Source organism: Protopterus annectens, chromosome 7.part0, assembly GCF_019279795.1.
Source record: "Protopterus annectens isolate FY-2018-M chromosome 7.part0, PAN1.0, whole genome shotgun sequence".
Taxonomy (NCBI): domain Eukaryota; kingdom Metazoa; phylum Chordata; order Ceratodontiformes; family Protopteridae; genus Protopterus; species Protopterus annectens.
In genome coordinates, this window is record NC_056739.1 from 1,170,916,592 (window position 1) to 1,170,988,680 (window position 72,089).

Below are 72,089 nucleotides of genomic sequence, written 5' to 3' on the forward strand. Positions count from 1 at the left end.
GGTCTGAGGATCGGATCTGACCCCTTTAGTTGAGGAAGAATGAAAATGGACAGCACAGATGGAACATTATGGTAAGTACATAACTTTTTTTTTTTGCACTGTGCCCTACCTCTGGCCTGTTTTCCACTCCCTCTGTTCTTTAGCATGTGTATTATAACGCGCAGGGACTGTTTTTATGCAGGACATTTTAGTAATTTTAAAGTAAGTTACTAAAATTTAACCTCTGGGTTTTTTATTGTTTCATCACAAGTTTTACTGACTTTTTGGAATAATTACTTTGCACTGTGTCCTAACTGTGGCCTGTTTTCCACACCCTGTGTTCTTTATTGAGTATACTCTAATTTGTGGCTGTTTGATTTTTCTTTTTTTTTTTAATAAAAGCATCAGATAAGTAGGTACACACACATGCAAAGTCTAGCCTTACAATCTAGAGTATAACTTTTTAATATACTAAATGAATGTCTGAGGCACCAATTTTGACTAATAATGTTACTTCTATGTAAAATATTTCATCAGATTTCACTGTCATTCACAAAGCATATTCTCATGAAAATAAAAGCTGTTCCATTTAAATAAAATTATTAAAAATATTTGAATGCAGTCCTGAGACATATCGTGAGTCATAATGACATTAACCCATGTCAACAAGCTGCAGTATAAAGTAAATCAACAAAGAGATATGCAGTTTTTCTCCCTTTGCAGTTGCTCTGTCATCTAACCTGATCTGTAATTCTTTACTGCCCTGCCTGTGCAGAATAAGGGACAAATGTACACAGAAGAAACACTGATGATTTCTATGCAAATCACTCCCTGCAACAGACTTAAGAGCAGGTATCTGCTGGTGGGGCATGACGCAACAAGGCAAGCTTGGTGGGCAATGTGGCACGGACCAGTTATTTGCAGAACATGTGACTTAAAAGCCATTACCTTCCATCTTCTCATACAAGCATTCCAACCTGCTGATGTACTAATGTCTCACACAGGATGATACCGACTAGGAGGTTAGACTGTTTTCATCTTCATTACATGGGAACACAACAAAAGAAAGAGGTCAGAAGTGTAGTACCTTTCTTACATAAGTCAGGGGATCAACACCAGGGAGGCATTTGTTTTTACCTTCCTTCTCTTGATTATTAGAGTAACAAGATATGGAAAGCTAGGTACTTCATTTGTATTACTGATTAAGGACATGGTAGATTAAAGATTAAAGATGCTTAATCGACGTAACAGCAATTGCGAAGATAAAAATGTGCTTCGTCTTTATTATGTCATTCTTGGAGCATGACAACAGAGGTGGGGGGTAATTTACAAAGATGAAGTAGTTTAATTATTTTTAACTTTATTACACTGATCAGAGACTTGACAAGTGGGGGTAGGAAAGGGTTTTTTTTTGTACAATTTGTAGATGGATAGTTTATTTTTGTCTTTACTACATAATTTATAGGCATGATAGGGAGTGGATCATAAAGTTATTTTTCAACTTTATTACATCAACCAATGACATGTTACTTGGGAGTCAGGAAAGTTCATTTTATCTTTATTACACTGATAAAGGACATGAAAATGGGAAACATTCTCTAATTAATGTAAATTAAGAAACTTATAATTGAGAATGTGAATATAAGGTATTTGCATTTACTCAGTGACTCCCCTACCCTCTCTATTAACCTATTAAATTTCACTCAAGTAATTATCTCACCCACTAGAATCGATAAACACTACAATAGGCACACTGCACTAGACTGGATCCTTACCATCTCACACTGAAACATAAACATATTTGGCTATCTCCGAGTCCCAGACATCAGTGACCACCTCTCCACATTTATTGCAAGACAAAATAATCACACCCTCCAAACATACAGTATAAAAACAAGTATGTAGACTCCCATCTTTTACCAGACACCTTTATAATCTACATCTCCCAATACAACTGGAATACACTAAAAATCTACTGCTCAAAGATGCTGTTAACCATTTCAATAAAATATTCCTTAACATACTAAATGAGATAGCTCCCATAAGAACAAAAAGAGCCAAAACTAACCCTGTTCCATGGCTCAACAAAGAAACTAAACAGCTCATGCTAAACAGAGACAAAGCCGAAAAGACGTGGTATAAAGATAGAACACAACGAGAGAGGCAAATTTTTAAACAACTTAGAAATCAATGTAAACAACATGATAAACTATTTAACACTGCATTCTTTCACTCATTTCAGGGCAAACATTACCACAATCCCAAGCAATTCTGGAAAAGTATAAAAAACATACTATACCCCAGTCAAAGCACTACCCCATCTCCTATCACAGGCAAAGAGACAGAACCCATAACCACCCAGCTGAACACACATTTCATTCAATCTATCCTCTTTCTGCTATCCATCATCCCATCTCTCTATCCCCACAAAGAATGCTCACAATACCCTTGTCTTTTTTTCTACCAAATACCTACAGCAACTATCAAAACTTACCTTCAAAAACTGAAAACTATTTCACCAGCTGCTGACAAACTCCCACCCAAGTACCTTAAGCTACCTGCAGATGTCGTGTCACACCCCATCTCAATGCTCATAAATAGATTTATCACAGGAAAAACTATGTACCCACTGTCTGGAAAAAATTCACATATTATACCATTTTCAATAGGTAGCTCAGCCACAGACCTTTCCAAATTCCAGCCCATTGCAATTCTCTCCCTTCTGTCCAAAATCTTATAAAGATGCATGCACTCCTAATTCCTAGTCCATCTCACAAACAGCAACCTACACCCATCCAACACACAACCACACAACATAGCTTTCAATTATACCACAGCACAACAGAAGCTCTGCTTAGTATTTCAGAAACCATAGATACCAATAGAAACAATGGAAACCTAATATCCTCTCTGTTTCTGGATCTGTCAAAAGCATTTGAAACAATATCCCACCAACTTCTAATCAATGAGTCATCTTCCTTATTACTGTCTCCATCTCTTACTTGGTTCTGTAGCTATCACTCCAACACAGAACAGGCTGTAAAATGGAATCAGGACCTAGTCCCCTTAATCTCCGTTACTATTGGTGTAACACAAGGGTCAATTCTAGGCCCAGTACTTTTCAATATTTTCACAAAAAAACTGCACAAAGCCAGCAAAGAAATAAATAAATACAAAATAATATTAGTTTATCGGGAAAGTATGACTTGGAACAAAGCCAATTTTCAGTGGAGGCCCCGGGAGAAATGCTCTAGATGCATGTCTTTGTAACATGGGAGGAAACCGGAGTACCCTGCAAAAACCCACACGAATGCAGGGAGGACATGCAGTCTCCGCACAGAAGGCACTCCAGCTGAGAATCGAACTGGAGAGCCTCTTGTTGTAAGGCAACAATGCTACAGCTGCATCACTGCGCCATCCTTAGTACAATATGCCAATGATGCCACCATCATCTAGTCAGCCTTGACCTTTCCATTACTTCAACAAATGACTCAAGACTTCTTCACTTCCACGGAATTATGGCCAAAGGCTCATCATCTAATTCTAAATGCCAAAAAAGCAAAATTAATGCTTTTCACACCTATATCTGTTTCAAAGCCTGTACACTCCTTTAATATTACTTCAATAAACACCACCATCATACAAACTGTAACAAATACCAACCTACTATGAATCTTAATAGACAATAACCTAAAGTCTGACCTGCATATAGGTTCATAGGAGATTACTAGGCTAAAGGCTTAAGAGCCCTTAGAAGCCTAGCCAATATAACCCAATTTACCCAATATATGGCCCCTAAGGGCAAGAGGATGGCATGGATTTGTGCCTATGCATTTAATATTTTACAGATTGCCGCTGTATATAAGGGACATAGGCACTAACTCGGGTGTGAAGATGTGATTCCCCATTCATTGATCCAAATTGCATTTGAAGAGGGCCAGGGAAGGGCTCTGCTTAATGTGAACAGGAAGCCTGTTCCAAAGAAGATGGAATCTCTGACACACATCTATCTCTCCAGCATGTTTTGTTTGAGTCACTGACTAAGTTTAGATCCGTAGCTCAGGTGACCCTTGAGCAGTTTAACTTGTAGATGTGTAGCAGCTCCATCAGGGCTGGATTTGTGGGTATCTTGTAGATCAGGCATAGGTCACCACTTAATAGTCAGTAAAAGACAGAGTAAAGGGATAGGGCTTTTAGTCTATCTGCATAGGGCATGTTGTTTAAACACTGTATTTTCTGTGTGAGGAACCCCTGAGGTCACCCCATCTATTGTAAGTGCCTAGTCAGGTACATGCCAAATGGTGCATAGTACTCGATTATTGGTCTAATGAGGACTGAGTACAGTGGGACAATATTTTTTTGGGATTTGGATGCCATACATTTACTTATTAGTTGTGCCACATAAAAGGACTTCCTCACAACTATGGACATATTGTTGTCAAAGTTCAGACTACTATCTGTTTGGGTTCTTAGATCTCTCACGTCTGAGTTTACTCTTAGGGGTGTGCTATTGATGTTGTAATTTGCAGTAGTATCTGACTTCCCAAAGTGCAGGATAATACGTTTTTTCATATTTAGTTTTAGGCCATGGTTCTGGCACCAATCATTTGACTCATCTAGACCCTCCTGAAGGATATCTACATTACTGGTTGATTCAATGATTGCTCCCAGAGTGCAGTCATCAGCAAACTTTGTCATCCAGAGGTCTTCTTCATTAGCCTTGACTTCAGAGAAGCATTCTGAACAGGAGTTTTCCCAGCACTGAGTCCTGTGGCCCACCACTAGTAACAGGCCTCTTTCTGGATCTGTATTTATCCACTTTAACCACATGTCTTGTCTGTGAGCCAATTGGCTATCCATCTGGTGATGTAGGGATTTATACACAGTTTTGTGAGTTTATTTATAATACCTAAGTGGGGAATTGTGTCAAATGCCTTGGCCAGGTCATGGTAGGAAATATGTACTATTTTAATATCATCCATGCCATTAGTAACTTCCTAAAAGAAATCCATCAGATTCAGTAGGCATGACTTGCCCTTGACAAAGCAAAATTGGGTCAGGTCCAGAGTTTGGATGTTTTCTATATCATCATTTATCAGGTCAATGATTATTCTTTCCATGGTCTTACATATAACATTGGTCAAACTTATGGGTCTATAATTTCCTGTGTCAGTAGATTGTCCCCCTTTATGCAGAGGGATGACTGTTGCTGTCCTCCACTCTTATCAGGGCAAACCCAGTACAGAGGCTGGGGTTATGTGGCCCATTCCTCTCAACTGTACATTTTTTTTGCAGAATGTCCAGATTTCTGCCTCATATTTTTGGTGTGTTCCTCCTAAAATCTGTACTTTTCTGGCAAATAGCTGAGGATTGAAGTCCTACCCCACCATTAACTGGGAAAACTACTTATGTACGAACTCTTGTGCTCAACGTTTTCTGGAATTCATAAATTCCAATGCCTTGGTTCAACTTATCCACACCACCAGCAGGGGCAGCAATATCCTAGACCTGGTCATTACCAACATGGGCAACCGGTGTTTCACACCAGAGGTTAATTCCTCGTTGGTCAGATCTGACCACAAGCAAATCACCCTAGACATCCACATCCCAGCCTCCCCCCCCCCCATTAGGGAATCCACCGTAAAAAATTTCTCCAAAGCCAACTTCACATTTCTTAAGACAGAAGTGGCAAACTTCACGACACCCATGCTGATGGACAATAGAGATACGACTGCTGAATCCTATACAATTGCATTTTATAAGCACTTACACAAGTGCATGGATCGTGCAATCCCTAACAGAACCAAGATGCTATCCTCCAAAAAAGGAAGCCAATCTGGTGGTCCCCTGCTATAAATAAACTCTACAACAGAAGAAAGAAACTGTTGCAAAAAAGAGTAAAATCCCATGATTGGAGGAACTCCGTGATCAGCCTCATTAAGAAGCTGAGATCCCTCATAAAATCCTCCAAAGCTAGTTACGAAAACAAAATCACCACTGATTGTAAAGACAACCACAAAGCATTCTATAGCTATGTCAAGAATCTCAGTGGCAACACTCAGATCTGCTCTGAGTTACAGCACAATGGCACTAAATATACAGAACCAACTGATATTGTCAACATCCTGGCAGATAGGTTCATTGCTAACTTTACCCCTCTCTCATCCCCTAAAATGCCCATCTCTATACCGGAAGAATGCAAAGTGCCTTTAATCATGGCTGCACAGGTAAAAAAACACACTCTCCAAAGCCAAGAACACAGCATCCATGGGACCTGACAACATCCCAGGCTGCATTCTGCATGAACTACAGAACAAACTGGCACCCCACCTAAGTGCCATGTTCAATCATAGCATCACCTCAGACTTTCTGCCCACTGAATGGTGCACAACAACAATTATCCCACTCCACAAAGGGGGAGCCACCACGGACCCCGGGAACTACCGCCCCATTAGCCTGACGAGCCTGGTCTGCAAGGCTATGGAGCGTATCATCATGGAACTTATAAACAATGACATTGGTAATCTCCAAACTCTGGACCCTACCCAGTTCGGGTTTGTAAAAGGTAGATCATGTCTCCTAAACCTGATAGACTTCTTTGAAGCAGTCACCAAAGCTGTAGATGAGGGTAAGGTGGTACACACAGCCTTTCTAGATCTCGCCAAGGCTTTCAACACCATCCCCCACTCTGGAATTATAGACAAACTCACTAAACTAAGTATAAATCCCTATGTCACAAGATGGGTTGCCAAATGGCTCACTAACCGAACCCACACTGTGAAAGTAGCTGACTCTAAATCCAACTTCAGGCCAGTGACAAGTGGAGTACCACAGGGTTCATTCCTAGGTCCTCTCATGTTTGGTATCTACTTCTCTGAAGTACAGGCTAACACAGAAGGTCTTTGGCTAACAAAGTTCACAGACGACTGCAAACTAGGAGCCATAATCAAATCTCCTAACGATGTGGACATCCTACAAAAGGGCCTCACTGAGACAGATGCCTGGTGTCAAAGCCATAGCCTCAAGCTCAATGCCAAAAAGTGCATTGTCATCCCTTTTGGTAAAAACTCTTTACCCATGAACTACCACACAGGCAGTAGTCTACTTAACACCAAAAGTGTGATAAGAGACCTTGGGACACAGGTGGACAGTAGTCTCTCCTTTGATAATCACATCGCCACAGTAGTCAGGAAATCCTTCTACGTGGCACACCTCATCACAAAAGGTTTCTCATCCAGGAAAAAAGAGGTCATTGTTCCCCCCTACTCATCACTTATTTGATCCATTATAGAGTACAACGTCCCTTTTGGTATGTACCTCACAAGACATCTACAACAACTGGAAAGGCCACAGAAATACCTCACAAAGAGGATTACCGGCCTCAAACAGATGCCCTACGCACACCGCCTCAAAAAACTCCAGCTTTACTCTGTCACATATTGCCTACTCAGAGGCAATCTCTGCCTAACATACAAAGCTATGTCAAACCCAAAGCTGTTGGACATGCTCTATGTAAAGAAATCCCAATCCATCCGAGCTACATGCTCTAGGGACCTAAACCTTGTCACCACAATAAACCGAACATGCTGGAGGGATAGATTCCTATCTCAGGGACTTCCCATACTCTGGAACAAACTACCTGTTTATATCAAACAAAGCTCCTCATTAGCACTCTTTAAGAAAAATCTTGATGATTGGATGGGAGATAGGAAATTCACCCCGGGGATCACTTCTGTGGCTCTGCTTGACAGGGGCACAGGAAAAATAATTTTCTTGGGTGGCAAAAGCCAGGGTACCATTTGGCTAGGCTTATATAGGCCCTAGGGCCAATAGCCTAGTACCTACCTATGAACCTTAAATAATGACAAACATTTGAGTTTAAGACTCCACATCCTTCAGAAAATTAATGCTAATGCAAAACCTCTTATTCTAGCAATTTCTAAGTTTGTAACAGCAATATTTAAAATCTGTCCCTATTTGTCCCCCCATCATTTTAGGTTTTGTACAGATTTTTTACCTCTAAGAAGTTGAGAGGTATGAATTATGGTCTATTATTTAAGCCCTGATTTAAGCTGTTTAAGAGGCAACTTGGTATATCATGCCCCCTTAAAGCCTTGTTTTTAGCTGTAGGGAGCATAGTGGCAACCTGTTCTTTAGTGATAATTGGCAGTGGAGTGGTGGAGGGTATTTCTTAGGAAGAACTGTGGGTGATGGGGATGTGAAATTTGAGCTGAATTTGTCAGCCAGCAGATTTGCTATATCTTCTGGTTGAGTATAGGTGATTCCCTCTACAACTAATTCCACACATTGTTGGGTGCTGCTCTTAAGACTGCGGGCATAACTGAAAAATGCCTTATGGTTATCCTTAGTCTTGAAAACTATTTTTACCTCAAAGTTTGCTTTCAGAGAGTTGACTAGTTCCCTTATTCACTTGTTTAGACTAATGGGGGACATTTTGCTCTGTCGTGCAAATTCCATATTACTTCTCAACAGGATCGTCTTCCTTTTGCTGTACAACCTATTAATACCAGGGTGGCTTGTTTTCACAGTTTGACCTGGGTTTATTTTGGTCTGTTTCTACAGGGCTCTTCTGTATGCCTCTGCATAGGTTTCTGTGTTTTCTGGATTTGAGGGAGCTTGGAAACTAGCTATGCCATCTCTTAATAGGGAATAATTTACCTTAGAGAAGTTCTTACATTTTGGGGGATTAGGTGGAGGGGACTAGTTTTGCCTTTATTTCAAAGGATATTGCTTTGTGATCTGATCTTACAAGTGAGGACATCACACTTGGAGGGGGGTTGCAACACTTTCCCATATTTGTGAGTACCAGATCTAAAATATTTGTTCCCCTAGTGGGAGTGCAGACTAGCTGCTCCAGGGCTTTTGAATTTACAAAGTCAAGAAATCTTTGCACCTGCATGTTATTGATTATATATGCCTCCCAGTTAATGTAGGGGTTGTTAAAATCATGCATGAGTATAGTATCGGGCTGGATGGTGAGTGATTCTAGTAACTTCAGGTATGGTGTATGGATTTCCTGGTTCATGATGGAGGACCTGTAGCTAGCAAGAACATGGTGATGAATTTTTCCCATGGTTAGTTGTACATGGAGTAGCTCAAACATGTCATATAGTTTGAGCAGCCTTGAGTTGTGCTTATTATTTATGTAGATGGATACACCTTCACCGTTAGCTCTTTTACATTCAGTGGGTGGTCAGACTGTATGAAAAGCATTCTAGCCATGCACTGCCAGAGTGCTTTCCTTGGCTTTGAACCATGTTTCAGTAACTGCACAGACATCAGCATTCTCTAGGGTGAGGAGAGCTTCCATGGAGTGCAGTTTTTTGTTTAGACTCATAACATTGAGCAGTAGCACCTTTAGCTTGCCCTGAGGAGCTTTTATTATGTTGGAAGGTTTGTCTGCTTGGCAATGCCTAAAAAAAGCACTATAAGGGTGGGTAATGTTTTGGTCACTATCCAAAAGCCTAGAGGTGACAGGTAAAAACCATCTCTGACAAAGCAGTGTGGCCTGTCAACCATGTCCTCCCAGGTTGACAAGTATTGGACCCCTTTGGAATGACACCAGTAGCTAAGCCATTATTTAAAATTGATTATTTTCTACTGGTATTGTGATATATATCATCCTTGGAGACAATAGCCACTGTTGTCCTGTGACAATAAAGCCCATATCCCAATTAACCCATTCACTCCTGCAGACCCCAGGTATTGTAGGAATTTAAGAGGAAAATAACAGCTAGGGATCATGGCAGTCATCAAAGATACACCTTCACCTTTTGGTCTTTCATATTGTGTGGGTGGTCAGAATGTATGTGGTTTCTTGTAAGTACCAATCACCTCCTCTACTTCTAACTGGAATGTTTAGTGCAATGCTCTTTTATTCAAAAGCAATGTGAGTGCAAAGGTGTACACGTCACAATTCCATTTAAAGGTTCAATTCTAGTTCTTGGTGATTGCACACTGTCCAGTGTTCCTAGTGCAAATGTTACACTCTTGGGGCTACCATACAGTTCTCATAGCAGGACTCCACCAACACACTGCTATGAGGATGGGTTATGTCTACTCATTCGCATCCCTCCTTAGCTGGATTATCCAGCACCTGGGTATCTAATCAAACCTGGGTTACCTGTGGTGTACTCAGGGCCTCACCCATGTAGTGCAGTAATGGGTCTCACTACACTCCGAAAGTCCTTGTTATTTGTATACTGTACAATACGTCTTTTTCTGTACAGTGTTTCAGTACTGGGAGATTTTTTGTGGGTAGTGAGGCATTCTTAATGACTAGTATGTATCTTATTCTTAATATCAGTAGTGGCAGAAAACAAACAAATGTGCATCTCTATATTTTAAACACAATTTACATCATTATAAGCCAAAAAGACACAGCAATTTATGAAATTGCAGTAAAGATGTACTAATAAAACTCTACAGTAATTGAATATTGAATCATGTCTGTTTTGTACTGTTCAGCTTTTAAGTTGATGTTTAAATATACACTGAGACTTTTATGCATCCTGTTTCAGTACTGGGAAATTTATTGAGACTGCCTAACAGCTGTCATGTATCTTAATACAATTTCATAGAGCTTATCTTGAATATAAATAGAGCAGAATGAAGCAAAATTTGCAGATGATATCATGATGGGAAAGCTATCAAAGAGCTATATTCAAGATTATTCAATGTAATAAATGTTCTGAATAAGATAGTAAATATGAAAGCAGTAAGCTTTCATTAATATGATTATCTTTTATTGAAACGCTTTTTACAAAGCATTTAAAATTGGAAATGAAATTCAAAACAAATGTATGCAAAGGTGTGTATGAACTATACAGAATTAACAAAATAAGTGCTAAATTGCTAAAAAATATATTATTTGAGATTTTAAAATAAATATGAAAATACTAATTAAGTAAATTAAGCATTTTAACTATGAAGTTAAAAACCATGAAAAAGAACAGACTATCAAAATTCTGTTTGAAAAACTACATAGATTTAAAAAAAATAAATAAAAACAAAAAACAAACGATATACTCTTGTTTGTAAATGTATTATGCCACATGGGACAACATATACATACTGTTTAAAACTTCATTGAAAATATAGTCTGCATCGTTTGTCTTGCTAGCAACTAACTTACAAAAATATAGCTATCATCTAAAATTCTGAAGATTAGATACATATTGTCTGGTGGTAGCTGCCTGCCTACTTCACATTCAATCCAGGTGATCACCCAAATAACTTTTCCCAAACTAAACTGAAATATTGCCTCACTGCAAATACCTTTGGTTTGTATAGACCCTATTTCTTGTATTTTTCTCATAAGAGATATAATGGAAGAGAAACCTAAACTCATTTTAGAACCACTTTCAGTATCTGACACCTGCTGTGGACAGGAAGCAGTATGTGACACCTCCTGTAGACAGGAAGCAGTATGTGACACCTCCTGTGGACAAGAAACAGTATGTGCAAGTAGAAGAAAAAACCCTCATGTCATAAGTAGAATATCTCTTACCTCCTTCATGTATAATGGACTGCAAACATTGTCAAACTAGTTATATTGTTTTATCCTTCTGTCTCCTGACAGGCAATGAAACTAGTGATTTCCAGTCTTACCACTATAACCACATCCTTATTTTCAATCGAATCAGCTTAAACTATATCTCACCTTTGCCATTTTTTAAACCTCTTAGCACACAAGATCTGGATCAAGCATAATATAATGGGGGACAGATTGTAAATATTGCTCTTAGAAATGTAAAAAGTAGATACAATAATATGGTTTGCACTGGCATGCATTTTCTGAATGATATAAAGTCTGAATCTCAAATGTGTGTCATTATTTAATGACTTCAGTCCTCAGTGATTTGCCAGAAATGACAAATTTTTAGTAACAGACCAAAAATAGGAGCCAAAAATCTGGACATTCTGCAGAAATCTGGACTGTTGAGAGGTATGCTTTTTTTTCCATCCATTTGATAAAGTACCTTCATTTCTCACTGTCACCCAAACATAACATATGTTCCCACCTCTAAACTAGCTACAGTGGGAAAGAATTGTGTGTCATAGATTAACTCTATGGAAAATTTTCCCCACATATTTAAGAGCTTTGCAGATTTTTCTCAGGATATGGCTAGAAAAGGTTGATTACTTGGTTGCCAAATTAATGACAATTAAATAAATAAAATAATAATTATCACACTAAAGACTAATATCTGTCACTGTCATATCACATTAATGACAATTAAATAAATAAAATAATAACTACCATTTAAAGAATAGTAACATCTAACATTGTCCTAAGCACCCACTCCAATTTTTGAAGTCAAATCTTCACTTCTTCTAAAGCAGTCAGCTAATCATTGATCTGCCTTTTCTTGAATCACATTTGCACTCTGCCAAATAAAGATGTTGTTGTCTTTCGGCTTTTCCTGGTTAGGGGTCGCTACAGCGGAACTCTGGTCCGCTAATGATTGGCAGTAGATTTCCATGAAGGTCGAGGTGCCAGCTCGATGTTCAACCTTCAGCGAAGGCACACCCATTTAAGCATGTCTTTCGAACGCCCACACAACCACGTGGAGGACATGCAGACTCCACACAGAAGGCACTCCCCGCACTCCAGCCGAGAATCAAACAAGAGAACCTCTTGATGTGAGGCAACAATCTACCGCTGCACCACCGCGGAAGTTCCTGCCAAATAAATATATGTCTGAATATTCTTTTGCAGGATTGCACTGTTGAAGTTATAGCCTGAATATTATTTTAGTGAGTTACCTAAAACTCATATGACAATAAGCACACTGACTTAGCTGTCTGGTCAAAACTTTAATCCTGAGAACAAAAAAAAAAAAAATCCTAAAACTGACACATAACATGTTTGTCTTCCATATGGGGGACTGCGCCTCCTCAAACCCCATGTTAAGAGAGCTGTGCTGTCACCCTGTCACAGTCCCTGTACAGTTCTCTTACCCACAGATGACAAGCCTACTACCCAAAGGTATACCCTCTCCTCCCTCCCTTTAAAAATGGCCAATCTTGGACCAGCTATTAACCTCTGGTATATATATATATATATATGTATATATATATGTATATCATTATACCTATGGCCTTCAGTAATGCAGGACAACTGAGCCTTAATCATACAAACTCAACATCCTGTCACAGTCAGGGAAGAACCTATCTAGGAACTAGTCTGTTTAGGTGTCTCACAAGGTTTTGTTTGTGTCTTTCAGCTTTTCCCCGGTTAGGGGTTGCCACATTACGTGCTGGCTTGCCAGGCCTAACGCACAACCTTCAATGAAGGAATTCCCATTGATGCATATCGCCACACAGAAGATGCTCTAACTGAGAATGGAACGGGCAATGTCTAACTGTGAGGCGACAACGCTACCGCAGCACCACCACTGCAGTAGGTGTCTCACAAAGTAAACAGAAAATAATGAAACTGCCCAAAGTGAACTGATTTCATTTTGTCCCGCTCAGATATTCACAAGTCTATGCATGCATTGTTTTAGTTCTCTCTTTTCCTGTAATTGGCAAAGCACCACCATGCAATGCATACCTACTAAGTCATCAAAGTTAAGCAACCAAGTATGGGTGTCAAAGCAGCACAAATGTTTAAAAAAACTAAAGATATTATTCCCAATATTTATTGTTTTCCCATTTTTATATTCTGATTTTTAAAATATCTGACCAAATAATGCATTGTATTTAATATGTGTAATTCATAATATTTAGGAAATGCAGTTTTCTAGAGCAGACCTGATCTCCTAGGTGCTTTATTATTTTTTAAATGGTTTTGAAAATTATGTTGGAAAACTTGCTTTTTTAGATCCAACATAAAGGAAAGTACAGAGCTAACAGATGAAACATCATAAGTTAATGCTATAGTACTTATCTATCTATACATCTCTATCTATATCTAGACTGCCAATCTTCTTTTACACATTTTAATATACATTTTCTTAACCCAGATAATTAAAATGCTTGTACATTCCACTATTAACCAGTGACAATAATACAAGGCTAAAAGGAAATAATGCCTTAATTTGGTCTAGTGCGACTATAGATGGAACACACCATATTTTTTGGACAGTGAGATTTACTACCCAGCAGGCATACAAGATGTAAAGTTGGTTAGTTCACTTGAGCCAATTAACTATAATACTAAATTTATTACTACATATTCTTTAGAATATTTTGGTATTTAATTAATATGAATTCTGATATTAGTGATTTATTGGTTAATAAACCTTGTATTACATATAAATGAGGTAAATGCCTTAAAAATATTTTAGAAAACATTGAAAGTAAGAATAATGCACTTATATGTAGAATGGCCAGGTGTTGCAGTTATTATAAGTTTATATATGAATGCGATTCTATTTCTGTCAATCAGTATCACATTAAAATATCAGAGAAATATAACTGCAATACTTTGGAAGTTGTATATTTAGCATTGTGCCAAAGATGCTCAGGGTTTTATGTCGGACAAACAGAATACAAGCATAGACAGATAATTTATGAGTATATGTATGAAATAAAAAACTAAAAAGAACACTAATGCATTCTATAAGCACATTGGGAGCGTTCCTTCACACAGGTTTTTATTCATTGTTTTTGAAAAAGTAGAAAAGAATCCCATGGAAAATTCAGCTTGAACAGAGGGAGTTATGGTGGTAAATGAGTGTGAACACTGTGGTATCATCAGGGATTAATGATATGCTATATATAACCTGTCTATTAGAACTAAGAGCTTAGTATAAATAGACTGCTATTTTTAAAACTATTTTTAAAGGAGTATAAGTTCTGAAATGTGATACAATGTTTACGTTATAAGTTTTGTATGATGTACTTGATTGGTTGATTTTCTCAAGTGATGTGTTTATGGTGCTATTTAAATGCTATTAGCAGATGTGTCTGTTTTCTTCTGAAGAACTACATAAAATAAAGGATGAAACAGCTAAAATATGATGTATTTTCTTTATCTGGCTTTGTGGGGTTGCTGTTTGTTTGTGTTTGTTATATGACTGAAAAGGAACCAACAGACATTGCCACTTTTGTTGTACTTAACAGTTTAGGTGGCCTTGAGGCTTAGAGGTGGGACTGCATGGCTATGGTAAGATCAGCGCTTTTGGAAACTCAGTGCTGTGGATAAACCTTTGGTGTGGGAGAACAGGCATCCAGAGACTTCGATAGGGACTATGCTTGATAGGTCAGGCAGTGCAGCCAAGGAGCATTCGGAGTGAACAGAAGCCAAGGTGCAAACCTCTTGAGCCTTTAATGCTGGAAAGTGCACTTGGCCCACATGTAGGTTCCCATGTGTGCAGACACCATGTACGTCAGCATCCTGCAGTCAAATGATGGAGGAAAGATGTGTCAGGAGATATGAGAGTTGATGATGTTGTAGTAGGGTATGATATGAAGGTCGGAGAAGAGGAATGGTAGCTGAGAGGTATTGGGGAGATCCGCCCTTTCATGCTGTAACTGGCTTGGATGGGCCAGTGCATTTACCTATTCATGCGAGTCAGCTAGAGTCTCCTCTCTGGGGCTACCCTGTTAAACAGATGGCTCAGGAGCTGCTGGTGGTGGTTGGGGGGGATTTAGATGGGATTTTGTGGTAAAATCTAAGGTTGGTGGTGCAGTTAATATTTGTAAAAACTGAAAAGTCTATATTAGGGAAGAAGGAGATAAGAACAAACATTGTTTGACAAAGAGTTGGCTGTGGGGTAGTGAGGCATTCTTAATAACTAGCATGCATCTTATTCTTAATATCAGTAGTGGCAGAAAGCAAACAAATGTGCCTCTCTATATTTTAAACACAATTTACATCATTGTAAGCCAAAAAGACACAGCAACTTATGAAACTGCAATAAGGATTTACTAATAAAACTCTACAGTAATTGAATACTGAATCACATCTGTTTTGTACTGTTCAGCTTTTAAGATGATGTTTAAATATACACTGAGCCTTTTATGCATCCTGTTTCAGTACTGGGAAATTTATTGAGACTGCCTAACAGATGGCATGTATCTTAGTACAATTTCATAGAACTTATCCTGAATATAAATAGACCAGAATGAAGCAGAATTTGCAGATAATATCATGATGGGAAAGCTATCAATGAGCTATATTCAAGATTATTCAATGCAATAAATTTTCTGAAGAAGGGAGTAACTATGAAAGCATTAAGCTTCCATTAATATGAAATGATAAACTATAATTACTTTTTACAATAAACTAACCTGAACTCTCTTCTGTTTATCTCATCTTAACTTATCTTTTATTGAAACGCTTTTTATAAAGCATTTAAAATTGGAAACGAAATTCAAAACAAAAGTATGCAAAGGTAAGGCTGAAGTATACAGAACTAAGAAAATAAGTGCTAAATTGCTAAAAAATATATTATTTTGGATTTTTAAAACAAAATATGAAAATACTAATTAAGTAAATTAAGCATTTTAACTATGAAGTTAAAAACTATGAAAAAGAACAGACTATCAAAATTCTGTTTAAAAAACTACATAGATTAAAAAAAAATCAAAACAAAAAACAAACAATATACCCTTGCTTGTAAATGTATTGTGTCACATGGCACAACATATACATACTGTTTAAAACTTCATTGAAAATAAAGTCTGCATCATTTGTCTTGCTAGCAACTAAATTTCAAAAAAATAGCTATCATCAAAAATTCTGAAGATTACATACATATTGTCTGGTGGTAGCTGCCTGCCTACTTAACATTCCATCCAGGTGAGCACCCAAATAACTTTTCCCCGATGAAACTGAAATATTGCCTCACTCCAAATACCTTTGGTTTGTATAGACCCTACTTCTTGTATTTTTCTCAAAACAGATATAATGGAAGAGAAACCTAAACTCCTTTTAGGACCACTTTCAGTATGTGACACCTCCTGTGGACAGGAAGCAGTATGTGGGACCTCCTGTGGACAGAAAGCAGTATGTGAGACCTCCTGTGGACAATAAGCAGTATGTGACACCTCCTGTGTACAAGAAACTGTATGTGAAAGAAAAAGCCCTCATGTTATAAGTAGAATATCTCTTACCTTCTTCATGTATAATGGACTGCAAACATTGTCAAACTAGTTATATTGTTTTATCCTTCTGTCTCCTGACAGGCAATGAAACTATTGTTTTCCAGTCTTACCACTGTAACCACATCTTTATTTTCAAGCTAATCAGCTTAAACTATATCTCACCTTTGCCACTTTTTATACCTCTCAACCTCTTAGCACACAAGATCTGGACCAAGCATAAAATAATGGGGGACAGATTGTAAATATTGCTCTTAGAAATGTATAAAGTAGATACAATAATATGGTTTGCACTGGCATGCATTTTCAGAATGATATAAAGTAAATCTCAAATGTGTGTCACTATTTAGTGACTTCAGTCCTCAGTGATTTGCCAGAAATAACAAATTTTGAGTAACAGACCAAAAATAGGAGTCAAACATCTGGACATTCTGCAAAAATCTGGACTGTTGAGAGGTATGTTGTTTTTTTCATCCATTTGATAAAGTACCTACATTTTTCACTGTCGCCCAAACATACCATATGTTCCCACCTCTAAACTAGCTACAGTGGGAAAAGAGTTTGAACACCGCGGTATCATTGGGGATTAATGATATGCTATCTATAACCTTTTTATTAGTACTAAGAGCTTTGTATAAATAGAATGCTATTTTTAAAACTATTTTTAAAGGAGTATAAGTTTTGAAATGTGGTATTTTTAAAGATACGTTTTGAAATGTGATACAATGTTTACGTTATAAGTTTTGTATGATGTACTTGTACCTTTCACACGGGTTTTTATTCATTGTTCTTGAAAAAGTAGAAAAGAATCCCATGGAAAATTCAGCTTGAACAGAGGGAGTCTGTCTATTAGAACCAAGAGTTTAGTATAAATAGAATGCTATTTCTAAAACTATTTTTAAAGGATTATAAGTTTTGAAATGTGATACAATGTTTACGTTATAAGTTTTGTATGATGTACTTGATTGGTTGATTTTCTCAAGTGATGTGTTTATGGTGCTATTTAAATGCTATTAGCAGATGCATCTGTTTTGTTCTGAAGAACTGCATAAAATAAAGGATGAAAGTGCTAAAATACGATGTATTTTCGTTATCTGGCTTTGTGGGGTTGCTGTTTGTTTGTGTTTGTTATATGACTGAAAAGAAACCAACAGACATTGCCACTTTTGTTGTACTTAACAGTTTAGGTGGCCCGGAGGCTTAGAGGTGGGACTGTATGGCTATGGTAAGATCAGCGCTTTTGGAAACTCAGTGCTGTGGATAAACCTTTGGTGTGGGAGAACAGACATCCAGAGACTTAGATAGGGACTATGCTTGATAGGTCAGGCAGTGCAGCCAAGGAGCATTTGGAGGGAATAGAAGCCAAGGTGCAAACCTCTTGAGCCTTTAATGCTGGAAAGTGCACTTGGCCCACATGTAGGTTCCCATGTGTGCAGACACCATGTAGGTCAGCATCCTGCAGTCAAGTGATGGAGGAAAGATGTGTCAGGAGATATGAGAGTTGATGATGTTGTGTATAGGGTATGATATGAAGGTCAGAGAAGAGGAATGGTAGCTGAGAGGTATCGGGGAGGTCCACCCTTTCATGCTGTAACTGGCTTGGATGGGCCAGTGCATTTACCTATTCATGCGAGTCAGCTAGAGTCTCTTCTCTGGGGCTACCTTGATAAACAGGTGGCTCAGGAGCTGCTGGTGGTGGTTGGGGGGATTTAGATGGGATTTTGTGGTAAAATCTAAGGTTGGTGGTGCAGTTAATATTTGTAAAAACTGAAAAGTCTATATTAGGGATGGAGGAGATAAGAACAAACATTCCTGTTTGACAAAGAGTTGGCTGTGGGTAGGTTAGTAAGTCCCTTTGAAATCCTCCTATTTTGTACTTATCAAATATCCCCACTGGGTTTAGTGCCCAAGAAGTCCCCAGGAGAATTTAGGTTAATGCATTGTTTGTAATTCCTAGAAGGAGATTCAGTTAATGCCCATATTGATAGGGCAGATGTGAAGGTTCAGTATTCATCTCTGGACAAAACTGTGGGTGATCAGATTATTGGAAGAACCCTTGTAGGCCAGGGTGGATAATGAGTCAGCCTTTAGGCTATTACTGATGAGGAAGCAAGATTGGCCATATTTTGGCATGTATCTCAAAGGGAAGTCTTATTTCGACAAGTCAATGCTTATGGATTGTGCAGACACTTCTGCTACTTTTGGAAAGGTCAGCACAGCACTGCACTGAATGTGGCAGCAAAGTGCAGATTTCATGGGGGCTGTGTATTATTTGGATGATTGTTTGTTGGTTGAGGAGGGACAAGAAGTCATTAACGATAGGATGAGGCTGTTCAAGCAGTTGTGTATGAAGCTTGGAGTGCCACTGGCAAAGGACAAAATGGAGAATATGGCTAAGATTCTTACATTTTTGGGATTAGAATTTGAGTCAGACTTGGAAGTGTTCAGGATGCCAGATGACAAGACTGAAAAAGTGAGAGGTAGGATGAAGTCAATGATTGGGAAAAAAAATAGGATTGAGGAGGTTTTAGGGCTCATTGCTTACACATGCAGAGCCATTAATCCAAGTTGAACATTTACGACAGCTGTGGCTAACTTACTGGGGGCCTCGAGGTGGAAGCATCAATGGGTAAGGGTAAGAAGGCAGGTCAAAGAGGCCATGTCTATTTGGCTGGAGTTTTTCCAATATTTTAATGCAGTGTCTTTTTAGTAGGAAGATTGGATTTCCTTACCTGACTTATACCTGTTTACTGATGCATCAGGAGGGCTGAGTATGGTAGCATACTTCCATGGTAGGTGGTTTGCTGAGGCTTAGCCGAAAAGGTGGTGTTACGAGCATGAGAAAGATATCACCTTCTTGGAACTAATTCCAATGTGGGCATCACTGGTAGTGTGGGAGGAGGATTTTCAGAAAAGAAAGGTGACTTTTCGTTCAGATAATTTGGCAATAGTGCATGTGCTGACTAAGATGACAGTGAAATCTAGGTGAGTGTAAGGGTTACTCAGGAAGATTGTTTTGCTTTGTCTGAACATCAACCTTTTTATTTCAGATCATCACATTCCTGGCCATTATAATGTTTTGACTGATGGTCTTTCTTGCTTTCAATTTTGGAGGTTTCCAGATCTGGCATATGGAGCTCAGGTACGTCACACAGTTTTGCATGGAATGGTGTGGGAGACTGGATAGACATGGCAAGTTGGCTCATTTAGCAATCCTAATCCAAGTCTCCTAGGAAAGCATACAGTAAGGGTTGGATGGTTTTGAAGCATTTTGATAGTAAATTGCCATTAATGACAAATCATTAGGTTAGTTAAGCCAGTGTTAAGATACTTGGTGGAAAGGTGTCATGTTGGTGAGGCAGTTCGTACAGGTAGGATATGAATGGCAACACTGGGTACCAGAGTGAAGTTAACTGTTTGTGGGATGTTACTAAGGATTGGAGGATAATGAGGTTGTTGGAAGGATGGGAGATGGTCTGGCTGAGAGGGGAAAAAGTAGGCTATCATTAAGCAAGTATATATTGCCATTATTGTTGGCAGGCTTGCACAAGGTGGTGTATTCTTATCTAGGTTATGTTTCGTGGGCCACCCTGCCAGTTTTTACATATGTAGGGGTGTACTGTGTAAGCGAACTGTTAGGTTATTTGTAGAGGGAAGATATCAGAATTACTTCAAGGGGTGTGGTAATTAGGATAGGATGGCCAAAGACTGATCAGAAGGGTGAGGACAATCAAATGATTTGCCATGGAGTGGACTGCATTATTATGTATGGTTGCAAGGGCATGGGCTTGGAAAGAGGTATGTGAAAGTGAGTAGAGGGCTGAGTTTTTCATGATGAGAAGGGGAAATGAGTGAACCTCAGAAGAGCTTCTGCTCTCACCCTACCTGATGCTTTCCACCCCACCCCTATCCCCTTTCACCATTCCTATCTCAAATTCAACCTAAGACCTCCTCCTGCTCTTTATGCCTGACGTCTCTAAAAATGACCTTACGATTTTAACAAACTAATTACTTCCATCTCACTTGATATCTTAATACTTACTTAGTAAACATTGTTTAGGCCTCAAGCCATAAATGTTTCTATCTTTTCCATTTCTATGTCATGTTTTAAATATACGAAGAATGTATATTTGAGTTAATGTTCATTTTTATGTCTTTATATACAATGTGTATTACTTATAATTTTGTTTAATTTGTTATTGTAAATACTGTACTGGAGCTTTTCTCCCTGTGCTTCCATTGAAAATGGGCTAATCTTGGCCCAATGTACTTTCCCAGTTAACAAATTGCAAATAAATAAATAAAAATAATAAATTTGCCATTTGGTTTAGAAAGGCAAGGAGAGGAAGTGGATATTTATGTCTCTCATATTTAGGATACATCATAGGATAATGAAGTCCTCTAATTTGGCATAGGAAAGTAAGTCTTTGGAGATGACTGAAAGGGCATAGCAATGATATTTTAGGGCATTTTTGGTTTACATTCAGTAGGATATTAAAGGGGAAGATGTTGTGAGTTTCGTATTAATTGCATGTTTTCTTTTTCAGGTAGGAAATCGTTAGTCATATTGGGACACACTTTTCTTTACTGGAAAGCTAGAAGAGTGGTGGTGAGACCTGATGGTATGAACTTGGGTCTGGATCCAGCATTGTTGCTAGTTCAGCATTGTGGTCATTGATATATGCAGTGGTGCCATTTGTTGCGAGCATTAGAGAAGGTAAAACAGTAATATGGTAATCCGTTTTGGTTGGTGATACATCTTGGAGGTAATGATATTGGAACTAGGGCTCGAAGGAGTTTGCTTACCCAGTTAATAAGGGATTTGTTAGTGATTTTTTCAAAGGTTTTCAGGGGCTAAGGTAATTTGGTTGGTGATAAGTTCAAGGGGATGCAAGTTACTGGGAGATTTCATAATCACAGAATGGCTAGGGTAAATGGTTCTTTATGGATTTTTTTTTCTTAAGCTCTGGGATTTTGTGGATCAGGATCCAGTTTTGGTTCCATAGTGACTGTGTATATCTTAGTGATATCAAGTTAGACATTTTTAATGTTCACCTGCCATTTATTTTTCCAGGATGTATTTAGGAGATAGTTTGATAGGTTTAAATGGGGGGAGGGAGGTCCGCCTGGTGGACAGAACAAGAGCCACAGTAGTTGTTCAAGGTGGTATGACACTTCTTTTCACCCCTTTTAAGTTTAGTTTGCACTCTCATTTGGATCATGTGAGTGGTATTATGCTGTCTGGTGAAGTGGAATAGTGGTCCGTGAGAAGTAGAACACTGATAATGTGTGTGTGATGAGCAGTCTGACATGCTGAGTAGTTTGGGAAAGATGTGTTGTTGAATTTATTAAAGAACCTGTGATGTAGGGAAGTGTACCATAATGCTGCCAAGTTTTTTTTTATTGTATAGCTATGTTGATGTGTTTTCATGTTTGTTAATATAGCTGGTTGCAAAGTCATGATGGTTTGCTGATTTGTGTTCTTGATGGGTGGAAAAATTCATTGACAAAAGGAAAGCAAAGATGCATTCATATATTGCTGAATCAGGCAGTGTTATGGACTGATTCACAGATGTGAACTTGGTAAATGCATCAAAAATATAATAGTCATATTACAGCTTACACCCCCCCACCCTTTGTTTGAAACTGCCAACTTTATTTATAAGCCACTGTAAGAAAAAATTAATGAAATAAAAAATTGTGCATGCAAGGTTTTGGAGGACAATCACCACATATTAAACTTGTTAACAAAAGTAGTTTGACCAAACTCCCCAGAAAAGTACTGCTTGTTTGAAAGATATAGTACTCTGAAAGGAACCCTTCGATAAATTTTGAAATCACTGCAACTCAGAGAGGAAAACGTCTTCTCAGAGAGGAAAACGTCTTCTTTGTTTATGTGGTCTTGATTTAGGCCAAAACAACTATGTTCAGTATAATGTAAATATTCCTGCTGATTCAGTTACTCAGTAGTTTGTGATAGAAAGTACAGTTTTGTACCTACCATAAATGTAGATGTTCGAAGATCCACATTGCTGCAGTCCTAACACTTGGGGTAGTCCGCTGTCCCCGTCGGCCCGAATACCAAAGTATTGACGTCGGTCAATTAGTCTGACGCCAGGACGCCAGGGTACAAATGCGCATGACCGACGCCATATCCTCAGTCTTTTCTTGCCCCAGATGTCAGAAGACCCTAAAAGATAAGGCCAAAACCAAAAACACCAAACACTCCTGTACCAAAAATATGTACAATATATACAAATTTACAAAGTACAACCCCACCCACACAACCACCCCTAAACGCAGAGGGGAAGGACTGCAGCAATGTGGATCTTCGAACATCTACATTTATGGTAGGTACAAAACTGTACTATGTTCTTCATCCCACATTGCTGCAGTCCTAACACTTGGGTAGAATCCCAAAGCAGAGGTAAGGGAGGCTGGCAAATCATAAAGAAGCAGGAGCTGTCAACATGCCCTGCAAAACAGCCGTGGCAAAACCAGCCCTAGATTTAGAGTAGAGAGGAAGGTGGTAATGCTTAGAGAAAGTATGCACTGAACTCCAAGTAGCTGCCTCCAAAATATCCTTAGTTGCCACCCCCCTTAGAAATGCTGTTGAAGTGGCAGTAGCCCTAGTGGAATGAGGCCTAATCCCAGCTGGAATCTCCTTGCCATGATGGGAATAACAAAATGCAATGCAAAACCCAATCCACTTAGAAATAGTTTGTTTTGACACAGGCTTGCCCTGAGAACTCAAAGCAAAAGAAACAAACAACTGCTGAGACTGCCTAAAATCCTTAGTCCTGCTTAAATAATAACGCAACTGCCTGTGTACATCTAAAGTGTGCAAAATCTTTTCCCCTTATTTTGGGGATCTGCATAAAAGTAGGCAAATGAATAGTTTGGTTTAAAGCCACACTAGAAACCACCTTAGGCATAAAGGAAGGATTAGTACGTAATGATACCCTATCCTTATGGAAAATCAAAAGGCTCAACCGCCATAAGGGCCTGCAATTCAGAAACCCTTCTTGCAGAAGTAATGGCCAACAAAAAGCAGTCTTCCATGACAAGTATTTCAATTCAGCAGTAGCAGGCTCAAAAGGTTGTAGAGTAAGTTTCTCCAACACAAAATTGAGATCCCAAGCAGGAGTAGGAGCTCTACGTGGGGGTCTTATATTCTTTGCCCCTCTAAGAAATTGCTTGAACAAAGGATGAGAAAACAATGGTGGGTCACAATCATAGTGAGCTGAAATTGCTGCAGCATGAATCTTAATGGAAGAGAAAGACAAACCTTTGTCCAATAACTCAGTAAGATATTGAAGAGCCACACTCAAATTAGGCTCCGAAACCTCCAAATCCTTTGCTGCACTCCAAAATAAAAATCTCTTCCATTTTTCTGACACTTTCCTTGTACTAGGTCTTCTGGCTTCCATAATCACATTCAAAACTTGTTGAGGAAGTTGAGACCTGCTGTGGTTCAAAACAGAATATGCCAGGCTGTTAGATGAAGAGAGTGAAGCTTGACATTGAGTAGATGACCGTCCTCTGAGACAATAGGTGTGGAATCAAAGGTAAAGGCCATGGAGGCTTCCTTACCAGACTCCTCAGTAATGGGTACCAGTGTTGCTGAGGCCAATCTGGAGCTATTAAAATCATCCTTGGCTTGTCTTGTCTGACCTTTAGGAGTACCTTTGGGAGGAGAGGCAGAGGTGGAAAGGCATACACATGAAGATTTTTCCAACTGAAAGAAAGAGCATCCACTTTCCAAGCTGTGTGATGAAACCTTTGTGCAAAACTTTGGCAGCTGGTGGTTTAGTGGAGAAGCGAACAGATCTATGTCTGGAGTTCCCCATGACACTGTCAATTTCGAAATACATGAAGATCCAGTTTCCACTGGGGATCCATGATTTGCCTGCTTAACACATCTGCTAAGGAGTTCTGTGCTCCCGGCAGAAACCTTGCCTGAAGATTTAGTTGCAAGCTGAGCGCAGTCTCCCACAAAATCATTGCTTGCCTGCATAGAGGATAAGAATGTGTTCCCTTGTTTGTTGATGTACCACATGACAGTTGTGTTGTCTGTTAGAATCAACACCTGCCCTGGAAGAAGTAACTCCTTGAAAGCCATTAATGCAAACTGGACTGCTAACATCTCCTTCATGTTGATATGTAGATGCTGTAGTCTGGCAGGCCACTTGTCTTGTATCCACTTTCCATTCAGATGAGCTCCCCAAGCTATGTCTGAGGCATCTGTCGTTAGAATCTGACTCGCCTCTGGCCGGGTCACAGAGAGTCCCTTGTTTAGGTGACATTCCTGAGCCCACCACAAAATTCCTTTTGAATGCAAGGTATTATTTGAATGACAGTGTCCAAATCCTGGCAGTGCTGTGTCCATACATTTTGAGATACCATTGCAGCTTCCTCATATGCAGTTTGGCATTGGGAAGCACCAGAATACAAGATGCCATGAACCCTAAGGCTTGAAGGACTGTCCTTGCAGTCAGCCCGGACTGAAGAGATAGTTGATGGAAGTAAAGGGAAAGATTCTTTTGTTTGTCCGGGGTTAAAAGGCCATCTGGGTTGCTGTATTCAGTCTCACACCCAGAAAGCACATGTCTTGAGAGGGTACTAGACTGGACTTTATTTCGCTCACAGAATACCCCAGGCATCTTAGCACTGCTATCACATATTCCAAATGCTGAAAAGGTCTTCCTTTTCTTGAGCCAGAATCAGGCAGTCGCCCAAGTAAGGATAGATTTGTATTCCTTTTAGCCTGAAGTAAGCTATCACTGGAGCCAGAACTTTTGTGAATACTCTGGGCAGTAGATAAGCCAAAGGGCAATGCAGAGAACTGATAATGGGAATTCCCAGCTCGAAAACGCAGATACTTCCTGCAACTTAGTCTGATAGGCACATGAAGGTAAGCCTCCTTGAGATCTAAAGTTACCATCCAGTGATCTTTGCCCAGCAGAGGTAAAAGCTGTTGTAACGTCAACATTTTGAACTTGGGAATGTCCAGATAAGTGTTGAGGATAGATAAATCCAAAATTGGTCTCCACGTGTTCCCTTTTTTTGGTACTAGGAACAGGCGAGAATAAAATCCTAGGCCCCTTTCTGGCACAGGAACCGGCTGAATGGCCCCTATTTGGAGTAACAGAGAAATTTGCTTGTGGGCCTCTTTTCTTTGTAGAGGAGGAATGTCTGGCATGCCTTTGAAAGGAGGCAAGGTATTGAAATAAAACCTGTAACCGTGGTGAATGATATCCAATACCCATCTGTCTTGGGTAATTAAACTCCAATTTTCTTTGAAAAGTGCCAGCCTTCCCCCCAAAGGTGCTGCCAGACGAAAAGGCTCTGGCAGCTGAAAAGGCAGGTCATTGGGTCTGCTTATGAAAGGACTGACCCCTGCCCTCACCAGAAGACTGAGCAGGTGAACTCCCTGTTCTAGGCCTAAAAGAACCTTGAGCTCTGCCCCTACCACGTCTAGACCTACCCCTAGACTGGGAATCATAAGAAGGATATGTCCACCCCTTAGTAGGCCAATTTCTACTAAACTTCGGAGGCTGAACCTGCAAAAAATCTTTAACAGTCTGCATAGACTTAGCCTTGTCCTCCATTTTCTTTAAAACTGCTTCCACAGGCGAACCAAACAACACATCAGACTGTAACGGAGCATCCAAAATCCTTGTTTTAACATGCTCAGCTAAATTCTGATCCCTCAGCCAGGCGTGCCTGAAGAACAGAACCAGTGGCAGCCACCCTCAAGAGGCCTGTACAGCATCAAAACCACATTGCAAGGAATGCTTACCCACCTGTTCAGAAACATGTACTAAATCCTGCAACTCTTTACACTCAATACCTTCCGCCAGAGCATCCACCTTAGACTTCAATTGTGAAAGGAGATAATTTTGGTATTTTAACATGTGGAACTGACAATTCAAAGCCCTCATGGCTAAAGTGGAAGAAGTATACACCTTCTTTCCCCATCTATCCAAAGCCCTTGCCTCTTTATCAGGAGGAACAGGATTTTTAACAACAGAAGCCTTAACACCTTTAGGCCCCTGAGAAACAGTTTCTGGGTCTGCCCTAGGACTCTTAAAAGATACTTATGAGCTTCAGGCACCCTATAATACCTATCTGGTTTAACTGGGGCAGGAGGCAAAGAATCAGGGTTCAGGGAAGCCTCTGCAAAAACATCTTCCACCACATCCAGAACAGGAGGTATAGCTAAAGGCCTATGCTGGGGTAGAAACAAAATTCCCTAAGCCTCTTCCTGGAATCAGAGAAATCTTGACCTTCCCATTTAAAATGCTCCCTCATGGAATGAAGAGTCTCTGAAAAGAAAAATCCTCAGGAGGAGAAGCAAGGAGTAGAATCATCTACATCAGAATCAGAATAAGGAGGATACTCCTGTAAGTCTTCAGCCAAGACTCAGAAGCCTCCGAACACTGCTCAAAACTCTCAAGCTCAGGTTCCACCCTAGGCCTCTTATCAGGAGGCATAGAACCTCTAATCATAGTAATCAAATCTTCTGCCATTTTAAGCATATGTTTCTTAGGCAAAGACCCTGAAGAACTAGGAGAGACACCCACTGAAGTTAAACCTGGCCTGCCTCCTCAAGAAGCCTTGGAAACAGAAGGAGGGCCTAACCACCTTAGGAAGGGAGGGGAGAACAGCTACCTGAGAAGCCCATTCAGCCTGGCCTACCTCCTGAGAGGACACATCTTGTAACAGTAAAGTCTCTCCCTGAGACTCCAAAGAAACTTCTGGCAGAACCTCCGGCTCCACCGAGCCTTCTAAAGAACCGACGTCCGGGACAGACGGTTCTTCCAACCTAGGCTTTGCTGCTTTGTCCTTGCGCTTTTAGATAGCGGGCGTCGGAGCATCCGACGGCATTTTATAATTACAACGCTTCCCAAAAACTAACCTGGCACAGTCTAATCTTTTCTTTATAGTGCGTTTGTTAAATCTAGCACAAGAACGACATCCAACAACGTCGTGCTCAGGCCCTAAGCAAGGTATACACAAGGTATGGTAATCCCTATGAGGTATCTGTTTCCCACAAGAAATACAGTTATTCACTTTTTCTGACATCCGGTTAAATACTGAGGCAAGAAAAAACCGAAATATTCCCCAACTTTGATTCGGTCTGAAACTCCGACTTCAGAAAATTTCAGTACGCCAACCTGCACTCGCAATACTGCTTCTGCATCGGACCGCAAAAGACTGAGGATATGACGTATTTGTACCACTGGGATAGCGGACTACCCCAAGTGTTAGGACTGCAGCAATGTGGGATGAAGAACATCATATTAAATAACTGTCCTGCTTGCTTCCATTTCAGAGAAGCCACCTGCTTCTCTCAATAGATTGAAGACACAGTTTTATCAGGAAATGAGGCAAAAATAATTGTTTTACACTCATCTTGTACAGCTAAGTTTTTCTAATATTCTTCAGTATAAATGAAAAAATCAGAAATGACACTGCTTTTATGTTTAAAGGGTCAAGTTTCAGAAATAGAGTAAACAGTTTACAACCTGATTAATTTCAAACCCCTTTGTCTGCAGCAGCAGGATTTCTTTTAAAGAGCCAAACTCCTCATTTCAGGCTTCATTACCTTAAAACAATGTGCACACAGTTGTTTTCTCAGCAAATTAAAAACACAATAACAGAAAATGGAAGCCTCGAGGGAATGGTAAATGGCTTTTGATATTCACTGCCAAAAGACTTCCTGGAGAGAGAAAGAAAACTGAATACAGGTCAGCTTGATAACACACTATAAATGTGTAATTTAAAATAGCTTACACTGTTTTTAAATAAAGTAATTTTCCAGGCATTATTAAAATGCAAGATACACAGTGTATTTATATACCTGAATATGCTAAATGATTAGATTGTTTTCACCACAATTCAGTGGCTACTTTGTTCATTTCATATATTGGTCTTAGCTCAGTACATGAGCGATAAGAAAACAAAACACATCAGGAAAGTTGCTTGTGGGACATCATTGCTTGTTTTTTATAAGGAAACTTATGTTTTGACAGCAGATAATAACTGATTGCCTCGTCTAGTTTATCATTCTTTTATCCCCTGAAAAGCTATTTCCTAGACATAACCACCAATTTAAATTTGAAAACAACAAAAAGGTGTGTATGCTGTGCGACCAAAACATTACCAATAACCAAAATCAAGTTCACATAGTCAGAGGCATGCAGCCTTAAAACAATTTTTAAATAATCAAAAAAAATTCAAAGTGAACACTCCATCAAGTAAAATCAGCATAAGAAGCTTAAAATACATACCATAAGATATACGAATATAAAGCATCTCTAAACTATAGGAAAAACAAAACATAAAATATTAATAGTTTATTAAACTGGACTTTGTAAGACTTATGTGACTGGTGAACAGCAGTTAAAGTAAAAAGTTATATTGGCTTTCATTAAATCATGTGTTTTGAACTCCTGATTAAGATGGATTTGGATTCTTTTTTAATATATTTATTAAGTTGCAAAATAATACTGTTCAATTATCAGATTAGTTTGCAAAATAACACTGTATACAATCATATCAAGTAAGTCACAGTTAATATGAGACTTACTAGGGAAGTCAAGTCTACCTCTTGATATTCCCTTTCTTAACCAAAAGTTATCTAGATACACCATGATTCACATCTCCAACATGTGTGTGTGTGTGTGTGTGTGTGTGTGTGTGTGTGTGAGTGTGTGTGTATTTATTGTTCTGCCACTTCTTCATCTTGTCGACAATTCTTCTAGTATTTCTGTACAAAACTATTAAGGGAAATCATTAACTCTACACAAAAGCCACGGTGGTGCAGCGGTAGCGTTGTTGCCTCACAGCAAGAGGTTCTCCCGTTCGATTCTCGGCGGGAGCGCCTTCTATGTGGAGTCTGCATGTCCTCTCATCGTCGAGTGGCGTTTGAAAGACATATGTGGAATGGGTGTGCCTTTGTTGAAGGTTAGTTGTACTGCCAATCATTAGCAGACCGGAGTTCCTCTGTGGCGACCCCTAACTGGGAAAAGAAGAATAACATTAATTCTACACAAAATTGTTTGGAAGATCCTCTAAAATTTAGTAGAAGTCCTGAAAGTGAAAGCCCCCAACCCCACACCCACACATATTTAAAATGGTTCAAAACAGGGGCATATTTCAAAATGACAGTTTTACATAAAATTCATATTAGCCCGATTTGATTATCTTTCCAGTTGTCACTGTTCTGTTATCTACATGTTTATTTTTTCATGTGGTCTGGTCAGCTAACTTGTTTTTGCCCAATACTACCATTACATTGTTTTCTTTTTTTAGAAGAGATTACATTTCATTATTGTTGTATATAAATGAGTCAAATCTCACATGTACACTTGTTTTCATGATTTCATCTAAAGTTCTATCCACCACTTTTTTACATCCTATAGATTTGCACTGTGTCCACAAACTTTTCTTTTCTAAATTGCCTCTACCAATCTTAGTGTCAATAACTCTTAACAAATAGTTACCAGCTAGCTTATATTCCTGTTTGCTATATTTAGCAAGTGCTCATCTTTCATTGTCCACTTTCCTCATATTATTTTAGTTATTCCATACTATTTCTTCCCTGCATTCATGACTTCTTGTACATATCCTGTACATTTCTGATATCTGGTTGCAAGCAACTCTTTCTTCTGACTGCCTACTCTAGATGATTCTTTGTACATTTAGATCCACATCATCGGACTGTGTCTTCTTTCTTCTCCTTCTTTCTGTGACATGGTTAGATATACTATCCTTTTCATCAGAACTTACAATTTAGCTGTACCCAGTGTTACCTGATTAACCTAAACAACCATGATAATCCACTCTGTACTCCCCTTTACTCCTGTTCATATTATTGTCTTCTTCCTACATAATCTTCTTCCCTCTTACCCCTTAACTGTCTATAATTTTGCAGAATGCCCAGTTTTTTGTATGATTATTTTTGGCCTGTTCCTCATAAAATATACAATCTTCTGGTAAATTACTGAGGCCCAAACTAACTAAATACTGCCATTTCAGTTCCAGGCTTTATATCCTTCAGAAAATTCATGCCAAATCAGAATTTGTTATTCTAACAACTTTTTGAGATTATAAGAGCAATACTTAAAATGTTGACAAAATCAAAAATAATAGGGAAGGGGAGCAAACTCCCAAAGTGAGGGACACAAGTCTTGCACTTAGAGGCTGAAAGGTCTACTTTTCCTCTTTTCTTGTACATTTGCTGGGATGTAATTTCTTCTTCTTCATCTGATTCTCATCCCTCAGGTTCATGATCATATTAATAGCTATATCTGCTTATTCACCAACTGCTCTGATTTGCTATTTGGACTTACCCTTTGGATTTTCTGTCTTTCATTTATATTATAGACAAACTCATCCTGAAATCGCTTTAACTCCTAATTTATCAATGTAAACAATGCCTCTGTTATCAAGTGTCATCTCTTTTGGGATTACTATAAATATCTCAAATAAACATTTTTTACACATTTTAGCGTCTGTAAAATAAGAGTAATACATCCTTCTCTTTTACCCTTACCTCATCAAATAAATCCAATAAACTGAGTTTGTTTGTTTCTCATCTTTTTTTCTTTTAAATGGAAACTGAAAGGATTCTTACCCAAAGCCTTTTAATGATTATATGGCATTGTGCCTGGTCAGTCAAAATACTTTGTAATTGGTATGGAATGAACTACACTGCCTTCAAAGGCAAATTTTCTTTCAACTGAGCTGTCTGTCATATTAATAAAGAATCATTCTTTGTCAGAAAAAAACAATGCACTGTGAATAGTAATCACCATCATCTTTTTCTCATAAACACATAGAAATAATCATAAAATGAAACAACCCAGTATAATGTAGTTGCCACTTTACATATTCATTGAGTCACACAACAATTTCTATTACACCCACACCGTTGCTTGCTCATCAAGTAAAAGAAATTCTTTCCCCAACAAGGAATGGAAAATTGTTTTCATCTTAAACCTATATTTTAATTCCTATTTTCACAGTCTCTTTTATTGCTAACTTTAACAATATAATTTATCAATAATTTATCAACACAGCAGCAAATGGGTGACCCCCTTTACCAGTCTTACATACCATCTCTCATACAACTACCACATTAACATCATCACTGACAACATATGTGAGATGCCAAAATGTAGCATAATGTTACTGCAGATACTAAATATATCATCCCTACAATCATTCCTGATACCACTGAAGCAAAGAAGATATATTTTCCCAATCAACAGAATCTGTGAAACAAATTGTTAGACATTTCCAGGATTGCAGTGAATGCATATCCACATCAATAACAGAAGTGCACATAATCCACAAAGGTACTAGCCTGTGTCTGTAACTTGCTCCTGATCTATCACTGTGTGCCGCTGTCTTAATATTGTATAGCACTGTGATAATGGATAAATGACAAAAAATGACTACCCTATATGGGCACAAAATCCATTCATAGGAATTCTCTACACCGGTTGTATATCCAGATACCCCATACATCTGTGGGCTACACACAACAGCAGCATAATGCCCAGAAGCAAAGACAAATGAGTAAGGCTGTATATGCCCAATCATTTTAATTGTATGGTCACAACATATGCATCGTACACACTTCCATGAGACATATTAGTAGCAGCATGTGGCTGACAAGTACTGCTCCAATAAACTGATTCCCTAAGCACCTATGGAAACATGATATGCAAAGATTTTACAATACACCAAATACTGATAGAGAAGAGAGGCATAATCCTAGGCCCTTGTCCTACAATACGGTGCCTGATTAATATAGTTAATGCACAGATTCAGCTGTTCACCAGCAATGCTCATTTAACTAGACAATAGAAACAGCCAAAATAAAGTTAAAGGTTTGGATTCATGAACTCTTATACTAAGTGTACATAACTTGTATTCAAGAACATCCCTACCACATTTCTGTGCTGTCTGTTCAATCAGAAAGATTATACCAAGTGCAGACATAGTCTAAGCATTGCAGTAACCTTTATGAATCCCCTCGATATTTAAGGTTGCAAGAAAATCAGTAGAAAACTAAAGTTAGGAGGATGAAGGTAGGAGACATGCTTGTGTTATTTAATCATGCAGAATGGTATACAGTTAGTGTAGGGGTTGATGAATCTGGCCTAAAGTGTATTGCTGCACTTTCAGAAGCTAGATAAGAAACAAATGCTTGTTGAGTTGGGCATAATTCCCTTATCATATACAATACTATGTCATGCATTTTTGATGTAAAATGTGTGTTACATTTGCTTTTTAATTTGCTTATACAAATGGCCCTAGAAATGTCTCCTATGGCTGACTACTACTACCATGACATTATGAGAGGAATACTGCACTACCTAAATGAATGTATGGGCTAGAATATGTCCATGTTAATTATAACACAAGACATTTACAAAAAGGAAATGCCTGTTGTTGACTATGTTTTGCGGGTGGAATATCTCACCTAGAAAATTAACACATGTGATCATGAAGTATTGAGACAACAATGTAAGAAAAAAGCTGCTCATCTCAAGTTGCAAGGTGTTTTGTAAATCACAATACCTGATTGGTGTATGTAAAATATTGCCTGACTACTAGCATGACATCATCTGTATACATGGAAAAAATACGAGTACTCAGTGAAACAAAAATACCAAAAACACATAATAATCTACATTTTTTTTTAAAAATCATTAGCAAATTGAACATTGGGGTATACATGGAAATGAAATTAATTGCAAATGAAAGGTACAGTGGGAGACATGAAATATACTTCAAGATCAACATCTATAGTGCACCTCTCCCTCTGCTACACAGATGTGACAATCAGTACAGTACAGCAATATAGAGGTTGACCTTGTTGGGAAGCACAACATATTTGCCTTACTGTGTAATTGTTCTTTTTTTTCAAGTTGTGTTTTTTTTATGTCTGTTGACATTTAAATGAACTGCCTATGTGGTATGGAATGTTACATCTCTTACAGCCTGCACACATCCTTGCATTCCAGAGCATTTTCTAAAAAATCAACTTAAAAATAAGATAATCAAGGCTTTTCTTCTGCAGTACATCCTAGATTAACAGCCTTAGTATATTTGTATCAATTATTCCTTTCCTTTTCTAATTATGCCTATTATATTCTGGTAAGTGCCTGAGTTCAAAAGTCAGGCCCAGGAAATGTCTATACGCCATAAGGAACTATGGGGTGTTAACTGAAGTATACAAAATAAGGTGCTATCGGCTTGAATAAGTTAAGAACATGCCGCTGGTTTATAATTTAGATTTCTTGGTTTGGCAGCAACTTAACACCTTCTTACAAATATTTATGTGCAGTTTATATTGTGCTGCCTTGAAGACTACTTGATTATAAATGGATTTAGACTTTTAAATATTACATTACCAGCCCCAGAAAATTTTATAGCACCCAGGTATGTGATTGTATCTGGGAAATGCCACATCTTCACCTGGAAGTGTTACTTTCAGCAAGTTAACACATATAACTATCAATAATAACAATAATAATAATGCTAACAAGCTTAAATGTCTAAATTTTGCTTGGGCCAAATCTGAGTGTGTCTATGTGTTTGGGGACATTTATGATAGTCCACAGCTGTGTGAATAGTTAATTAAAAATTGATGGTACCTTTTTGTCCAGTACCAGCAGCAATTTCCACTGTCTTTAACCACCTGACATCTGTAATCCAACTTAATAACTTACCTTAAGTGGCACATGAACCTCATCTGCACTGCAGCTGTTATTATAAAAGACAAGCCATTGATTTCCGCACTTCTGAGACAGCTCCAAAGAAAGAACTGAGAAGCATTTGCTACAGTACACCAACAGACATTAATGAAGTATTCAAACATGGGTCTTGTGTGAAAAAGAAGTAAATAATTGCCCCCTACTCTCAGACAGCATGATTGATTGTGTGGAGAAAGGAATAATAAAATGGCAAATGTGCTTTTGTGCAGATAAGAGAGACATTCCCAATCCCTAAGCTTTAACTGACCATTCCAGCTGAGCTATCAGCCTTTCTGGGGCTTATGAAAAAAAAAAAAAAAAAAATGAGGCAGAGTGGATGTACTGCACTGGATTAGCATTAGGAAAACTGCCTCTGCAAAGTGCATCAGTTTTTTTTGGATGACTAAGAACAATGTGTGTATACAGTAACATGATCTAAGTCATGTTGCAGTGATGGGTCAGTCTAAGAAAATATATGGCCATCATAAAAAAATTATGCTACTTTTGTAAAACATTTTGCACAACCATTTTGTGAAGTACTGAAATATGTGGCTTTTATTTTAAATGAAATATCAATGCTAGAGTTTAAAAACAGCACAGTGAAGCATAAAAAGGGTTATTAGTCTGCATAGCCTATTTAAGACTGTTATGTTTAGCGGACCATGTCTCCTCCAAATGATATGCATTTCCCCTTCATCACTGTGCTCTATGTGCACTTTCCCATAATTCTCTTCTATCCATCTATGATCCTCCTTAGCAGTATCGGTCCAGTTTGGCTCTTTCTGAACCAAGTTCCATATCTCTACTGTTTTCTACTAGAAGGCATATTCTGACAAAGAGACGCATACTGCTGATAGCAGGACATCAAATTTTAATTAATTCTGTTAGTGAAGGCAGCACTTTCAGTGTGATACTGGTCTATATCTCTCAGATATTTTGTGGACTTAATGCAGTTTTTTTTAACTCTTCAAAATACTGCCACATGCTTTCCTTCTGCTAACTGCACATATGGCTGTTAAATTGCTCAACAATTTCTCTGAAAAATAAATGTTTGTAATCTTTCAGTAGAATCAATTTACTGTTACTTTCTATCCCTACCCCTAACAGACAGACACACACACTCACAGTGCTAAGGTGGATTCCTTGGTGGACCATCTAGCACAGTGAACTGTTAAAACCCTTTGCTTTCTTAAACATTTCTTGAATAGTTTTACATAAGCACACATGATCACTTCCAGTCATCTTTAAATATGTTTCCATTCTTCTGTGTTTGTATGGGTGTGCTTCTTTCTCAGTTAGCTGAAATATCCTATACACAGTAATGCATATTTTAGATATAAGATGGTAAATTACAAAAGGTAAACATTCATAATATATAACACAATTATTGTATAGCATCATCAGAGCACAGAAATCAATACTGCAATATTTTCAGACATCTGCTTTAAACATGTAGAAAACAACAAATAAAAATGAGCTAGAGAGGTTAACAAGCAGGATAAAGATAACATATGCCTGACAAATAATTGCATGGCATCATTTTTCTTATGTTAAGGATCAGCTAAGAGAGGGGTGGATAAACAAATGCAGATACTAGCAACAGTGGAGAGGGACTGAGCAGTGTATAATCATGGTACAGAGTGATGGAAGAAGTCGCGAGAGAGTCAAGGGAGGAAGTGATGAGGGGGTCAAGAGAAGAAGCATGAGACTTTAGACAAAGGAAATAAACTACAGGAAAGTGGCTATTGCATATTACAGTCTCCGGCACAGGCATGGCAATTATCTACAAAGTAACTGACAGCTATTAAAAGCACAAATACTATCAAGAGCATTCATCTCTAGGAGGGGATTGCACATACAAACAAGTGGTGCCTGGACCATGGCCTTAAGCTGAAAACCAAGAAATGTAGCATTGTGTCTTTCGACAAACATGGACACCCATGTGCCTACCACATAGATAACACTGTTTTGAAAACTGACAGAGTTATTAGGGATGTGGGTACTTTCATTGACAACGAAACAGCTTTTGATCACCATGTATCCTCTGCTGTTAGGGAAATACACTTTGCTGTTCCTCTGAGTCAGTGTAATTTTATGGACAGTATATACAAGTAAAAAGGTATGGAAGTCCAAGGAGACGTGTTATTTTTCTTTTTTTTTTTTTTAACTTATGCTTAGCCATATTTTGCTCATTTTATATCAAGCAATCAATTCCTTTTGAGTGTTCATTTAAGTTTAAACTTCAAAAAGCTTGAGTAAATAGATAACTGATGATATTTAAGTAACATTGTTTTTTGTTTTGCTTTTATATTAATCTCTGTATCAGTAACACATATTTGTGACTGGCTTACTGCAGTCATCATTTAGGATAATTCCATTACTATAGTTGTTAACTGCTGGGGTCATTTCTTGGAGTATGTATTCTTGGTATACTATTCTACAGGTCTATGATCATCATTCTTCACTTTCATATATGTAGTATCCATTTATGTAGTATTTGAAAACTCCAGGAAGAACTCCTATCCCCTACACAACATGGATTCTGTCCTTCCCACAGTACTAGCACTGCCCTTCTAACCTACATAGATACTGTCAGTAAGGCTATGGATAACGGCAAACTAGTCTCTTCCTTATTTCTAGACTTGTCTAAAGCCTTTGACAAAGTTTGTCACAGCAAACTTTCACTTCAAATGTCCTCAGTAGATCTCTCTCAGCCCACCCTTTTGTGTTTCAGAAAGCTACCTGTCCAATAGGTATCAGTCAGTAAAATAGTACCCCATTCTCCCTCCTTACCTCCCAGTCACCGCAGGTGTACCACAAGCCTCTATCCTTGATCCCCTCCTCTTTAACATTTTTACCAACATCCACAAATACATCCACACAACAGGCCACCCTAATACAATACACATAGGATGCCACTCTCATTTGCACATCTGACAATGTGGTACACCTCCACAAAACTACCCAGGAAGCTTTAACAGCCACTGAAACATGGCTTTGTAACAACTCATGCTCAGCCCAAAAAAGACCAAACTACTACTTTTTTCCCCAAACCCTCTCTCTAGAAAAATCAAAATTTAAAGTCCTCTCTCTCTTGATAATACAGCCACTGAAGTCACTTCCCATACCAAATTATTAGGGGTCAAAGTGGATGATAATCTTATATTTGACCTGCATATACAAAATTGCATAAGAAAAACAAGAGATGCTTTACAGAGCCAAAAACGTTCTCACCGATGCAACTAAAATTACATTTGCCACTACTTATCCCCTCCCCAATTTTCTTTATGGTGCTTCCATCCTTACTAACCTCCAGGCTTCACAGAAATTAAAACTTGAACAATGGTTTAACAAAGGTGCTAAATTTGCAACAAATACTCCTTTCAGAACCCACCACTGTATAGCACTAAAAAGCCTAAATTGGTTAGAACTGCCTTATCAACTAACATATACACAGCTTCTTACCACCTACAAAATTATCCATCATCCATCTACCTGTCCAGCACTAACAAATATTCTACACAGCTATGTTCCCAGTCCTTCATTGCGATCTAATGACAAAAACTCCTGAAAACTCCTGAAAGGCTAAATGAAATCTGAAAGATAATATTGGCCCAAGTAAATATGCACTAATAGGAAACATACATGGCATGATATTAACGAAGTACAGTATGTTCCCACAACCACAAGACTATGAAGGCGAACATAGTATAGGTTAATCTTTGTAATTTAGTAAGACACACTTCTTAACCATAAAGTAAGTAACTAGTACCAAAGAACAACATATTCATAATCCGTGTAAGACTGTGGGTGGGTGTTGGGAGAAAGCACTCGACCTACAGTACTAATCCTTTTATTCAATCACTGCAGTTATAGTGACTTTACTCACATAAGTGTATTACATTCATGTGTTCAAGGTTAAGCAGCACTGCTTCAGAAATTCATATTAAGATTTGGAAATACCAAACACTTCACACTCAGTTTCCAAAAATGACTGAATGGTACAGAGAATATAGTGTAGGACAGCCAGAGCAAATGCCGCCCTACCTGCAGACTGGACATCCAATCTGTAACACTTAAGGAATGGATGTCCAGGTGGAAGCTGTGGACACAAATTTTTGATAAAGAGTACAGTGATAATTGTGGACTTGGTGGAGTGAGCCCTAAACCTATCAGAGTTTTGATGCCTCGGTCATAATAGCATACAATGTAAATAATCAACCACATGGAAATGTTCTGTTATTGACTGGACAAATTATTTGTAATTTATATGTAAATTTATAAGATATGCAGACAGCTGATTAAGCCATCTCAGTGAATTTTTCTCTTTGGTGCAACACTTGTCTGTTCACATCCAGACTATTTTAACTTTGTCAAATAGCTGGACAGATTGGTTCAAAGAACTTTCAGGTGCAGCTTGAGTACTTTAAACATTAAGAAATGAAATTTACAGATCATTTTAGCAGAGTTAACTGCTAACAAAAACAATAATTTCCAATAAAGAAAACAGACACCTACTGAAATAATATGCTCAAAAGGAGATAAGAGTTACAATGTTAAAGTCTCATGTAGTAAATGCAGAAAAACTTGGCACCTCAAGTCAAGAATTAAAAAATTGGTTTACATCAACATTACAAGCCTCAGGAGAGTCTGTAAGTATACTGAGAGTGAGATGTCAAACCAACCTTAAATGAAGAAAAAAATGGAACTGGTATTATGCATTGTAGTAAGATATAGCAAGGGTTGAGGGAAGGAACTTAACATGGAATATATACTTCCATATTTACATCAAAAAACTAATGTCTTTCGGCTTTTCCCAGTTAGGGGTCGCCACAGCAGAACTCCGGTCCGCTAATGATTGGCAGTGGATTTTTATGGTTCTGAGGTGCCAGCCCAACGCCCAACCTTCAAAGAAGGCACACCCATTCATGCACGCACCTACCTGCATGTCTTTAAACATCACTCGACCACGGGGAGGACATGCAGATGCCACATAGAAGGCGTTCCAGCCGAGAATCGAACCAAGATAATGTAATCATTCTGACAGGCATTATTTTCTGGTAATGGGACTTTTAATTTTTTTTTTTAAGATAAATACTACCTCTGAAGAGAGAATATGATAATTTACTATCAACATGGGCTCCTCCAAGTTGTGAAAGTGATTATAATAATAATAATAAGATTGTGTCTTCGCAACAGGATATTTCCCCATCAAGAAAGCAGAATTCTACATCCAACCCTAGGACTGATTATGTATGTATGTATGTATGCATTTATTTATTTTAGTTCCCGTAAATACAGCCCTGCTTAGCTTTTAGTCCAACTGCTCCCAGTCTCTGTACCTGGTACTGTTAGTATCTTCTGATTGCTGCTACCCTGGTGGAAGGAAGAGAAGTAGAGAGAAGATGTGTGTTGATGGTTATCCTCCTAGCATATCCCATCACAAGCAGAGTCAGAAGGGAAGTGAAGCTTTTATTTTGGGAGGCTGAATGAAGCTATAAGTCAGAGTCACATACACTGTGATGTACACTAGGGTTTTTTCCCCAAGGCCCTAATCCCAGAATGCTGGCTTTCTAGTAGGCTGTGCTGGACAATGAGGACGTGCCAGTATGTGTCCCTAGAGTGAACCTGCCTTCATTTGTCCTTCCACATGCCCAGTCCAGCAATCCTTCCAACTGTAGGCCTCCACCGGCGTTTGAAGAATGATCTGCCCATGCAAACATTGCCCACCCCCAGGGCAGCCATGCTCAGCCTCCCTGCAAGCACTATCAGATATCAAAGACACTAATAAAACTGGCGTCACCTGGGCTATAGTCAGGGCTTTATCACTCTCTGCTCTGAGACTGACTGAAGAGGCAAGATTATTATCTGTGCTGCTAGTATCCCTGCTATGAGGGTGGAGCATGGCTGCCTTGGCCAAAAGGATAGGAGAATGGTATCTGCTTTCTTCCATCTTGCCTTCCTTGCCTTCAGTAATAGCTTTTGAGTTAGAAATGCTGAAGAAAATACATACAATAATTATTCTTCACAGCCTCCTCAAATGTCATATTAACCAAATCCCAACATATTTTGATACCTTCACTCCCCATGGTAGCTCCATATTCCTTCCACCTACTGGAACTATGGTGTTACTGGATTTTTGTAAACAATCTACAGTCATCATCTTCTGAATGGACCAATAAGCACCTCCTCATGATGTTCTGTGAGCATTCCAGTTTATGTAATTGAAGATTTTCTGTATATCAAATACTGTCAGTAAAGCCTATCTCCACTCCTCTACTTCATGTGAAAAATCTTCAGTACTGCTGACTACTCTACTAAGACACAGTTCTTTCTATTTCTTCACACACTCCTTTCAGATAAAGGATATTTTCATCACCATCTCTCTTACCTTTCACAAATGCACATACACTAATAAGCTAAGGTCCTCCCACTTGCACACAGATCTCCCATCTAGGATCCAAATATATTTTTTCTGTCATACCTCACATCACATCACTAAATGATACCTTTGCATTTTTCTCTCCTCTTTTCACTTTCAATCTTCATCATCATCTTATCTATCCAACTTCCCTTTCATTCACCCTCTGCAGTTTCTTAACTCTTTCTGACACATTGAACTTTTAATTCCTCTTATATTAAAAAACAAAACAAAAACAAAAACAAAAAACCCTTTGCCATGTAGTATTCAGTTGCTTTCCTTCATTACCTATTTTACCATTTCCTCAGTCCATCTCACTACTGTTTCCCTTAACCCACTCTTCCTCTCTCCCATTTATAGTCTTACGTTCTCCAGTTCCACAGCTACTCTTTTCATGTCTTACTTCCGTTCACAGCAAGATATGGTCTGAAAACCCCTTTTTCTACCCATATATTCTCTACCTTATCTGTCTCTCACAAGTATCAACAATAATCAGTTCTTATCTCAGTTTTGCTCACATCTACTGAAAATAATAACCCCTCTTTTGTTTCCATCCATTGACTTCAACATAATGTCAGTCATGTATCCCACAATCTCACAAAAATTCACATATATTCTATTAATTTCTACTTTCACATGTAATGTAGCTATGCATCACCAATAAAAATCTGATCTTAACTCTTTTTAGTCTCTTTCCTCCCTTTCTCCAATGTCACAATAAAGTATTAAATTATTCCTTTGCCTGTAAATTACCAGGTGTTATGCCCACGCCACACTTTTTTTGTAGTCCACAGCTATCCATTGTCCTGTTCACTCAGCTTGTGGCCTAACAACTTCTTCCCACGTCTCATCTACTTGTCAAGATCATGTATCCCCTTTCCTGTTGTATCCCAACATATCAGTTATGAAATCTCCCACCATTTTTTCCCTAAGCTTTACATAACTTCTCTGAAATTTACCTCCTGTAATATAATAATGACCAGAGTCTCTGTAGTTTCCCCCACTCTTGACCTTTACTAGTAACCTCTACATTTCCATATGGTGTGATGTCGCCTATGTTCCATGAATCTTTCCCCCACATGCCTCCAACCATCACAGCTGACAGAGAAACAAAAACCCAACCCTAATCACCTCCTTCGGAGTTTTCCTTTAGTCCAATTCCACTCTCAGACCTGGAATAGTATTGATTGTATTGACATTTATGTATTCTTTAGGTGAACAAAGGAAAAGATGGGTACACAGATGTGGTTACTGTGAGAGGATTAAATGAAGAATGACATTCGTTCATTGATCATGTGATTCATTAACCCTGTAGTGTTAGCTTTGTTAAAGAAACATTAACTCTCTTCACATTTAACCATATATGTGAGTCCCCGTTTTTAAAGAAGGTAGGTATGGACTGGGTCTACGTTGTTTCGTTGAATCTCAATTTACTGAATTTCATTTCATCCTCACCACATAGCTGAAAACACAGATTACTGAACATTCATTTCACTGAACTGAATATCCTCTATTGTAACTGCAAGTATGAAAATCAGCCAGCCTTCTTTATCATGGTCTCTCACCTCATTTGCTGAATTTATATAATGGCCCTTACCTCCATCAGAGATTTTAAACATTTATGTGGTAGATTTGTTCAAGGCATTTGTTTCCAATTTGCTTAACTCTGTAATTCACCTCATTCACTTCCTCATTGACTTAGGCTGGTCCTTCCCATTTGTCTGAGAAACCAGCAGAGAGTTGATTCTGAAGTTCTGATGTTACTGTTATATATTCTCCTTTTGGCTGCCTTGTGCCTTTTCTGTATGTTCTCAAATGATAAGCATTACCACCTACTGGCTATCCTTTAGTGTGGTATAATGTTTTATTATTATTTTAAAGGGGGGTTCTTTTTCATACTATGTCTCTTTGAAAGATTTAGCTTGTTTGCACTCATGTATGGAAGACACTCTGGGGGATCTTTAACTCTATAAAAGCTTGGGTACCTTCTGAATGCCACACATGAGATATGGTAAGAGCCAGTCACAGATTTTCCATCTTCTGCAATGATTTTTTGTAGCACTGACTTTAATGACTTCTAAAATGCTGCACTAGGCCATCACATGGGGGTGATCTAACAGTTTCTAAGTTGGTTCACTTCAAAGCACTGTCAGAGGTAATGCATGAGCATGGACATTGGTGGGGGGTGCCTTGGTATATAGGTGCAGTATATTTGGTTGAAGCATGCATTCACCGTGTGAAGTGACTTTTGGCAAATTAAGTTGGTAGTTACAGTGGCTGAATTATACATTATTACTACAACAGTTCAGACATAATACAGCTTCAGGAGATATTTCTCATCAGTTGTGCGAAACTGGAGTTATAATGTTTAATTTCTAGGAGATCTTTTTTTTAAGTAATTGCAAATGTAAGCCATTCATTTACATCTGTAATCACTTTAGTTCAGTGTATTTTTTTTTGTTTGTCATCGCTGATGCACTTTTTTTAGACAAATTTTCTGTTGATGTAAGTTCACTGGTGATGTAAAGAAATGTGATAAATGTATATATATATATATATATATATATATATATATATATATATATATATATATATATATATATGGATCCCCTTTAGAAGCTCAAAGTTTCAGAACTTAGAATTTCAAACAGCTGAGACCATAAGATCGAAGTTTTGAAAATTCGAACGTTTTGAATGGAGACTGTTATACAGAATGGAAATTTTACTGTTTTCCTCACTGCAGTGCAATCTTGGAGTTGGTATATTAATTTAGCAAGGGGTGTGGGGGTGTGGGGGGGCAGCCCCCCTGCAAAAAAGTAAAAAAAAAAAAAAAAAAAATTGCTTTTATTTTTTTTATTATGGGCCGACTTCACAAAGGCTTGCATGGAGTGTAAGAGTAGTGTAAGATGGCAGACAGGCAATATGTCTGCCGAACGATTCAGCAATAGCCGGCAGGGGCGTGCATGAGAGCTTCTAAAGCTACTCTTGCACGGACAGTGTTATGGTATGCAAATTAACTCAGTTGCTGCTGAAAGTTATGCAAATGAGCTAAATTTGTGATCCAGGAAACACTAACCTGTCCATGTAAGAGTAGTGTTATCTACAGAAATGTACTCCATTGGTAACGGAGTACATTTCTGCAAATAGCTAAACAGAGCTATGACAGCTCCAAATAAAGGATGCATCTAGTTAAGGAAGCATGCCAATGGCCAAATATAAGGCCATTGGCATTTGCAAATGTTGTAATTTCTTAAAATCCCATTTTTTTCCCCGATCGCCGATGTTTAAGCATAGCACAACGGCGCGCAAACATGCTGCGCTTTAAATAAAATGACAAAAAGTGAAAAATAGCCACAAATGCGCATTTTCACTAAAAACCTTGAATGGCAGGCTGAAAACAACATGGCCACTGACTGAACATTTTTCCAGTAAGCAATGAAACAAAACGCATGCACCCATAATGGCAAAACTGCCCAGTTCAGAACATTTATCATAAAAAAGTCTACTCAGACTTCCACAGTCCACCATTATTAGTAAATATGCACAATTCTACAGTCCACCATTATCAGTAAATATGTACAATTCTACAGTCCACCATTATCAGTAAATATGCACAATTCTGCAGTCCACCTTTATCAGTAAATATGCACAATTCTACAGTCCATTATCAGTAAATATGCACAATCTCTGAAGTAAAAGTCATCTAAATAATTCCACATTAAAGAAATCTGTAACTAATGAAGAATTTGCTGCTAGCAATCACCTTTATATTTCATGGTTTCATCGAAAAATAAAGTGTCTGTTGCCCCTCAGGAATAAATTGCCTATATTACATTAAAAAATGATAAGCTAGTAATAATATTGCAAGAGGAAATGGATGGCAAACTGATAACAGACTCATAGTCAGTATCTTCACCAAGGAGAACATTCTCAGTATGGCAGCATCCACCCCTTGTGGGAGTAGAACCCACAGCCTTCTGCATCAAAAGCAACTACACAACCTGTTGTGCTATTAACAAGGCAAGACACTAAACTTCTGTTCCCCTGCAGCTCTCAGCTCCTTGTAAAATCTACTCAATACTCAACTGCATCTCAACTTCGCAACACAAGAAAACTGGAAAAAGCCAAAATGTATTGGGGGGGGGGTCAAAAGCCCAAAAACCAGGGACACATTAAACATTGCTTGTATAATCTTGGAAAGTTGCTAGGATAAAATGTTGTGTTACCACCATACATTTTACTGCCAAGGTCCCTGAGCAAAACAGAGTAACATACCACTACGCCAAATCAGCTGCTTTGTAAAAGAAAGGAAGACTGAAACTTAAATGGCTATCATTTAGTGAATTCAGTTCTCACCATAGCTGTCAACCTCTTAGTACAAAACACCTGGACAAACCCAGTAATGAGGGAATACAGCCCTCAAACATATTCAGTGAATTCAGTTCTTGACATAGCTGTCAACCTTAGCACAAAAACCTGGACGAAGCCAATAATGGGGGAATACAGTCCCAAAAATAGGGACAAATTTAAAATATTCATCTTATAAACTTAGAAAATTGCTAGAAAAAAAGGTTGTGTTACTATGTATTCTGAAGAACGTGAAGTCTGAAATTCAAATGCCTGTCAATTTTACTGCTGACAGAACAAAAACAATTTTCAGCAGAGACCCAGGGATTAATACTGCAGACACATCTTTGTAAAATGACAGGGAACCAGAGCAAATCCACACAAACACAGGGAGGAGATGCAGACTCCACACAGAAGGCACCATAGCCAAAAATCAAACCAGAAAACCTATAGCTGTGAGGCAACAATACTACCACTGCACCATCAAACATGCAAGGAATTAAACATTCAGAAACCTGAAGTCTGAAATTCAAATGCCTGTCAATTTTATTTAACATTTGTTAATCAGGACAGTCTGACTTGGAACAAAAAAAAAATTTTCAGCAGAGGCCCAGGAAGAAATAATGCAGACATGTCTTTGTAACATGGGAGGACACAAAAGCAAACCCACACAAACACAGGAGAAAATACAGACCCCACAAATAAGGCACCCCAGCCAAGAATCAAACCTAAGAACCTGCAGTTGTGAGGCAACAATGCTACCACTGCACCATCAAATATCAAGCACTGCAATATTTACAAACCACAGATATTATGAAGAATAGATCAGATGAAATATGAGGCAAAAATCTGCATTTTTTTTTACAAATGGTGGTGGGTAGGGAATTCAACTCTTTAACACCTGCATACAAGGCACAGTGTTCAAGCCTGAGGTATTCCCTACCACACACAAACACACACACACACCTGTAGTAGCAAACCACAAAAACTAAATATACTGCACTGGGTGCTGAACCGTCATTATGAGAGTCCAATCAAGACAAAATGAAGTGTAAAAGAATAAAAATATTTCAATGCATTGGCTGCATGACAGCTTAATATCTAGATGGAAACAAAAAAGGTTGTGAGGCATGAAAAAATAAATTACTTTTTTTTTAAATACATTAATGGAATGCCAGTCAAAATCAAGTATAAGAAAAACAAGCAGCATTCAATTCAAACCACTTCTTGCACTGCAGTTCTAATTACAATTTATATTCAGCTTTATGAAAGTAACAAGTAACATGCTGAAAGTAGAAATCTCTGATGCCCCCACTTGTAAAAATGTTCCTTATCCAAAAAAAGACCTGCTGCCTGACATCTACTTGTTTCATGGGGAAAACATGATCAAAGTAAAAAATGGAAAGCAAACAAGAAAGAAGCTCAAGATACATTGCTTAAAAGGATTACTGTACAGGTTATGACCCACGCGATTGGCATTCGGTTTACGGGTAAAGCCTGCAGAGATGACTGGAAGTCTCCAAGTGTAATGAGACTCTTAATGTAATTCTGTCCTTTATTACAAATACTGGCATATGCATTTCAATACCCAAGGCTTATACATTATCTAGTTAAGTATTCTCTACATGGCAACAGAAAGGCTTTCAATGTTGGCAATTCTTTAACAGTATGCTTATTAAAGCTTACTTGCATCTTGCAATCTCGGTCAAGCTTACCTGATGGTCATTAATGTATTGCTACTTAAACACAGAGCAACAGGCACTTTGAGTAATAAGCATAAATCAACAGTACAAAAAATATGCAGAAACCAGACCATTCTGTAAAAATCAAGGACAGATGAAAAGCCACTCTAGTACTTGTGTCTACCTTGGATGGGTGGGATTCTCTGCACATTTACACTGCATAACTCCTTGCTTTGCTTCGACACATCCAGAGTCACTACATGGGGGAGTGGGGTGCAACAAGTATGTCACAGTTCGGAATGTCTCTGGCTGACTTGTGATGGCCCTGCCACATTTGTCATACCTCTCAACCTCAAGAGCAAGAAATCTGGACAAAGCCATACAAAGAAATGGGACAGAGGCCCAAAAATAAGAAAAATTTTTAAAATATTGCTCTTATAAACTTAGAAAGCTAATAGAGGTCTTGTATTAGTATGAATTTTCTGAATGGTATGAAATTGAAACTCAAATGTCTGTCATTATTTTCTAACTTCAGTCTTTAATTATTTGTCACTAATTTGCCAAAAAAACACAATTTTATGAAAAATGGACCAAAAATGTGATGTAAAAATATAAAATAGCAACACTATACAGCTAGGAACCTGTCAAAGAAGGGACACTTTAATATTAGTACTGCTAACTTGATCAGCTGACAAAATAAAATAATTTACATGCATTTCTGAAATAAAAGTAATCTGATTATTACAGTTATTTCTTAATTATAAACCCTCCATGTTTTCTTCCAAAATTGCTATTTTGTGAGGGATCATTAGGGGAAGAGCAACATTTTGAGCCAAAATCAGGGACAGTTGAGAGGTTTGGCTATGCCTAATTCTATAAAGCAATTTATTTGCATGTACCTGCCAACCTGTTAATGCAATAAATCTCGACAAGGCCAAATATATTGAGGGAACATATAAACAGTACTAAAAATTGCTCTTGTATAAACTGAGACTGTGCGTGTGTGTGTGTGTGTGCGTGTGTATGTACATGCATGTGTGTGTGTGTGTGTGTGTGTGTGTGTGTGTGTGTGTGTGTGTGTGTCTTTAAATTGATGAAATACATGATCCAAGAAGGTCAGCATAGAGTTTGGCTGAAAAGGGCAAAAACCCTCAGTAAATAAATATACAAATGAAAGCCATGGTTATCAACCCTTATCTAGACCACTGGTAATGGAGCAGTTGAATAAGCTGAACACATAGTCCACTAATAGTGGGACATGCATATAAGGTAGCATTTAACATGTTGCAAATCTTAAGATTAGAGTATGTAAGTGTACTTATTTTCCCAAGCATGTTTTTATGTTTTCAAATGCTGATGTTTCGTGTTGAAACAGATGCATTGTTGAATGTTAAATAAGCAATAATTAACTTACTTGCAATATGGTGGTGGAAATGTGCAGTGAAAATGAAAAGGAGATTTTCTACAATTAATTTCATGAAGAGAAGCCCATGCCCTCCCTTTCATTTTCACTGCACATTTCCTGCCATTCTAAACTTAGAACCTTATTTACCCTTTATGTGACTCTGGGCCCTGGGGTGAGGTGACTATAGGAGTGCAGCTATCAATATTGTCCAGAATGTTATTATTTTTTTCATAGATGAGCACTTTATGATAGTAGCCCTGACTAACAAACTAGAAGGTAACATAGCTGTCTGCATCCACCTTTTATTTAAATAATTATTTTGGACCTAATCCTCTGCTTGCTGAGGCATTGATTTGCTTAGATGCCACAAAACCCTAAACATCATGTAGTTAAAATAGGTGTTCCCACTGCCATCTGTGTGACCTGATCATGGCACTCCACTGATGATGAAACAGAGAATGTTTGTGATAGACTGAATTTGTTGATTAAAGCAGCAAAGAAAACACACCAACAAAGCAATCTCACCAAAAATTCAGTGTACTGAAGAACAATATGCTGAAAGATCGACTTCACAATGAAAAAATGCCTAAATATATATACATAATACAGTTTTACAATACTTACTTTAATTCTGCACCTTCACTCTGTATTTTTCTTCTTTTCTTTCTTCTTTCTTCTTCTTGTTCTTCTGTTCTTCCTTCTCTCTCTAGCGCAGGCTGCAGCACAGCTGACAAAAAAATCCACCCAAATAAAAAGTAAAATCAGATTCCATCCAATACCAAAACAAAAAAAAATTATTAAAATTTTAAAAAAAGGTCAATCCACAAAGGAAGCCGACAACTGAACTGACTGATTGATTCTCGCTCTTTTCCCAGCACATAAAGCCCGGGAAGAGAGTGACAACCAATCAGCAGCATTTAGTCCAGCAAGCACGTCATGATGTGCCTGCGGACGTCAGATCGAGCCTTCCAATTCTATGCAGTTTGGAACCGCATAGACTTCTGGGCATCACAATGATGCCTTCATTACTCCTCCAGGCTGCAATGAAAACAAAAAAAAAAGCTGTTTAAAACCGCCGCAGCCCGAGGCGGTTAAAGTGCACAATGCGCATGCGCTTACTTCAGAGTCGCTGACTCGAAGTTTGTTTAAAGTACAAAAAAAAAGGTATTTTTTTTTTTTTACATTTTTTTAAAACACTTAAACACTTTACTTTTTAGCTGAGGGGGCTGCAGTCCGGCAGTCCAATGCCATGAGCCGCCCCTGCCACTGAGTAGTAGTTGCTAAGGGGGGGAAGCTCAGTGTGAGAGATGTAACCAAGCATTAGTAGGCAATTCTATTCAAATGAGGATAAGGATAGTGAATCCCAATTTTCCCCGGCATGTGAGCCATGTCCCTAGAGTGTAAGTGTAGGAGTAGGGTAGTAGTAGAGTAGAAGATAGGTGACATCATGAGGGGGTATGTCTGAAAGACTATAAGGTGATTGGAGCACAGTGGCTTGTGTTTGCCCTGAGTTGCTCAGGATTGCAAGAGGCGTGTGTACAGTGGTACTAGCTGAAAACAAGAAACCAAAGGTGTACGCTGTGGATATATCTGAAATATCTTGCAAACGGGCACACAGCATATGCGCGCGTGTGCGTGGGTGTGCGCTTGTTTGCGCGCCACTGCCCCTTGTGGAAACAGAAAGGGAAAAAGGAAGGAAAAGAAGTAGTAGGAAGTTAACCAAGGAGAACTAATAGAGCTGCCAGGTGAAATATATCAGAATCAGCCAATTACACAGGCAGTAGACTAGCCCAGCCCAACCCAGCACTTTAAACTCTGCTAACAGCAGTCTACCCTGTTTTTTCACAAGAACTCTGCAACACTGCAGTATACAAAGAGTGAAAACTTAAAAAGCTTAAGGCTGACAAAATGTTAGGGGCTGCTATTGCTATCATAAACCAACATGTGCAAGGTGCTGAGGGTGGTAATGTTGTGAATGCTGCTGAGCAACCCACAGTGAGGAGACAGAGAAGAGTGTACAGACCCAGGGTAACCTACCAGGGGCTACATGAGCTGGAGATAGTGGAGCACTATAGAGTGGACAGAGACCTCCTGCAGCAAATTGTTGAGCTGTGCCAGCCACGCCTCACACACAGAACCAACAGAGGAGAACCCATCCCAGTGGATACCAAGGTATGTGTTGGCCTACAAATACTAGCTACAGGTACCTTCCAGAGACCAACTGGTAATATGATGGGGGTTTCACAGGCATCAGCATCCAGGGTACTGCACCAATTCCTGGATGCCATGTCAGCACATGTTGGTGAGCATGTATATTTCCCCAATTCCAGTGAGGCATTGGCCAGCAATATGCGTCTTTTCCACCAAATAGCAGAATATCCTGAGGTGGTGGGTGAAATAGACTGCATGCACATACGCATCAAAGCACCACCCGGTGAGCGGGGTAGTATCTACATCAACTGCCAGGTCATGTGCGATGCCCAGGACATAATAATGAATGTGTGTGCTGGCTGCCCTGGAAGCTATCACGATTCCCACATATGGCATCTGATGCAACTGTACCAGAGATTTGCCAATGGGGACATCCCTGACGGTTACCTAGTGGGGGATGCTGGATACACACTGGAGCCATGGCTGATGACACCCATCAGAAAAGCACGCATACCCAAACAAGAACTCCATAATGAGGCACACGCACAAACAAGAGACATTATTGAGCATGTGTTTGGGATGCTCAAGTCATGGTTCCAGTGCCTGGACACATCTGGTGGAGCCTTGCAGTACTCACCAACTACATGTACACAAATTGTCATGGTATGTGCCATGCTACACAATATGATCCTGTGAAAACAGCTGCAGCAGGAACAGCATGGGGCAGGGCCAAACAGCCCCCCACCATTGCCAAGGCCTGCACAGGCACAGCGTGACTCGGAGGAGGAACAAACTGAACCTGCCCTAGTAGGCAGAAGAAGGTGTGCCCAGTATGCCCTGGCCTTGGCAAAGAGACAATGCATAGCACATACACTGACTCAGTAGGAACCCTGGAAATGACACCTCTCTCTGATTCGCACATACAATAAAAGGGATGCCTAACTTGACACTACCTGTTTTCAAACATGTATAGGGAGTGTAGTATGTGCATCCAACATAGGCAGCCCTGCAGCACCACCTGAGGCATGATTGCCCTATTTTAAGCAATATAAAGCAGTGCTAAGCATATTTTACCATGATTTAGCATATTTAAGCACATATGCATGGAGCTGCATGCCGCACAAACCAGTGCAATGTTGGGCAATGTTGGGCAATGCTGGGCAATGTTGGGCAACGTTGGGCAATGTTGGGCAACGTTGGGCAATACTGGTCAATGTTGGGCTATGTTGGGCAAAGTCAAGCAAAGCCGGGTAAACATGCTCACACCTGCTTTACTGTTCCTTAACCAGTCAGGTCTGCCCAGCAGGAAAATAAAAAGCAGTGACAGGGCTCAATCCCAGGATACTGTGCACTATAGTCACAGTACTGAACCACTAAGCCATGACAGCATTTCACTGGCACAGACACAGCAGGGCAAATGTAGACTAATGCAAACACAAACAAATGCTGTATCATGCCCTCTGAACTTCCTCCCAGTCCTATGCAGACAGATAAAAGCAGGCCAAGCAGTGTGATGTGGTTGGGTAGGCTATGAAGTCACAAACTAATATACGTGAAATGGGAAGCTAAGTTCTGTAGTACAGTAGTATGCCTCAAGCCAGTATGATAGGCAACAGTACAGACTGAAATGGAGTACCTGACATAGCAGTGCAGGCCTAGCAAATGTGTATAAGTGTCAGGTGAACCCCTCATCCTATGTACACCCACAGTAACAATCAGGTGTGCCCCCTGGGTAGAAATGTACAAATAATAGCTGTCCATGTAGAAATGTTGATAAGTCTATGCAAAGCGACTCATGGAAGCCATTCAGGCACAGCGTGCTTCCTGTTGATGTACAACACAAAGGTGAGCCCTGAAGTAAAAACCAACTTGATTTTTCACACACATATGGTATATATGTCCATACTGGGCATGCTCACACACTTCAACAAATTTAGCAAATTTCAGTCAGCAACATACTGAAAGGTCATACTGACCATGCTCACACACTTAAATAAACAAAGCAAATGTCAGTCAACAACATACTGAAAGGTCATACTAGGCATGCTCACACACTTAAATAAACAAAGCAAATGTCAGTCAACAACATACTGAACGGTCATACTGGGCATGCTCACACACTTAGGCCATGTCTGAGTACAGCAGTGGGCCACACATATCTGGCAGTTGCAGTTCATACCCCAGAAACTTGTCACTATTCACCAATCTAACAAGGGTCTTTCCTTTATACCTAGTAAAGGTAGTGAACTCACTGATACTATTATAGATACAAAAATGTTTGTTAGAAATGTTCAGTTGAGATTGGAATATGGATCAACTGATAAGGATAGAGTTACAGATACTTTCAAACCCGTTAGTACTTACGTACCTACTTTGCATCCTGTTCTGGATACTTTCTCTAGGTTAATAGAGGGTGATTTGTATACATACTACTCCACTAGGGATGAGGGCAGGAGCCTTAAAAGGAAAAGGAATTTGACTTCCTTCGAAATGAGAGCCTTACAGGATTTAAGGACAGATCGTAACATCATCATTACACCAGCTGACAAAGGTGGGCCCATAGTAGTAATGGATTTTCAAAATTACATTGATAACATGAATTTATTGTTGAACACTGATAGGTCCTACACAAAATTAAATATAAATGAAGTTATGATGAAAGTATTTAGAGTTTATGATACCATTGATGACTTGTTTAGAAGTAATTTGATTAGGAAAGACTTCTATAAGTTTCTCAAAGTGAACCATCCCCTTATACCCATATTTAAAGGTCTACCTAAGGTGCACAAGAACTTGGAGAACCCCCCGATGAGACCTATTGTTTCTGGTCGGGGATGGGTGACCGAACCTTTCTCTCTGTTTGTGGAACATCATCTGAGGACAGTAGTCAATGAAAATCCATATGTCTTGAAAGACAGCAAACATTTTTTGTTAGATTTGTATGATTTTCTTTCGAACTTAAGTTATGAAACTGAATATCTCATGGTAACACTTGATGTTAGAAGTTTGTTCACTGTGATTCCCAATAATGTAGGGATAGAGAATGTGCAGAGTTATCTGAAGAAATACACCGAAATGGATGTCCAGTTCATTGAACTGTTGACTCTATTTTTGGAAATTATCTTAGAAAACAACATATTCTTCTTCAATGAAGAGATGTACATTCAAAATGATGGCGTGGCTATGGGCACTTCGTGTGCCAATAGCTACGCCAACATAGTTATGGCGGAATGGGAGAAAGAAAAACTATTCCCTCTAGAACTCTTTAGACGACATGCTGTTTTCTATAAGAGATTTGTAGACAACCTTTTTTTGATTTGGGAGGGCAGTGAAGCTTCGTTAATGGAGTTTGATAAGGAAATTAATGGACTCACTGACTACTTGAAATTTACGATGAATTATTCTAAAGACTTCATTCCATATTTGGATGTGAATATCATGAGATTACCGAATGGGCTTGTAAATACCTCTGTGCATAGGAAAGAATGTTTTAGGAACACTCTGCTCCACAGAAGTAGCATGCACCCCAAGCATACATTTGATAATGTAGTTAAAGGCCAAATTATGAGGGCCTCAAGACTTAACCCCACAGAGGCTGGTTATAGTAATGAGTTGATGGGATTAAAGGGTAGGTTAATAGATAGGGATTACCATATGAAACATATTAACGATACTGTTATGGAGGTATCCACTATGAGGAATGATAGAGCTAAACCCTACTTTTCAAGTTTAGCAGAGAACATGAATGATAATAATTGTGAAGACATAGGACTAAGATCTTCCAATGTCAATATACCCTTATTTTATACCAATGATGTCTTTGATATTAGAGCCATAATAGAAAGACACTGGCACATACTAGGGGTAGATGAATCCATTAGTAATTTGGTTGGAGTAAGACCTAGATTCTACTATAAGAATAGTTTGAATTTGAGAAGAATGTTATGTCATAAAGGCCATAAGGACAAACAAACATACTCCACTAACACAGTCCCTTGTTACAATTGTAACCAGTGTGCCTTTATCAACACAGATACTACATTCAAACCTCCATTAATAGGCAAGGTTTTTAATTTTTATACAGGCACCACTTGCAGGTCCGAGAATGTCATCTACCTAGCCTTATGCTGCTCCTGTACTGCATTTTACATTGGTAAAACCAACAGGCAGCTGAGAGAAAGAGTCAGGGAGCACATGTATAGCATAAAAGTAGGAGACGAAAGGAATGCCTTAGCCAAACATTGTAAAGCTAGAGGTCCTACACACACTTTCAGTTTTTTTGTCATGCAGACTGTAGATTGCAGTTCTAGGGGTGGAGACGTAGAAAATCTTACCTTGGAGATTGAGACCAGATGGATAATCAGATGTAAAGCAGATTTTCCACCTGGCCTCAACGATAAGGTCAGTCTTCATCCTTTTTTAAAGAAAAGGAGACTTAGGGTTATGAAATAGATTTATTATCATGTTTTTATTTACACATGTTTAGAAGGGGTAGTCATGTCTTGTTTTCATGTACTCTCATTTTTATTAAGGAATTATATAAATGATTTTATATTTGTTATATATATAGCACCATCTAGTGGATAAATTAGGTATATAGATGGTTAACATATCGAATTTGTTAAGTATTCTAAGCACTCTTTGCACTTTTTGTATATAACATATATAACATTTTTGAAAAGTTTTATATCATCTATCATCAGGTATACGATATGTATATACTGTTTTAGTAATTTTATTGTGTCATGTTTCACCTGGTTCATACGCATATGTCTTTAAATATCTTAAATATTACAGATTGGTTCTAATTGAGCTTTTAATTAATTTATTGTTCTGATTATATATAGACTGTGCTGATGTTGGTTCTTTGTACAGTCTGATGAAGCCCTCATTGGGTGAAAGCGCTCACTGATTAAAGGACGTTCCTGTTTCGTTTTAAGTTGGAGTATTATTTTACTTGTTTATTTACAGTGGTTCCTGACTAGTTTTCTTTGAGCTGGTGGTATACTTGATGTGCTTATTTGCAAGCTACAGCGTTCCGTTTTGATTTTTACATTATCTGAAGTTATTTTTGGAACGCTGCTCTTCCGGTGGAGTTCACTTGCTGTTTTTGACTTTATGTACTACAAGCACTTAAGTTGTTCAAAGAAAGTGGAAATTCAAAGAAGATCAATAAATCTCTGATCAGTATCATCAATAAACAATGAGCACTCCTAACATTATCCAATCCATGTTCTGTCAAAAATATTGTCAAAGAGTCCATAGAGAACCATGACGCTTTCTTTCACAATGTCATATATATCAATGTAAACACATATATGTTTTGAGTCAGTGCAAACTGTAAATGAATACATGTACATGACTGACACTGCCACCATCTTGTCAGACAGGTTCATGCGTATTTACCCCCCTCTCACTGACAAAAGGGCCCATTATCATACCTGGAGATTGTGAAAACCCAGAAATCACATATACAATGGTTAAACAGCACTTTCCAAACCTAAAAACACGGCGTCTATGGGATGACATGGTTTCCCTAGCTGTGTCATATGTGAACTCCAAAACAAACAGACCCTGCACCTGAACAGTCTGTTGAGATTCACCCTCTGTACAGGATATGAAACTGTTGAATGCATTACAGCAACATTTGGCACACTCCACAAGTGTTGTTGCACAACAGACCATAGGAACTTCTTATAAGCCTATTAAGCCTGATCTGCAAGGCCATGGAGTCCATCATGATGGAACTCATTAACAGAGCTATTGTGAGCCTACAAACACCCAACCCTAACAATTTCGGTTTGGTCAGGGGCAGATCATGGTTTCCAAACCTGCTAGACTGTTTTCAAGGCAGTCACCCAGGACATACATCAATGAAATGAGCTACACATGTCCCGCATAGACCTTGAAAAGCCCTTTTCCAACACCCCAGACACATGTATCCACAAAATCAACAACCAATGCATAAATATGTATGTCATCTGATGGATTGCCAACTGGGGCACAGATAGATCCCACAAGGTAAGAATTGTGGTCTCCTGTTCAAGCTGGTAACAACTGCTGTCCCCCATGGCTCAGTCCTGGGAACCCTTCTGTCTGGTGTATACTGTTCAGAAATACAGTCAAACACACTAGGGCTATGTTTAGCAAAGTTTATGGATGACTGCAAAAAAGTTGTCATAATCAATGTTTGGGACAACAGAGACATCCTTATAAAGGGTCTCAGTCAGACATATGTGGTGTAAAATTCATGGCCTCGAGCTACAGTCATACAATTACCACATAGGTGCCAACACCCTTAATATGTAGGTGATAATAAGGGATCTATGGACACATGTGGATAGTCATCTCCACTTCCAGAAACATATTTACAAAGTGGTTAGAAAATCATGCTATGTGTTCCCACAAACTGCCAAAGTCTTTGCATGTAGGTCAAAGGAGGTTCCCTCCACACATCAGTCATCAGACCCGTCAGAGAGTACCACAACACACTTGCGATGAATCTGACTATGCACCCTCAGCAGCTGGAAAGACCACTGAAGTACCTCAACAAGAATATTACTGGCCTCAAACAGTTGCCCCATGCAACAAGACTGAATTCAACTCAATCTGTATTCTGTTGCATACTGTCTACTCAGGAGATCTCTGCCCAACAGACAGGTCCATGTCCAATGCAGAACTGATGTACATGTGCTATCTGAAGTAAACCCAAGCTCACTGTATCACATGCTCTAGGGATATCATCATCACAACATTAAATAGAACATGTTGGAGGGATACATTACTAACTCACAGACTTCTCTTGCTTTGGAACAGGCTCCCAACCAACATTAAGCCAAGACCCTCACTGACACACTTCCAGAGGAGCCTTGATGAGTGTATGTGAAACTGAACTGTCACAGCATGGATCACTTCATCAGCTCTACTACACAGAGGTCTAGGGAACTTACTCCATGGGTGGTGATGGCTGCACACTCTGGCCATACTAATATATGCCTTCAGGCAGATAGCCTATTACCTACCTATGTACCTCTATATATATGTAGGGGGAACACAGTATAATAAGCCAAAGATGGATGGGCAGAGATGTCTGTAAGAGGGTGACCATGACAGGGAGCCATCCAGGAATGTCCCACCCAGCACACATCCCAATGGCACGAAAGACATGAGGTGCACATCTCTCCCACTGTACATAACAGCCACCAGTATCTGTAAGCATTACAGTGTATGTGGTCCATGTGCCTGCTGTACATCATGACTATACAATGAAGTAGACATCTACTATCTGTAGACATGTACCTGTCACATAGGTTCATAGGTATGTAGTAGACTATCTCCACGAAGGCATATATCAGCCTACGCAAGTTGTGCAGCTTTCACCACACCATTGGGTAGTCTCCCAAGGCCTAGTTCTAATAGTTAGTACCCTAAGCCCCTTTCTAGTGGGGCTGCTGATGTGATGCCTGGCATGAATTGTCTGTTTCCCATCCACTCATCAAGGTTCCAATTGAAGAGTGTCAGCGAGGGGTTCTGTCTGATGTACATTGGGACTCTTTTCCACAGTAAGGCAAGTGTCTGGGATGGTACTTTATCCCACCAGCATGTTGTATTCATCGTTCTGATGAGGTTCATATCCCTGGAATGTGTAGGGCGACTCAATGTTGTTATGTGTAGATGGAGCATGTTCAACAGTTATGTGTTGGACATGGCTCTGTATGTTAGGCAGAGTGTGCCTCTGAGTAGGCGGTATGCAATGAAGAACAGATTTAGTTTTACCAGTTGTGTTGCATAACACAACTGTTCGAGGCCAGTAATCCTCTTGGTGAGGTACCTATGTGGTCTCTACAGCTGCTGGATATGCTAAGTCGAGTACATCCAAAATGGTGCACTGTACTCAATGATGGGTCTGATGATGTAAGAGTAGAGTGCCAACACTACCTCTTTGGATCCTGATGCAAACCCATTTGTTGATTAGGTGGACCACATATGATCTCCCAATCACTTTGGAAACATGGTTGTCAAAGGAAAGATGACCATGTACATGTGTCCCCAGATCCCTTATCACCTTGTCATTTTTAAGGGGGTAACACCCATGTGGTAGTTTGTGGGTATTTTGTTTTCAGCAAAGAGGATCACTATGCATTCCTGCACAGTGAGCTTGAGGCCATGATTCTGACACCACACATCTGTCTCATAAAGTCCCTTCTGGAGAATATGTCTGTCTTCCGGGGAATCTATTATGGCAAACACTTTACAGTTCCCAGCAAACTTAGTCAACCACAGCTCTCCTGCGTTGGCATGTACATTTGAGAAGTCTATACCAAACAGGAGGTACCCCAGGACTGAACCCTGGGGGACACCAGTCGTTATCGGTGTAGAGTCTGACATGTAGCCAGCAACTCGTAATGTGTGGAATCTATCTGTGAGGCAGTTTGCAATCCATCTTGTGATGTATGGATTCATGGCCAGGTTGGTGAATTCATCTATGATACCTGACTGGGGAATGGTGTCAAAGGCCTTAGTGAGGTATAGGTAGGCTTTGTGGAGCTCATTTCAATCATCTGTAGCCTGGGTAACTGTCAAACAAATTCTCCCAGATCAGGAGGTGTGGTCTGCATTTGACGAAGCCAAACTGGGTGTGCTCAACTGTGTGAAGGTTCCCAATCTCTGTATTGTTGACTTCCATTATGATTGGCTCCATTGCCTTGCAGAACACACTCATCAGGCTCATTAGAGCATGAATGCCAAGGGGTTTTTGTGGCCCCACACCTGTAGAGTGTGAATAACGTTGCTGTGCAACATTCTATGGGCACACTCCACCCCCTGCCCTGAAAACCACAGTGAAAAACTTCTTTAAAGCAAATTTCACACTCCTCAAAACCGAGGTGGAATCCTTCAAAGCCCCCGGGCCTGTGGAAAATATGGCCCAGACCACAGATTCCTTTATAAATGCATTCTATGAACACCTTCAGGAATGCATGGATCATGCAATCCCAAATAAAACCAAGACCCAATCCTCCAAGGCAGACGTCCTGTCTGGTGGACCCCAGCCATAAACAAACTATACAATAGAAGGAGGAAGCTACTACATGATAGAGCAAAATCCCAAAAAGGGAAGGCATCTCTGATCAGTATTAGCAAAAAACTATGGGCACTCATAAAATCATCTAAGGCCAGCTTCAAGAGAAAAATTGCACAGGACACTAAGGATAATCACAAGGCTTTCTTTAGTTATGTTAGGAACCTGGGTGGGAATTCCCAGATATGCTCAGAATTAGTCCAAAATGACAAAAAATACACCAAACCCACAAACATTGCCAACATCCTAGCTGACAGGTTCAGCGCAAACTTCTCCCCCCCTCCCCACCAAAAGGGAAAATATCTATCCCAGCAGAGTGCTGCCCCCCCTGACATCTCAGATGCTCAGGCAAGAGCTGCCCTCTCCAAAGCAAAAAACACAGCATCAATGGGACCAGACGGTGTCCTGGGCTGTGTCTTATATGAACTCCAAGAAGAGCTAAACCCAAACATAAAACTACTGTTCAATCTCAGCCTTACTACAGGATATGTACCCAAAGAGTGGTGTACAGCAACAGTGGTCCCTCTCCACAAAGGTGGTGCCTCAACGGATCCTGGAAACTATCGCCCCATAAGCCTGACTAGCTTGGTCTGCAAAGCTATGGAAAAGATCATCATGGACCTCATAAATAAAGATATTGGGGACCTACAGACACTGGATCCTACCCAGTTCGGCTTTGTTAAGGGCAGATCCTGCCTGTTAAACCTGGTTGATTTCTTTGATACAGTCACCAAGGCCATTGACGAGGGGAAGGTGGTCCACACAGCCTACCTGGAACTTGCAAAAGCCTTTGATACAATACCCCACTTGAACATTATAGATAAGCTCACCAGTTTAAATATAAACCTCTATGTCACTAGATGGGTTGCAAACTGGCTCAAGGACAGAATCCACATGGTTAGAATTGCTGGAGCCATGTCAGACTCCAAACCAGTTACAAGTGGCGTCCCACAAGGCTCAGTCCTGGGACCTTTCTTGTTCGGTATATATTTCTCAGAGGTACAGGCCAACACAGAAGGACTGTGGCTGACCAAGTTCGCAGATGACTGCAAACTGGGCACCATAATCGACTCTCCAGCCGACACAAGCATCCTCCAAAAGGGCCCCATAGACAGCTGGTGCCAGAGCCATGGCCTCAAGCTAAACGCCAAAAAGTGTATAGTCATCCCCTTTGGCAAAACAAAGTGCCCACAAATTACCACATAGGTGGTAATCCATTAAGTACAGAAAAAGTAATTAGGGACCTGGGGACCCAAGTTGATAGCAATCTCTCATTTGACAACCACGTGGCCAAAGTGGTTAGAAAAACATTTTATATAGCCCACCTAATCATGAAGGGATTCACATCTAGATCAGGAGGTCATCGTGCCTCTTTACTCATCCCTCATCAGGCCCATAATTGAGTACAATGCCCCTTTTGGGATGTACCTTACCAGACACCTGCAACAACTGGAAAGACCCAAAAGTACCTCACCAAGAGGATCAAAGGGCTCAAACAGATGCCATATGCTGCCCGGTTAAAGAAACTCCAGCTCTACTCAGTGGCATACCGCCTGCTCAGAGGCAATCTGTGCCTGACGTATAAAGCCATGTCCAACCCGGAATTAATGGACATGCTGCACCTCAGATAATCCAAATCCCATCAAGCTACGCGCTCGAGAGACTTGAACCTCAGCACTGAAATAAATAGGACATGCTGGAGGGACAGATTCATAACCCAGAGGCTCCCTTCACTCTGGAATAAAATCCCAGTCCAGGTTAGGCAGAGTCCCTCATTGACTCTCTTCAAGAAGAATCTTGATGAGTGGATGGGAGATCGTAGGTTTACCCTGGTATCACTTCTGTGTCACTGTTAGACAGAGGCACAGTATACTAACTCCTCGAAAAGGGCATAGCAAAATTAATTTATAATGGGTGGCAAAAGCCAAACACACTCTGGCTAGGCTTATAAATGCCCTAGGTCAGATAGCCTAGTATCAACCTATGAACCTATATCCTGTAGAGAGCATGTAGAGAGAGGTGTAGGTCTCCTTGATGAATATGGATACATCCTCACCCTATGTGCTATGATTCAGGTTCTGATGCTGGAAGGTATGGAATGAGTAGTATCCTGGTAGTGCTGGTGTGCTGTCTGGAGCCTTGAACTAGGTTACTGATACTGTACAGATATCAATATTCTCCATAATGAGAAGTGCCTTGAGTGTGTGCATCTTGAGGCTGAGACTTCGGGCAATGAGTAGCATTTAGCTCACTTTGTGGTTATTTGTGTTGGCTATGGGGTTTGGTTTGTCCTGCGTGACTGGTGTTCCACACCTGACGTCAGTGCCTCATTGGTCCCATCTGACCATAAACTAATTACCCTACATATCCACATCCTGGACCCACACCCCCATTAAGGAAACCATGTTAAAAAATGTCTTCAAAGCTAACTTCATGCTTCTTAAGACAGAAGTGCTGAACTTCAGGACACCCATGCAGATGGACAATACAGTTACAACTACTGAATCCTTCACAACTGCACTTTATAAGCACTTACATGACTGCATGCATCGTGCTATCCCAAACCGAACCAAGACGCTATCCTCCAAGAAAAGCAAGGCAATCTGGTGTTCCCCTGCCATAAACATACTACACAACAGAAGGAAAATACTGTTGCAAAAGAGGGTAAAATCCCATGAGGGGAGGAGCTCCATGGTCAACATCAGTAAGAAGCTGTGATCCATGATAAAATCCTCCAAAGCTATTTCTGAAAACAAAATCGACACTGATTCTAAAGACAACCACAAAGCATTCTATAGCTATGTCAAGAATCTCAATGGCAACACTCAATCTGCTCTGAGTCACAGCACAATGGTACTGAATATACAGACCCAACTGATATTGCCAACATCCTGGCAGATAGGATCAGTGCTAACTTTACCCCCCTCTCACCCATGAAAGAGCACATCTCTATAACGGAAGACTGCAAAGTTGCTGTCATCATTGCTGCACAGGTAAAAAACACTCTCCAAAGCCAGGAACACAGCATCCATGGGACCAGATAACATCCCAGGCTGTGTTCTACACAAACTACAGAATGAACAAGCACCACACCTACGTACAATCTTAAGTCATAGCCTCACCTCAGGCTTTGTGCCTGCTGAATGGCACACAGTGATGGTTATCCCACTACACAAGGGGGGAGCCACCATGGACCCCAGGAACTAGCGCCCCATTAGCCTGATGAGCCTGCTCTGCAAGGCCATGGAATGTATCATCATATAACTTATAAAAAAAGACATTGGTAATCTCCAAACTCTGGACCACAACCATGTTGGGTTTGTAAAAGGCAGATCATGTCTCCTAAACCTGATAGACATCATTGAAGCAGTCACCAGAACCATAGACAAGGGTAAGGTGGTTCACACAGCCTATGTAGATCTTGCCACAGCTTTCAACACCATCCCCCACTCTGGAATTATAGATAAACCCACTAAACTAGGTATAAATCACTATGTCACAAGATGGGTTGCCAACTGGCTAACTGACAGAACACACACTGTGAAAGTAGCAGACACCAAGTACGACTTTGGACCAGAGACAAGTGCAGTACCACAGGGTTCAGTCCTGGGTCCTGTCCTGTCTGGTATCTACTTCCCTGAAGTAAACTTTAACATGGAAGGTCTGTGGCTAATGAAGTTTCCAGATGACTGCAAACTAGGAGCCATAATTGAAACTACTGAAGATGTGGACATCCTACAAAAGGGCCTCGCTGAGACAGATGCCTGGTGTCAAAGCCATGGCCTCAAGCTCAATGCCAAAAAGTGCATTGTTATCCCCTTTGGTAAAAATTCAGTAGCCATGAACTACGACATAGGCGGTAGTATACTTAACACTGAAAGTATAATAAGAGACCTTGGGTCACAGGTGGACAGTGGACACACCTGTGATAATCACATCCACGCAGTAGTCAGGAAATCCTTCTACATGGCACACCTCATCACAAAAGGTGTCTCATGCAGAATAGATGAGGACATTGTTCCCCTCTACTCATCACTCACTAGATCCATAATAGAGTACAACGCCCCTTTTGCTATGTACCTCACAAGACATCTACAACAACTGGAAAGCTTGCAGAAATACCTCACAAATAGCATTAGCAGCCTGAAATACATGCCATACACAGACCGTCTCAAAATGCTCCAGCTGTACTCTCTCACATATCGCCTACTCAGAGGTGATCTCTGCCTAACATACAAAGCTATGTCAAACACAGAGCTGTTGGACATGCTCCATGTAACACATTCACAATCCCTCTGATCTTTGGCCCCAAAACCCAGAGTGAAATACAAAAGGAAGTGGTGTATCCATTTAGCTTATGAATACCCACACCTTCAGGTTAGTGGCACAGCATGAGGCCTTGGAGACCATGCAAGTGCAACTAACATTGGGCAAAGCTGCTTATCAGATTGTAGCCTGCTACAGATCACCTACCTTGTCTCAGGAACCTCACTCAGTATTCCTGAAAACAGTGGAAAATATAAAGGTCCTACCAAACACCATTATATGAGGAGATTACAACTACCAAAACATTGACTGGGAGAATTACTCATGTACAAAGTCCTTTGCCCAATGCTTCCTAGAGTTTAAAAACTCAAACGCTCTGGAACAGCTGGTCACCACGCCCACTAGAGGTGACAACATACTGGACCTGATCATCACCAACATGGGGCACCAGTGTTCCACAACAGAAATAAACCCCTCGCTGGTAATATCACATCATAAAGTAATCACACTGGACATCCACATCAGGCCCCCCCCCCCACACACACAGTCAAGGAAACCACTGTGAAAAAAGTTTCTAAAGCAAACAGCACACTTCTCAAGACCAAAGTGGAAAGTTTAAAAGCACCCTTGCTATAGGATAATGCTATACAATCTGCAGAATCATTTACAAGTGCATTCTATGAGCATCTACAGGGATGCATGGATCGAGACATGCCAAATAAAACCAAGATTCACTCCTCCAAAAATAGGAAACCAATCTGGTGGTCATCGCACATAAATAAGCTATACAACAGAAGGAGGGAATGAGCACATGACAGAGCAAACTTCACAAAAGGAAAGGTGTCACTGATCATTATTAGGAAGAAACAATGATCGCTCATAAAATAATCCAAGGCCAGTTTCTAAAGACTAATTGCCAAGGAATGTAAGAATAACAACCACAAAGCCTTTGTTAGCTATACCAAACATTTAGGTGGCAACTCTCAAATATGCTGTCAGCTACTGCAAAATGGAAAAAAGATACACTGAACCAACTTACATTGCCCACATCCTGGGGGACAAGTTCAGTGCAAACCCCCCCCCATCACCCCAAAAAGGCCTGTGTCCATCCCAGAAGAATGCAGAGCACCAGACTTCATGGACATGCAGGTCAAAACAGCCCTCTCCAAAGCTAAGAACACAGCATCAATGGACTGCGACTTACACCAGCCTCAAAAGGAACTACACCCTCACCTACATTCACTGTCCAGACTCAACCTTACCACAGGCTATGTACCCAAAGAATGGCATACAGCAACAGTCATCCAGCTCCACAAAGGGGGTGCCACAACAGAACCAGGAAACCATTGCCCTATAGGCCTACTCAGCCTGGTCTGCAAAGCTATGGAGCAAATTATCATGGAACCCATAAACAGAGACATTGGGGACCTCCAGACACTGGACTCTACCCAACTTGGCATTGTTAAAGGTAGATCCTGGCACCTAAACCAAGTTGACTTATTTGAAACAGTTACCAAGGACATAGATGGAGGTGAAAGTAGTCCACACAGACCACTTGGACCTCACTAAGGCCTTTTGACACCATTCCCCACTCTGGCATCATGGATAAGCTTACCAGCTTGAACATTAACAGCTATGTCACAGGATGGGTGGCCAACTGGCTCACAGAGCAAACACACATGTTCAGAGTTGCGGGTGCCATGTCCAACTCTAAACCAGTCACAAATGGCATCCCACAGGTATTGGTCCTGGGACCCCACCTGTTCAGTAGATACTACTCAGAGGTACAGACAAGCACAGGAGGAGTATGGCTGAACAAGTTTGCAGATGACTGCTAACTGTGGTCCATAATCAACTCCATGGCTGACACAGACATCCTACAGAAGGGTCTTACAGAGACAGATACCTGGTGTCAAAACAATGCCCTCAAGCAGAATGCCAAAGAATGCATAGTCATCCCCTTTGGATAAAACAAAGTGCACACAAATTACCACATAGGTGGTAATCCAGTATGTACAGAGAATGTTATTATGGCCCTGGGGACCCAGGTAGATAGTAAACTCTCCTTTGATGATCACATTGCCAAAGTGTTCACATATTCCTTCTCTGTAGCCCACCTAATGTCACCTAATTTAACCCACTTTGTCTAGTCTGATGATTTCACCATCCTACAAATATACCTGTGGAAAAAAGCGCACCCAGTAATGTGTATAGCATGTCGTGTAAATGTGTGCTGCTTTAGTATCATTAAGTAGTTAGATAGGGGTTTGAATCCTGCACTTGACAACTGTATGAGAGTGTGTGTGTGTGTGTGTGTGTGTGTGTGTGTGTGTGTGTATCTCCTTATAGAGGAGCAACTTTTTGGAGACAACAACACCTTAAAAGTGGTATACTTATCTATGTCAAGTCTGATGATGTCACCATCTTATAAATATACATGTGGAAAGGAAAACTCCCAGTAATGTGTATAGTGCGTCATGTAAATGCATACTGCTCTAGTATCATAAGGTAGTTAGGCAGCAGTTGCAATCCTGCACTTGACAACTGTGTGACAGTGTGTGTGTATCTCCTTGTAGAGGAGCAACCTTTTTGGAGACAACTACAACACCTTAAAAGTGGTATATTTATCTTTGTCAAGTCTGATGATGTCACCATCCTACAAATATACCTGTGGAAAGAGGAACTCCCAGTAATGTGTATAGCGTGTCATGTAAATGCATACTGCTCTAGCATCATTAAGTAGTTAGGTAGGGGTTTGAATCTTGCACTTGACAACTGTATGAGAATGTGTGTGTATTTCCTTGTAGAGGAGCAACCTTTTTGGAGACAACACCTTAAAAGTGGTGTACTTATCTATGTCAAGTCTGATGGTATCACCATCCTACAAATATACCTGTGGAAAGGAGAGCTCACTGTAATGTGTATAGCACATTGTGTAAATGTGTACTGCTCTTGTATCATAAAGTAGTGAGGTAGGGGTTTGAATCTTGCACTTGGTGTGTGTGACACAGTTGGTTACTGTGTTGTGTGTTTTGCTTTTACTACTGTATGCCATATCACAATGACAACAGTATGTGCATTGCACATCAGGTAGTTGTGTGGCAAATACATATATGTACATGTGACCTCAATTATTTCATAGGTGGGAACTCTACTTTCTCCATGAACACATCTATTATCTTTGCCAGAGTGTGCTGCCACTTTCCAGACCTTAGGTCACATCTGTATGCTTGTGACAAGCCCAGCCACTGCAGTGATCCCTGGCCTAGGTCATCCGTGTCACACACACTCATTACGGTTTCTATTGAATAGTGTGAGTGAGGGTTTATGCCTGAGGTATATTTCAGACCAGTTCAAACGCAGCAAAGTCTGTCAATGATGGCTCTTCATTATAGGTGTACAACAACCTTTGTGGATATGCATGCAGACCCCTTATTGCTTATGTGATTCACTGAGGGATTTCAAAATACCTTTGGAAATGTGATTACCAAAGGAGAGATGATGTAACACTTGGCTGTATGTACACATCGGTACCTGTCAACATGTTGGGGGCTACTACCTATGTGGTACTGTGGGGATACTATGTTTTGTAAAGGTGGATGACTATGCTTTACTTGGCTTATAGCTTTACAGCATGGGTTTGACAACAGGTATCTGTCTGTATGATACCCTTGTGGAGGATGTGTGTGTCATCTGGAGAATGCATTATAGGCCACAGTATGCATTTCCAGACGTGGACAGACATATCCCTACTGTGTTTGCTTGTACCTAAGTGAGCTATATGCCAATCAGGAGTGGTCCCAGGAATGGGTGCAGGTGAACACCACTGGTTACTGGCATAGTATAGTTCCTGAAGGATACAAATGTTACTGTGTGTCCTACATATGTGTGTCAGTTGTCAAGAAATCATCTAACGATTGTTTATGGTCAGGCTGTTGAGGTTATGTATACTACCAGAATGCAAACCAATGACAGATAGTAACAGTATCACCCACAGCACAGTGTCAAACCATGTCATACACACATGTGTACCCAAGTTCCAAAATGTGTGTAGTACAATGCATACTGGCCACCAATAGAAACTATGGAGTGTTAACAATATGTAATACAGGGCTTGTCACCCTGCCCATGTGTCCACTATGCACATACATGCAGACAGTGCACCTCCACCATGTTCACAAATGTACACCTGCAAACCTGTGCTGCACACATCCCACATGTACTGTCCACTCTCTAACACATGTTGCCAATACTACACACATCAGCCAAATGGCACGTGGGCGGACAATACACTATTGGGAATAACACTGGTGTAAACAATACTACATTGACAATTATAGCTTTAATGCATCATGCCTGCTCAGCTACACCTTCAAGGATATCATTACACTTTACTGCTGACAACATGCTAACATTGCTATACTGCTATAAAGTCACCCTGTGCATCAGCACCATGTTAGCCTGTTCCTGCATCAGTGTTACAGATGACAGGAGGTGGCACAGATTTCATCATATGCACAGGGTGTGTTCTTGGTTTGCCAGAGGCCTACATTGAGCCATACAATCAACATGTGTGTGTGTGTGTGTGTGTGTGTGTGTGTGTGTGTGTGTGTGAGGGCCAAGAGTACTGGTATGGGCCAATGTTGATGTAATGTGTGCGGGTATGTGTTAGCCCTAGGTGTCTGGTTTGTGTGTGTCTGCATGCACACAGTCCACCATGTGGCTGCCATATATGAGGATTTGTGGGACAGCCACAGACTGTACCTGCCAGGCTTTACAGATCACCATCTCTGGCCACGGATATGGTACCTGTGCCTGGCAGGGGTGCTACTGACAGTATCAGGTACTAAGCCAGACTGGGTACTATCCTCAGAGGTAGACAGATGTACACTGGACCCAGGTCCCTGCTGGGACTGGCCAGAGCCACGTGCATGTGGTCTTCTAGGATGGTCTATGGACAGCCCACCCCCAACATTGCTGGGGCTGGTACTGGCACTACGGGAGTGGCTGTGACTTGAGGGACGTCTGTGGCGACTGGCCACTGCTGATGTTGCTGGCATATGTCCACGTCTCAGCCATCCCACACTTTCCTGACACATGAACATGACATTGCGGAGGACATCTAATGTCTCACCCCAACGTCTATCAGTGATCTCAGTGTAATGATGGATGGCACCCGCTAGGTTACAGATGCTGTGATTTAAAGCAATATTATGTGCCCTCTGTACCCTTAGTCCCTGTCTGGTGTACCGTTCCATACGTGCCTGTGCCTCCATGACAGCCTGGAACATGCGTAAGGTTGTACGACCTGTGGCACATCTGCCAGGGGCATGATGACCAGCAGTGCTCCGATGAGAACCCCTGGACATCTGCCTATGTGGTACCATTCCAGACCTCTGGGTATGGCTGTTGTGTCCGGATGCATGTGCCATAGATACCACACTGTCCTGGCCATTGCTGACTGTACACTGTCCCTCAGCTAAGGGCATTGGTGATGATGGATGTATTGGCAGTATGACTGTGTGCATGGATGGGGTGGACACCTGTGTACTGTCGACTGGTGGCCCAACAACAGACCCTGGCAAACATGCCTGTGCCTCAACACACCTATCCTCATTATCACTATTTGTGTCAGTGACATCAGGTTCCCTGCTGCAGTGAACCAGCCCAGCTTCAGCACCTGTGAGAGGTAGACAAGAAACACACTTTATGACCTGTACATGGTGTCAGAACACATGCACACATACACACATGCACACATGCACACATGTACACATGCACACATGCACACATGCACACATGAAGACATGCACACATGCACACAAATACACTCCTCACTACAGCAGAGACACACACACACACACACACACACACACACACACACACACACACACACACACACACACACACACACACACACACACACACACCACCAGCAATCCAGAACATACTCAATAGCGGTTGATGGTGGGGTACAGTATCACAAGACAAACAGTCATATCACACATGTCAGCATGCATCATGTGTGTTGCTCAACAGCATGCAGTGTGACTGTAGACAGTCCTTGCTAATAACAGTATACATGGCTTTGATGTATGTGTGTTGTTGTTCAGTGATTGGCCTCACCCTGGAATGCAATGTGTACATGGACACAACATTGCTGTGCAAGTATTACAAGCTCTTCAATGTGCTGTGCACCATCACTCACAGGTATTCATACCATGGCTGGATGTTTATCTGTGTGTCACATAGATATCCATTACTGATTAGAGCATCTGTATCTTTAGCAGATAAATATGGTCACAGGTTTAGCTCATGCATGCTATGTATACACACAGGATGAGTGGTGCGTGTATACCTGATGGAATACCATTGCTCAACATAGCCATTGTACAGTAGTTATGGTGAGTGTTGAACACATTGTGGACATGCCAGTGCCAGCCATGACATGGCATGCTACAACACAACTGCAACATTAAACATCACACATACCCAATGTGTGTCATGTGACCTATACACTCAATAGCATTACAAGACATATATTTGTCACTTTGTGCAAATGGTGATTGCTATGCATATTGTGTATAGATGCATATGTTTGCACACACACAACATTAAGGTGTATAGCAATGAATGCTATGTGTAGTACTGTGGTTACTGTAACTGGATGGGGTGTAGTACCATGAGCCATCATCATGCAGCATCATGTGGTTACTCAAGGCTGCTAATGTGTGCCAGACCGGCACCTATCATGCTGTATCTGAACCGCAGTACCATGGCTACATTCACAATTTTACAGCCAGTTGTTATATGGGTTTGTAAGGTGCCCAATAGGGAGCATTGCCTAACATGAATGTGTTGTGTGTTGAAGAGTGTTGCACTGCCCCATGATAGGCCTCTACCCCTCAGGTATATTATGTGTGCTGTGTGGATGACATTTGGGATACTGGAGTCTGACCTTACAGCATGTGTCTGAATATGCCATGTGTAGCATATTAACATGTACTGCGTATGATGGAGTTGTGTATGTTGTGTGCATGTGTATCAACTGCCTATCCAATGTCCACTACAGTGTAGCCACAATTGTTTGGGATGCTCTGTGTATTGCATGTGTTTGAGGCAGCTACTTATGTTACTGAGATGTGCATAGTCTCACAGCAAACATGCACAGCATGCATTTTGCGTAGGTGTGTTGCATGTGTATATGGCCTACAACTCACCTATGACATGCACATTTTATTTGCAATATTAAATGTAGAACACACTCACCAGCATGGGTCTGCTGCCTTGCTGTCACACCAGAGGGACCTACAAGGATATGAGACAGTTTGTCAGTGGCAACAACTGTGGCATTGCTACTGTGGGTTTGCAGTCTTACAGTAGTACAATGGTTGACAGTCACAGGCCTACACATCATGTTCCAAATTATCAGTATTGCACAACACCAGGCTCCACATCTTCTAACTACACAGTACACATCTCACATATGCATGATCTAACAATAGAGGTAACAGTAGTCTACAGATATGCCATGTTGCCTACACGCTCCATGTGAGCTTGCTGGGGGGTTCCGGCCTCCATGATGATACATGAGTGCTGTTGTTGTTGTTGGCCAGGAGCCAACATGCTCAGGAGCAGCTCCTCCACTCTGGCGAGGGGGGATGGGTAGTAACCCCACCACCTGTGGCAAGCTGTTGCCTACAGACATCAGACGCACGCTGCCGGACATGTCTAAGTAAATCACTGCAGTGATGGCGTACCTGCTCATATGTCCGGTTATGCATGCCTATGTCATTTATCCTACAGACAACATCTTGCCACAGTGAAGTCCGCTCATGCTGGTCCTGGCTGGTTTTTGAAAATAGCAGGGTGTAGTGTTGGATGAGATCATCCTCTGCTCGACTAT